Source organism: Daucus carota, chromosome 2, assembly GCF_001625215.2.
Source record: "Daucus carota subsp. sativus chromosome 2, DH1 v3.0, whole genome shotgun sequence".
Lineage (NCBI taxonomy): Eukaryota > Viridiplantae > Streptophyta > Magnoliopsida > Apiales > Apiaceae > Daucus > Daucus carota.
This window is the reverse complement of record NC_030382.2, coordinates 42253998-42326086: the sequence shown is the minus strand read 5'-3', so window position 1 is coordinate 42326086 and position 72089 is coordinate 42253998. Positions and strand designations below refer to the sequence as shown.

Genomic DNA, 72089 nt, shown 5'->3' with positions numbered 1-72089 from the left:
AAAGAAGAAGATAGATATATGTAACATGTCAGTTCATTTCAGATTCTGACCCATAAGGTTGTGTTCAATTGAATGGAATGGAATAAAGAAGAATGAAATGAAATATTATATAGAGATTTCGCGGAGAAAAAAGAAAGTATGAAATGAATTGACTAAATATGAATAAGTTTAAATTTTTTGTGATAAAAATTATAAGAAAATATAATGTAGCAATTGAATGAGTATTTCTTCTAAAACATGTGGTTCAGAATTCTAGCTAACATAGTAATAACGGAATGATCAAAGTAATGAAAATGATAGACATTATCTCTAACCGACACCGTGTTAGAGTATAAAATTCATCACATTTTTCTCCATTTTATTCCATCCAAGTGTGAACACAACTTAACAATTTCATCAAATTTATAGTTTTATTTAATAATCAATAAACACTGGGCATTTAATCAATTAGCTAGTTGCATGAATTTGTGTGTGTGTGTCTATATATATATATTAAATTTACTTGCGAGCGAATTCTGTAATCTGTTGCAAATTAGGAAAACTGAACAACAGCTTCTTATGAATCCATTTTTGTTTTTCACATCATTTCAAGCATCTGAGTATTAACTTCAAATAAATTTGCTTTGTTTTGTTTTTTCATTCGCAGGTTGGACAACTGCGGCGTTTGTTTTGTATTTATTCAGTTATATTTGCTGATTACCTTTTAACCGTATATATTTAGTCATAGGTTCCCCCTTGCGGCTTGCACTAGTTAATTGTTATGGTACTAGAGAAAGACGTTTAGCAAAATCATTATATGTTAATATTACGGCAAATTATATATACATTCAATTAATTACTAAAATTAACCTCATAACTTCTAATTATAGCAGCAAAGCACAGTAGGATATGATTTCAATTAAGTTTTAACTTTTGGCACCTAAAATAATTTGAAGTTTATATGCGTTTTGTTTCAGTTTCATTCCTATCAATATCTACTACATTATTAATTTTAGAATCTGATTTTTTGATTTCACATATTTTACACACTCATTTTCTTTCTTGAATTTTGTTTTCTAATTTCTCACCATTTTGCCTTCAAATTATGTTTCTTTATACTTTGATTTTGTTTACGGCTATTCATTTTATTCTTTGATTCGATGTAGGCACATAATTTGGAACCATCTCGCGCGATTGCAATTTACAGCTTCACAACCTTGTAGCATGATTGTAACCGTCTCTGCATGGATAGAGTGGTTTTTGGCCAGTCAAAGATCAATTTTCATAATCCAATTATTCATATGGATGTATTAAAGTTCTTCTAGAAGGAGGGCTATTTAAATTAAGTGTGACCTCACATGTAATGTAATTGAGGGTTCCAGATGTGTGTTTTCGGGATAGAAATGTATGTCTTGTCTTTGTGGCCCAAGGATATTGACCAATTTCTTTGGTCCCTGCGTACGTGTATAATCATGGACGAAGCATTATTATAGGTAAATCCTACTAATTTTTGATAAATAATGTTTGATCCTAATTAATTATAACAAATATTCCAGGTATTAATTTATGGCCACCGTGGAATAGTAAATCATATTCCCGTTAACCAATCACAGGATCTAAAAATATCTACTCGTAATTGCACTAGTTTCACTCATCTTAAAAAAAGAAAAAAGAAAAAAATTGCACGCGAAGACAGCAATGATAATAATGCTCATATGGCTTCGTCCAACCAGATTATCAAGGTAATGAACGCGTAACAGTGACTTAATTATGATTTTATTTGCCCCAAACTAATACTCCCGGTGGCTTTTAAAACAGCGCCGGAAAGTTTTTGCAATATTTATAAAGTCATCTGAAATGAAAGCATTATTGCATGTGGGTGATGGAATCAATGTCCTGCAAACTTAGAAGGTAGGTTTCAAGTACGTGGTCTGATTGCTTTTGCACAATAGCTGTAAACTAGTCCTTCTAGATTAACTGCATTACTGGGCGGCTATAATCTGTGAATAATACTCTGACATACGTATTGTATATCACCATGCTTTTAACATATAATAGTTGTATGTTCAAGAGTTTTTTGACACTATATGGTGCTAGATTCAGGAATTGGAGAGCTTTGCCATTGCACCTACAACCACCCTCCGAGAGGGTAAAATTTTGGAGGATTTGCTTGTTTAACAAATTTTTGGATAGAAGATTAAGTACCATCACATAAAGATAAACGTTATTTTTTGTCAAAAAGAATAGTAATAATAAACTTGATCCTTTGAAATTAGGAGTACCGAAATTATAATACAATAAGATGTAATCCTTATCATCTCACAATAATAGTATAAAAACTTTGCATTACAGTAATTATAAGCACTCATTAAATTTTTTATTGCCTGTAATTTGATTTCAACCCTTTTATTTTATAATCTCACAGCTTATTCCAACTTTTACATGTTTCATTGAAATCATTTCGAAAATTGCACCGAATTCGAGCGTTTGATTGGGTACCCCTGCATGATCTCCTTTTAGAATGCTGCCAACCAAACGTACGCAAATTGGTGCTAGTTTAGTAATGGAATTATGGAGAAGCTGTTTAAGTTAAATCTTAAATCGTTCCAGTTTGCATTATTTTAAACGGTGAAATAGAAATATGATTCCAGTGAAACGAAGAAAAATTCCCAAATTTCTGTAGATATTCGTGATGGGTAAATCTACATTTTACCTCACGGTGCATTAAGTGTTTTCTGGAAGTAATATATAGCGGTCCCGGTATCAGCTGATAAACATGGCAAAAGCATAGCACACCGTTAGGTTATTAATGGGACCAGACAAGGAATGTTTACCTTAATCTGTTTTTACTACTGTCTTGTCGAGTTAAATGAGTCAAGAATCAAGATGTTAATTGTGCTACAGTATACCTTTTAGCCTCCGTCTCATTTTAATTGTTTTTGATTTTTTTACACATATTTTAAGATGTTAAAAGAATCACATCTAAATATAATTATTTTTTATAAAATTTATATCAAATACAAGTTTAGAATCTAAAGTTTTATTTGGTATAATAATTAATTATTTTTTATTGAGTATAAATATTACTTTTTTACACCTTAATATGCGTGTGAAAAAATCAAACATCAATTAAAATGGGATGGAAGGAGTATATAGGGGGAAGATGGGTCTCAGTTTTGCATTAAATTTTTCTGAGATTATAAAATTAGTACCGAATCTGAATGGTTTACCAAATAGTTCTATCATTCTCTTCTTTTTTTTTCATTTCAAGTAATTATTTGATCAGATCTCTCAGGACGCTCCGTGCATATTACTTTTCTTATCCTCTTATTTTTTTTACCTTTTTTTCAGAGTAATTGACATTTTGTACCTCTTAAATTTAAGCGCTATTTCAATTTGGTCTCAAACAATTTTTTTTGATAATATGCACCATAAACTTTAAAAAGCGCTTCGATTTGCACCCCATTGACCATATTCCGTCAAATTAACTATAGAATTACATTTCACTAAAATCAGAAAATACAACCGCTCAATCATCGAACCCCTCTTCCCGCCCCCTAGATTACTATTTTACCCCTGCTTCTTTTAAATATATATGATTTTTAAATTCTCCGATAAGATAGCAAAAAGTTTTCTTTAAATATTTATGTTATATTTTCCTCAAAAACAAAACATATGATATTTTTTTTAATATTTGTGCAACAAGAGGTGATATGTAAATTTAATATCTTAAACAAGATTTTAAATAATATCTGATCACTTTTTTAAGTACCATCATTCATTTCCTATTATATATTTTATCACCCATCCCCAAAAAAAATTATATGATTATTTGTCACTACACCGTGTCTATATACACTACATACACGCAAATATAAATGGACTGCTATTTGTTTCTGGATATATACGCACAAGCAAGAAGTGAAAGCTTGAATATTCTTTAGAGTAGCATGGTCTGGTCTAATTGTATTCAGTCCCCACTATCAACAATCACTACGGTATGATTGCAGTCAATGTAGGGCAGGCGTAGGGCTAAACATCAACTCTTGAAACCTCCTTTTTCCCGCCCTTCCATGCTATCCCATGCTACCAGTACACTATACTACACATCCAAACCTGCTTCACTTAGTTAAGTGGTCATAGTTTTCCTAATTATTAGGAGATTATATTTCTCATCACTATATAATATTAAATATATTCTTCAATCATTGGGGAATTATTGTTTATTTATTGGTAGTGATTAGAATGTGGATTGGCAGTGCTGTGTTATCTTTCCGTGAGGGGAACAAACTGAGTTGGCTGCTGATACATCGATCTTCTACCATTATATATACACTCTCTGATATGAACGTTTTATTCCACCTGCTCCTACTTTGTTATGTTCTTTACTTCTTTTTTCTGATGAATTGTCACGGATGTTTCTTATCCCGAGACGATGGCTTAACAACGGATCATTTTAGACTGTTAATTCTTACAATTACATATACGCCAAGATTGAAAAAATAAAAATAATAATTGTATTCGGTGTACAAATAAGTGTTGATAATATGTTCCATATTTAGTCTCATAAATTAATATTCGATAAAAAGATTAATTTTATTAGATAGATACATCTTTCGACCCAAATACAACAAACCAAGACAAGATATTATATTATAATTATAATAAATTAATAATCTAAGTCACTGAATAAAATGTTTAATCTTGAAACTATTGATTCATTTAAAGATAAGTTATAAATGATTCGAACCTATATCTGTATCTTATGTAAATCAAGATTAAAGTACTCTAAGAACATATATTTATGAATGAACAATGAGCATCACCGATGCACGCATTGTTGATTAATTCCACTTTTGTAATAGAAAATGTATTAGGTATCCTATGAGCTTTTCGGCGAGTTTTTTCAAGGACTACAACTCAAATTTCAAGCTGAATATGCTCTTTACAATCCCGAATCTGTCATGTTGATTCACTTTGTCTCCCTTTAGATGAACTAATTGACAAAATTAATCAGAATTAACAAGGCATAAGGTTGATTAAATAGATACACACACTTCGATGTATGCTCTGCGCTTAACTTTTCCTGAGACTTTACAGAATAACAAAGCATGCCTAGCTCCCTTCCTAATTTAATATATTTAATTTACAGCCAATGTCAATAGATTATCTGGATTTTTCTGTAGCAGCGTCATTCGTTTATAATATAATATTCGGCACCCGACAGGTTAAATTTTAAAATTCACGACTGAATATATATATATATATATATATATATATATATATATATATATATATATATAGGGATAGGATCAAATAAAAACTTTTTTAAGTTACAAACTTACAAACTTTTTTTTATTCTCCTATCGTGTTAATCCTTAGTTATATAAAGTATCCATGTTGAAAATTTTTCAAAAAACATCACAATTTTTAAAAATAACGCATAAATAAATCGCGTTTTCAACACATTTATAACTGAGGTTCAACATCAGGTGTTGAACACTAATTATCATTGTGTTGAATATATCTAAAAATATGTTTAAACTATACCTCTAGGGTTTGGGTAGGGTCTAAAAACATAAATATTAGTTATATAACATGTTTACCTTAGTTCTTACATTTAAAAATTGGTTTATGTACTTCTCCACCACTATTTTAGTCAATGTTCAACAAAAAATGTTGAAAAAATGTTGAACTCAAGTTATATATGCGTTGAACAAAAAAAGTTTGTAAGTTTGTAAGTTTGTACCAGAACCCTCCCCTATATATATATATATAGTATCAAATAATTAATGACAATTTTGTCTAATAATATGTTGTAGAATTATGCTTATTAAAAGTCCGGACACATCCAATCTGAATGATGAAGGATGTTACAGCTTGACTAGCAAAACTTGGAGAAAAAATATTAAGAAACAAATATATTATTTTACTTGTGCAAAGACGATAATTTAAATTTCAATAGTAAGCCAGACTCACCAACCTGAATAGACAATGAGGTAGTTGTAGTAGTTTCAGTTTTGTTTTATGCAAACCGGACGCCAATTTTTAATTACTCACGTGCTTAAATTAACGTATATACAGTATGATCCCATACACGTCTAAGCTTAACAATCTCCGAACTAGTTAACACTCGTTGAACTTTTGCAAACACGACAAAATAAAAGATTGATCCCATTGCTTAGCTGTCCCGTTAAGATACATTATTATCAGTGGCGGTATCCCCGAGAAACGAAACAGAATGAGGAAATTACTGTAGATGAGCAGTGAGCATCACCATGTGTCTTCGACATGTACAATATGCACACTCTTACATAGAATGATAGAACGTATAACTATATTGCAAGATAGTTTACTCCACTTGTTTGTCTGGGTCGGACCAGAAAAAATAATTACAATTTTAATATAATTAGCATGAGATATATTTTCAACTTTAGAATTTAGTAAAAATTAACAGAAATTATGAAATACTGATTCATAATTCTAGTTTAAATATTTTTAAGTTCTGATTTCACCACTTTATTACATGCATTAAACAAGTATATATGCTATAATTATATTAATATCGCATACTATTATAGAAATCTGGAATTGAAAATAATCTGTTGACCTACTATTTCTAGATTTGGAGATGATTTAATCATAGATTTTTTAATTAAAAGTATAAATAATAAATTAGTGAATTTTTTTGTAAAAGTTAATTCGCGATAAATAGGAGAATTTGGAATATTTAGGATACTGCATGCTACTTTTGTTCAGTGTTCTAAAAGTCGGCGATTAATCGGGATTAATCGCCGATTAATCGCTGTTCGGTCGGCCACCGTCTCGATTAAGCGTTAATCGGTGAAAAAATCGTTTTTTCTGAAAATCGGGATTAATCGGTCAAAAGTCGGGATTAATCGGAAAAAATCGGTCAAAATCGGTGAATTTAAAAAAATTTAAAAAAAATGAAAAAATTTTAAAATTTTAAATTTAAATAAAATAAAAGGCACAGAAAGACAAAACACATAAATTAAATTTGTTTTTATTACGTTTCACTCTTTTAATATTAACTTCCAAACTCTAATTACTTAAATTTGCAATATATATTCCTTAGCAGATTGAATCAAATATATGAGATGACTAGGCTTGTATATGTATATAAAGGCATGTTTTGGGTTATAAAAAATCATTACTCTTTTGATTTTATATAATTATAAATTTATACTATATATAATTTTATAAATATATATATATATAATTTAAAAATAATATTAAATTGATTACGATTAATGATCCGATTAATCACTCCGATTAATCTCCTATTATCCGATTAATCGCTGGACGGTGCCCTCACCGACTAAGTCCGATTCCCGCTTTTTACAACACTGCTTTTGTTAGAAAAAAAATGAAAGAAGGAAATACTGTAGGTGAGCAGTGAACATCACCCCATGTGTATATTTAAAATAAGTATGTGGGTGTATCTAAACACGTACACTACTGGATATATTAGTATTAATACAAAAAGACTGCTAGCTAGCTGTTACTGTATGTATTGTCATCGGTCACAAGGCAACAGTGGTTTCACGTCTTGATAAATAAAGCTTAAATTTAAGCTTTTTGGGCTGAATTATAAATTATTCAGATCAGATCAGATCGGAGTTAATGGGTCATGAAAAGTTCTGGGACAACAAGTCAAGCTAACCCATTAGTATTATTATTTTAATAAGCTCTTCCTCCACTACCAAAAAGTTGTTTTTTTTTTCTTTTTTCACGTTCAACCTTTGATTTTTGGACTGAGCTAGCTAAGCTCAATCAAAACCTTTTTAGCTAATATACTTATTTATTCCCTAACCGCCTAAAGAGGGATCGAAAGGCTGTTTTATAACACTATTACTGTTTCTGATAATTGCTTGCAAACGAATGTACCTGTAGGATATAGTTGATACAATTATTGATTTAGATTTCGAATTTATCTTAATATAAATAAAATGATAACATTAAAACGGTACTCGGCTCGGATTATAATTCGAGTCTAGCGTTATCCAGAATTATTGGGAGATTTGGCACGGCGAGCTGATGCGAAATTCTAATCACCTTATTACCCCTCTGGCCTGTCGGTATCGATTATGATAGCGAATGAATGGGGCTAAAGAAAGTCGTTCTTTCTGACTTTGGGTTTATGCATATGTTTGTTGAGCCCGATTTGTGTGGGCCGGGTGGTGTTTCCCCTTTCTAATCATTGCATGCAAGATTTTCACTTTTCAACCATTTTTCACCCCCTTTTCAATTCACGTGGGCGGGGAACCGGTGATATTTCATCAAATTTTTACATAAACTTTGGTGATTATTTTAGTAGATATCAAGTTCTTTAATATATCCTGGGAAAAACCGAGAATCATATAGAATCATTACACAGATAAATATTGCCACGTTAAATCAATGTTACAAAAACTTGAAAGCCCATAAACGAATTTTAGACATGTATTGGGTTTTCACCAACACTTTATCGGGCTTGATTCCTATCAACTAGCTGGACTAACTGATTTTATGGGCTTCCCATAAACCTCTCATATTACAGTAGGCCTGATGATTTTTGCTTCGGAGTGCAATACACCGTCGGATTTTATTATTTAAACCTCCTAGAATCAATACGCTAAAATTTAGAGCGCTATCGAAAGGTTTATCGTAGACTTTCACTTGCTCCAAAAATTTTACTACGAAAACGGATGCTACTTTATAAACTTCAAAACTTGCTTACCTGAAAGAAAACGGTTTTTCTAGTGTGGCTATCGGCCCATGCTAAGCATCAAATTCCATAAGTTTAATGGATTATGATTTGTTCTTATTTCTTTATAATGGTGTACCCTCTGCAAATTCACCAATCATATCAATAAAAATCTATCAAACTTATGTAATTTGGTGCTTAGAGCAAGTCCAATAGGTTACCTATCCTATTACTTATAAATAATATAAAATAATGAGTGCTAGTATGTCTTAGTGATTTAGGTAATCTATTTTTAGTGTCTAACTCCAATAGTAATCCCTATATTTGTTCTCCTAAGATTATTTTAATAATAAATTTGAGAGAGAGAAGGGGAAAAGGAGAGAATAGACAAAGAAAAAGAAGGAGAGAGATGGTTATTTTATTCATAAATATTAGATAGGTAATGGCTAAGAGAATTAAGGTTATACAAGTGATTTAGGATAACACTAGGATAGTGTTGGAGTGCATTTTTTTGACACATTACCTAAATGTGAGTTTAGGATATCATATAAGTAACCTATTGGACTTGCTCTTAGCATCTGAACATGGGCACACACTAGATAAACCGAAAAGAAAATACTCCCTCTGTTTTGAAATATAAGTCGCTTGACTTTTTTGCACGCAATTCTAAGTGCTTTGACCACATGCTAAAATTTATTATTTTTAGAATTTTTATTTGAATAAAAATATATATCACATATTTTTATTCAAAAAAGGAAAATTTTAAAAAAAATGATTTTTAACATACGGTCAAAGCACTTAGATAAACGTGCAAAAAAGTCAAGCGACCTATATTTCATAACGGAGGGAATATGGGCTTATTCACAATTTAAAGTCTTCAGATTTTTTCCTGCACTAACCTAGGGACGTTCACAAAATAGAAATACGAGCAAACAATTTAGTAATACTGTTCATTAGTTTAGTAAAGTTTGTGTGAAATCCAGTAAAATTTCTATGTTTAAAGGGTAGAATACTGTAATTTAATAGAACGAATAGTGAATTTGAAGAGAGCTGTTATTCATTTAAATAACTAAAATCACTCCTTTTGAATGACACGAAATTTTACAGAATTATATTTGTTCCATGGTAATTGCAAAAAATTACTTATAAATTTATAAAAGAGTAATGTCAGATACGCCAAATTATTTTCTAAAAAATATTCACATATGGATAATATGTGATGAGATGATGATATTGGTGAGGTTGATGTAACTGGATTCTATTTAGTGACTCGATACTCAATAAAAGTATGACACCTGAAATTTGGTCCAAATTTTTTTTGGTACCTAATATTTTCTTTAAAAAATTCGCATTAGGTTATGTCTTCACGTCAATATTCGTCGATAATTTACTTTATAAAGTATAATAAGTGTAACTGACAATCTTTCATCTTTCATGGATCGTACATATATAAATTACATCAGCCATGAAAACATATGGAGAACTGGCCAAACTCTAATCTTTTCCCTGCTCTGAAATATACAGTAGTAGATATCACTTGTCGGGTGTGCATATCTGCGCCATCAGCACCAGTATCGATTGCGCCAGTGATACTTCCGCATCTCCCTTTCACCCAATCCTCTATGCTTGATAATATGTTGAATGTTGATGTATACATGTGAAGCAAATAGACGTTGGTTCAAATTTTAAGAGGAGCCATTGAGTAATGCATTAAAAGAAAACAGAAACTTCATCAACTCTGTGTCCTTCTGTGCCGCGTATAATGTGTACATAAATTTAAATTGATCAGCAATTCTTATTGTTTTAGATCATACGATATTTTAGCTTTCCCTAATAAATGAATAATCCATCTAGCATGATATGTTAATCGTTATAACTACAGAACGACAGTACTGTGTGTATAGGATTTGAAGCATCGGCATCGTTCTTAAACATCTGCAATCAACTTTAACTAACAGATATCACAGTTGTTAATTAACCTCTAAAGCTGAGCCGAGACCCTGTAATTTTGTGCTACAGACCTTATGTATCATAGCTAAATGCATATGTATATATATATTGAACGAATTAAACATTGATCGAAAGCACAAAGCACCATATATGATGACAATTAAATACTTGTCTTGAACTCTGACAAAACCTTGTGTGGTGAAATTGGAAGCAACAACTGAGGGGAATGAAGCCTGGTCCGACGACACCAACTCTGCGTATCGAATGAATCTAGCTAGTTGATGGCCTCGAGCCAGACAACATACCCCTCAAAGGAGAATGCTTCCTCTGGAAACTGCTTAAGATCAAACCTAGGGTTTAACATAAAGATTTTATGGAATTAAGAGAAAATCTGAGGTTTAGACAGAGGAAATGAAACCCTAATGAACTACACCTATTACTATCAGTAGTATGTTTATGAGTTTGCTTTGTCCATGCAGCACTTTATATAGGCACACTGCAAAGTGCAAACACACATGACTACCATTATGGCATCATCCTTCAATTCTATACTGGTGTATCTCATGCACTGATTCCCGAGATTAATTAATGAAATGTTCAACTACTTTTTGCAAAGAATTTAAAAGACAAACTTCTAGTCTGACTCCTACATAAATGGTTTTGACCATTTCTGATATTTCATGACTTGTCATTCTACAAGCTTGACTAAATTAATTCTACCGCTAGCTTGTCTTTTTCTCCTTTCTTTCAAATCTCAGAATGTGAACTGCTAACATTTAGTGCTATATATGCTAGCGGTAAATTATTTTTCATCTGTTTAAACGTACAAATTCATTTCCTTTAGCTATTAGTATACTTTTGAAATGATTGCTCATCCTTCTGATAACATGAGAATTTGAAATAACAACCTAAATAATATCGTTTGCGATCTAAAATTGGAAAGGAAATACATGCATGTTACCACACGTATTAAAAAAGTTTTCTAAATCATCTTATATGTCGAAACATGTACATAATTTTCCGGCTTATAAACGACTTGCAAGACCGACACCGCAGATAAAAAAAATAATTGACAGACCACAAAGCACAACATTATCATGTACTATATATCATAAAACGTAAGGGGCACAGAATCACTTTGTATGAAGTCACCTGATGATTCTGAAGCAAAGGCAGCGGGGGATGAATAAATGTAAGAGATGATGAAGGTATCCAATTTCAAATTCCAAAGGGACAAGGACATAGAGACAGAGACAGTCTATAAACGTTGTACTGCGTGACACTGTAGTCGTAGTAGGAGTGCTACTTAATTTTAGTCAAGCCCTCTAATCAAAATCATACATCTTGACAACTTGAAGCTCTGCTGTTTCCTGACCCGATCGATTTGCGGGTTATACCAGCCTTTGCTCTCCACTTTTTATGGGCTATCAAATCGTACTTGAAGCCAAGCTGGAGTCATTTTAAATATGATCATAATTTACCAAACATGACATCTCATTCCTTCAAGTGCAGCTTCTTTCTGCAGAAGCTAGGTTAAATAATTCTGTGAAAGCCTTAAATGATCGATTAAAAAATCAAGTTAAATAACTCAAAACGCCTGGTTTCAAATATTTGCATATATGAATAATGATGCTGTTACTGCATGAGATGAGATAATAGTCAAGTACTGTTCTATCTGTAAGCTTTCGTACTTGACTTCAACAAATCAATTCAATGTATCCGTTTTAAAAGCAAATAGGACTCTCCCAGTCCTCTCATTTCTTTACATTATATTTTGATACGTTTTTTTTTTGAATTCATTTAAAGTATAGTTTAATAATATATTTTTTAATTTTTTGTTCTCTGGATAAAAGTTTGATGTTTAAACTTTTATTCAAAAATAAAATTTTAGAAAAAAATTATGATACTATACTTTACAAGGTGCAAACAGTAAAAGTGCTTACAGTATCGCCATTATTTGATCATCAGCATGCTTTAACTATCTTTCTTATTACTATCCAAATAATCACATTTTCCGATCACGCATTTAGGAAATGCAACACTTTACTTGATCGTCAACTATATATGCATTGCAACGTTATTGTAATTTTTCCGACGAATTTATGCCTTTGGAATTTGGATATATGTTATAGTTATATGGATTTTAAAATAAATAAAGAAAATAATATTGTAAATGCAATGATCATATATTGATTGATTGTTGATGCATCACTGATCCCTCTGAAACAAAAGGGGTCTTCCCAGTGGTAGTTGACCTACCCTTACTCAGTGACCTAAAACCCCCCTTGATTTTTGCTCCTCCTTAACTCACCTACTGTCTTTTCAAGCGTCTTTTTTTCGCTAACCTATCGACACCTTTTAAATTGACTGTCTATTCAGATTTCTGTTTATGGTATGTCTTGGAACTTTGTAATTTTGACCATTGCATGTTTGCTAACTGGCTTCCATTCGCAACGCAGGAGACTCAGGAGTAGCGTCTACTAAATCTCCGCTAAATTTGACCAATAAATTCACGCACCAATATCTCCAATCTGGTATTGAGAAACGAGAGAAATACGTATTACTCCCTTCATCTCAATTTATAAGTCCTTTTTGATAAAAAAAAAAAAAAATTGTCTCAAAATATTTGTCTTTCTGTTTTTTCAATACAAATTTTCATATTAATTGTGATTTTTTTGAAACTCAACTCTATTCTCAATTCTTAATGCACTAAATCTCTCTATTTATAGTGATTTTTTTGAAACCCAACTCTATTCCCACTTCTCAATACATTGATTAATGATAGATGAGATAAAATCATATATAACCAAATTTTTTCTTAACATGTGTGTTTATTTCAAAAGGGACCTATAAATTGAGACACAAGGAGTATAAAATATCTTTAGTTAGTTTTTTTTATTTAAAAATGCTCTACACAATATATTACACATACGAATAACATATGTTTGAATTTTCCCAAATGATACACTTTAGATTTAGAAGCAAGAGTTTTTGCGAACCAACTTTACGAACCGCAAGACTTCGTATATACTGTGTTTGTTTTGATCCAAGAGTTAAAATAATCGGCATAAACTTTGCACCAACTCATTTGTCTTGTACGATCTCCTCTCAGCCTCCATGTATTCAAAATTTCAATCAGAGGGCATAATTCAATATAGCGTGGAATATAAAATAGTATAGCGTGCAACAGAGGTTGAGGTAGGTACAAAAATGCTGAAGAAATGTTGGTAAAGCAAAGCGGAGGAAACCTCTTTTCTACAAACTTCCAAAGCAATAGGTTTCATTGTGATGAGGAAAATAAGAATATTATTCTCACACCATAACCATACAACAACACAACATCAAACAGATGCAGGGAGACAAACAAATAACTATTCATTTATACACTTATATGCTATAATTATTTGAAGAATATATCAGATACCAAGGCCAATTCTGTTTGCTTGGTTATTTACACACAAACATATACTCCCCAACTTCCTTTTGGCCCTTTCTCCTCATGATTCATGACAACTAAACAATGTATGTATGCTATTCCAAATTTCCAATCCCATATAAACTGTCATTATATAGCACGAGACTTCAAAATGTATTTTACACATTATCAGAATCAACATGCGAAATCTATCATTTATAATATAACAAGATAATTCAAATGTAGTACTCTTATAGGAATACGAAACCTGCTAGTTTATAATGCACATCATTTGAATGCATGTCACCCCGCAATCGAATAACCATTGTCATGTTTTGATGCAGGACAATAGATATTATTTGAAAGGGCGATATAGAACACTTTCAAATAAATAATCATTACCGTTCTACGATGCAAGATGATACATGTCCCTTTAAAGCTTCTTTAAGCGGTATAGAATACTTTCAAACAAATAATCATTACGGTTCTATGATGAAAGATGAAAGATAATACACATTCCTTTAAAGCTTCTTTTAACACTTACTTGCTAGTGTTCGTCGAAAACAAAACAAAAAAAAAAGAAAACAGAGGATGTCCCTACCGTGCATTGGACAGATCGATGATGTTCTGTTGGACCTTAATTTTAGATTTTTACATCTGAGACATTTTTTTCATGCCATAACATACTCGGCCGAAGACCCAAAATATATTAAAATCCTGTTCAACTTGTTAAAGGCCAAAACCATAGTACATTATCTAGTATTGCACACAAAAAAAAGGTTAAGATTTAAAATATGATACCTTAGAAATGTTAGATTACCATAGTTGGCTCTCCAGCAAAATTTAATGATGAATGATGCATGAGCATCAAAACAATCAACTAACGTGACAGTCTTTCAGACTGATAATTGTGAGTGCTTTAATACCCAGATAACAGTTTAACATTCCCATCAGATGTAATATTGCTTCTATATAAAGTTGATAAACTTGGAATGTCACCTTGGCCCTTGATTTGTGACTGAAATCAGGTCAAGGGAGGGAATGACGTGCTGGAAAAAGTAGACAAGTGAATTTGCATTTGATCCCATCAGATATGGATAAGTAAAAGAACATTTCAGTCGTTCAGTGCTTGTGTCTTACTTTTGGTTTACTACCCACAGGCCACAGGCAACAAATACATCAGACATCCTATTCTCCTGAATGTAAGTTTACTGACATTTGTGAGCTCAAAAGGCTGCGTAATAGCTCAGTACGACACAACAGGGAGAGCAACCTCTGAAGACTCAGATAAGGTCTCTTGATGTTTCTAATAAGAGAAACAGTAAGATACAAGGCAATGGAAATAATTGCAGGCACTCAGAGAGCACCATCTAACATCTTGATGTACCACATTTCAAAAGTAAAAGTAAGAATGAGTTCTTTCAAATATCCAAAACAAATGACGAATAACCAAGATTGATGGTAAAAAAGTAGAGACTTAATCTCATGTTAAGTAAATTTTGTTCCAAAGAGTGATATCTGCTACATTCTTATTGCTGTATCTGGCTCACCTTACTTTAGGATCAAATTAAAACTAAAGGGAAATTCTGGTGTTGCTCAATGGTTAGCCCAGGTAACACTGAGTGGTCACATGCAAACCTGCTAATGAAGAGACTCCATCGTCTTAGTTTACCCCTTCAACATATAATTACACTATCTATTTATTACCACTCAACCAAGCTGCCATTACGGTCTTGTGCAAATATCAAGTGAGACTTCTTAGTGGAATATCATGCCCGAAGGTAAAACATAATGAGAAATTAATTATTTACTGTACCACAGGCAACTATAGGTTCCTGTAAAGGTTGAAACTTTCACAACTTGCATAGACATACTTATAGTATCAACAATCTTGACTTAAAAACATGGTTGATTGGTAATCCTCATATAACTAATCTGAATTCTTGGTGACCGTATTCTATACCTCAGATTTAACCTTAACATCCCCATTTGGCAACATACTTTGCGCTTGGGCGACCCGTTTAGCTTCCTGCATAAGAATTCAAAAACTCTATTAAAACTACATAAAATGGCACCAAAGAACAAGTGGAGATGACTATCCCACCGGCCACCAAGAACTAAAAGAAAGCCCACAAACACTTGCTGACTATCTAGCAGGTGAAATGTACAAGTAAATGATTCAAGCTTTCTATAAAATTCAATTTTTAGTGCACATTGCGGAGAAATGCAAATAGTAACTAGAGTACAATAGTACAATATGATGTAAATGTAAAGTCTCATGCTACAAGTCCAACACACAAAATGGACAACATATATCACCCAATGTGCACACATAAAGATGACATGAAGATATATACAGAAAGCATGGTGGATACAGAGAGTTTAACATTAACTATCCTGGTACACATCAAATTTAAATACATTTAAAAAGTAGTACTAACACCTATAGTGCATTGTAAGAATTAGCAGTAAAATTAACTTACAGCAGCAGATGCAATTAACTTACAGCAGCAGATGCAGAACGTATCTCTCGATAAGTTTCTACTTCATCAGGAAATGATTGGTCAAGCTCTTCAAGAAGATGCTTTCTCAAACCCTATAAAAACACATAATGAAGCAATAAATATTTTTTTTGAGCAAATGAAGCAATAAATATTAGCACAGACTTCAATGTGAACATCTAAGTAGGCAACATTAGAACTCAACAAACAAAGTCTAGTAAAAGTAAATCCTACAACAGATATATACAATAACTACAACAATAGTCGGCCAAAAAGAGTTATTTAATCTACAACAACTAGATACTAAAAGAACCAAATTATCATATGTAAATATACATATTATTAAAAAATATATAACAGAGGGTACCTATAATATCTAGTTTAGTGTACAATACTTTAATTAATCCATAAGATAATTAACTATAACACATAAAGAAACCGTATATTGTATATTGTTCATACAGAATAAATGTACATAAGTCGGCACATCGCTGTTAAAAGTGCAATGCAATATTAGATTGCACGGCACAGATGGAGCAATACCACTGAACATAAGCATTCAATACAAGTGCATAAACTCAGTGCGAAATATATGCACGGCTCATCAGAATATTGGTAGAATCCGAAAAGAAAAAATTATTGTAATAGTCACTAAAAATCAGATTTGAAGCCTGAACATCAATAATATATATTTGGGCCGCCCGAGATATCTTAACAGTAACAGCATAAAAAGAAGAATAAACACTGAAAATAGGAAGAAATTAAGATATAGACAGAAGATATATAATTATAAAGAGAAAAGAAGAGGAAGAGTCAAGACCCATTAGCGGCAACCACAAATCAACAGAGTATTCAATTTAGTCATTGATAAAGATGAGGGATTATATATGATAAAGAATTGACAAGCCCTCGTCTAGATTGTAATTCGTAAATACAAGTTTATTTCAACTCTTTTTGACTATGAAGCATGAGTGCAGGTGCAGAGATACATGTATATTCAAATTCGGGAAAATCAAGAATACTGGGATTCGGGTGCAGGGGAGTTTGGCAAATATTAAAATATTAAAATTTTGTATATATATAATTATTCAGCAAAATCAAGAAGTATCAATCAAATTCATTTTATAACAACTACAGTAAATATTAACTTATTAACCATAATTTTTGAAAGAACAAAGTAAAAACAAAAAAAAAAAAGAGTCAAACGTGGACACACACACCCTGTCCATAATACACAGACAAAATACATGGATTTGGGGATATAAAGAAAACAAAATTGACCAAAAAATTATGATATTTACCCTATCTCTATTCCAGATCCCCCACGACACCCCCCCCCCCCCCCCCCACAAAAGAAAAAAGTGATACGCCACAGTACGCACCCTGCCTCAACTGTATGGCTTACGCACCTGATGAAAACTGTGGTACCAACCAACCGTACCCATGCTACCCAGTACCCACCATTTTGATAATACTAACTTTAGTGGGACTTGCCCTTCAATTTTATTGTTGATATTATTTATGAGCTCTTCAACCATTACGTCTATATGCACAGAACTATCTTAATTGAGACTTGCCCTTCAATTTGCTCATTGCAATTGTGCTCGCGGTTGCCTTTATGCTTCTGCATATATTACGAGCAAATTGCAAAGCACACATTTCTAGCTTAGATACCAAAAAAAAAACCTAATTATTAATTCACTTCAATCATTTATCCCACAATTGAATAGTTCAGTAAACCAAAAGATGACGTCTAAACAGAGAGAACCTCCCTCTTGACATGTAAGTGTGTAGTTTAAGTAGTTAATTAGGGCTCCATTCTCCAATGACTTGGGAATTATATAAAGCCAAAAAAAATAAAATAATTTGACTGAATAATTATGAAAATCTCACCCCCCCCCACCCCCCCGCGCGGAAATCCCTTCCCCAGATCGCCCACGAATCCCCACTGAGAAATATGGTGATACGCCAGGTTGCACACTCAGTACGCACCCGCACTCGGCACATACCCTGCCTCAACAGTACGGCGTATGGCACCCGGCACGCACTGCTGTACCAAGTGACCAACCAACCGTACCCTTGCTACCCACCTTTTTGATAACACTAACTTTAATGAGACTTGCTCTTTAAGTTTATATGTACAGAACTATCTTAATGAGACTTGCCTTGCCTTTATGCTTCTGCATAAATAGGAGCAATTGCAAATTTCTAGCTTAGATCCCAAAAGACACCCTAATTATTAGCTAAATTCACTTCAATCAAGTATCCCACAATTGTATACTTCAGTAAACCTTGCAATATAATCTGTAAAGATTCGTGCCATATTAGAACACTAATTCGTCCAAACTCCAACCAAGACATTAATTACAGAATACATACTCTAAAAAATGGAAAACTTGATCAAGACACTAAAAATTATTGCAAAATACATAATGCAAGGGACACGACAATTACCTTCAACGCATCAGCCTTGCCTTTGGTAATCTGATTCTTGGCAATACATTTATTCAACACCTCCCTCGTAAACTCATCCGGATTCTTCCCATCATCAATCAAACTACCAATCATACAAATTAATCAAAACAATTTCACCAAAACCCGATAAACAAAATTCCCAGCAAAACCCAATAAACAAAATTCCCAGCAAAACCCACTTACTTCAACACTTCCATAGGCACATCAATGTTGCACTTCTCCGACAATTTCGACATGTTATCAAGTTCCAACACAAGGTTATTCCTGCCAAAACTTATCGTATAATTAACCAGACCCCCACACACACTAATTAATTAAATTAAACAGATGGGGTTCGAGAAACAATTACATACAGGCGTTGAAGGAGATGCGGTTGAGAAGCGAGATTGAAAGAAGAGACGGTGAGATAGAGCTGGTGAAGCAATCCCAGGGATTTTTGAATTGAATTGATGGTTTCATCTAGGTTTTGTTTAGGATCTTGTGATGATGTTGCTGTTGTTGTTTCGGTGGGCGAAACGACGCCGTTGCCGCCGCCGCCGCCGGAGGGTGCCAGGGAGTCCATTAGAGTTGATCTCGAGCTTCGATACTGGTTTTTGTGTTGTCTGATTAATTGCGGTGTGTCGCCCGCTGCAAATCGCGGCGGCGTCAATTGCAAGCAGTCAAATTCAACCAAGTTTTAAAAACAAACTAGCATAAAACCCGTTGCGAGGCACGGGCCCATAGTTTATACTCCCTCCGTCTCAATTTATAGGTCCATTTTGGAATAAACACGCATATTAAGAAAAAAGTTGGTTAGATAGAATCTTTTCTCATGTATCATTAATTAGTGCATTGATAAGTGAGAATATGATTGAGTTTCAAAAAAATCACAATAAATATAGGGATTTAGTGCATTGAGAAATGAGAATGATGTTGAGTTTCAAAAAAATCACAATAAATATAGGGATTTAGTGCATTGAGAAATGAGAATGATGTTGAGTTTCAAAAAAATCACAATTAATATGTAGATAAATTTGTATTGAAAGAAGAGAGGGACAAGTATTTTGGGACAAATTTTTTTTCCAAAATGGACCTATAAATTGAGACGGAGGGAGTAATAATTATTTATTTTGAAATTATGTATATTGATTTTAATTTAATTTTTGTATAATATATTTGATTTATAATTTTATAAATATAAATTTATTTTAAAAATCAACTAATAATGTTAATAATAGTTTTATTCAACTTGAACTAACCCAACATAATTTGTATACGAGACGTTTGTTTAATCCAAATTCGATAGTTAAAATTGATTTTAGGTCAAACTGATTTGATATAATCATATGATAGATGATCATTAATTGAACTTTATCTAGGGAACATGCATAGCCGACACTAATTTTGAACTCTTTAATATATACTTACAGTTTTGTCACTCGTCAACTGGACCGATACATTCATCACGTTTAATTGATCATCTATTACTCTATTATTAATGAAAATGTATTTATATATTACATGCTTCTTTAAGAAATTTGTATGACGATTATTTATCTATCATTCATTTATTAGATTTGGTGTTACGAAATTACCCGGTCGATATTCAAACATTGATCATTCTCCTAATTGATTTTTACATTATTTGCATGACACGTAACTTGATTTTGAGTGTAACTCTTGTCACTTTAACAAAACTTGGCCATATTTCTCAAGTTTGATATATCTCATTCTGATTCTTGTATTTCTCAATATTCGAACCAAAAACCGCATGAAACCGCACCAAACAAAAAATGGACCAAATCAAAACCGCACCGATACTTTGGTTTTGGTTTTAGTTTTCAAAAATTTTAAAGCCGAACACAAACCGAACTGAACCGCGATAATATTTATATTTATTTATTTATTTTATATATTTGAATATAATATATACATTACATTTATCATTAATATATAATTATGTGTTATCATGGTTTCTCTGCGGAACTCCTGTTATTATGAGTTTAGGTGTTCATAGTCAGATCAATTGTACATATGATGAAAAGAAAATGAGATGCTAAAGAGCAGTGAGCAGACAATTTTTCAAAACTTCAATCTTTTTTGAAGTTCCTGTTTCCAGGATTTTAGCCCATAGAATTCATGCATGTAATATAATTTAGCATGCCTATTCTTTTGTAATCTTTCTCTTACAGAGTACCACTTTTTCTAGGTGTTCCAGTTAAGTAGTTTTGTGACATTCATTTTTGTTCATTTTATTAATCAATATTTTTTTATTATTTGAATTAATAATTCCATATCTTCCTAATATATCTATGAAGAGATAATTATTTGTGACATGATTATTGTAAGCTTGTTAAGGATTTCAGTATTCTAGAGTTTATCGGATCTTTCACGGCTTGAAAACCGAACCGCACCACGAAAACCGAAACCGCTCATTTTATAAATCGAACCGCACCATTAGTATTTGGTTCGGTTTCAGTTTTTAATTTCAGAAACCGCACTTCGTGGTTTTGGTTGCAGTTTTGGGTGTAAACCGCACCAAACCGCAACATGCACATCCCTAATAAAAAGTATACAGAAATATGATCTTTTTAGATAAAATAAAATAAAGATCAACATAACTAAATTAATATACATATAATGTATAAATATACATATAATTATCATAAATAATTTAAAGAAACTTTTTGATACATCTCATTCTGATCCTAGAATTTTTCAAGTCTAAGTACCTATTTTTGATAGGCTTATTAAGCTAAATAATTTTAATGTACAATTTAAATTCACTAAATTATTTAATGATTAACGGTATATAGATGAGGTCCCTCACTCTCCCTTTTTTTGTTCTCTTTTAGGTCACACACATATGAGTGAGCATTTATTTTGGTTAACCGAATACCGAAGCAAATTAATTTAATTTTTATTCATTTATGATTTTTGTATATTTCAATATTATTAGTATTAGTAATTTGGATTGTATATTAATCTTATTGTCAATAATTTAGTTTGAAACTACTAATTTTTTATTTTAATTTTTTTCCAAATTTGCTAGTAATATTCTCTACAAAATTTTGATAAAACCAATTATTTTGGTTATGAGTGATATCAAATCATGTGCACAAAATTTATTAAATTTATGCAAATGAATAAATTACAATAATACTTTTATTAATGAGAGCAATCAATATAGGTATTTATTGTGTACATATTTCATTAATTAGTGAGGTTATAATAACTACATTAATTATTGATATTTTTGTAATTACATTATAACTAAGGGTACAGTTGAGATTTCACGGGCATTTTTTTGACATATTTTGCCTTTGGTTCTCCTTTTATATATAAGAGTAGAAGAGTAGATTGATATATTAAGAAAAGGATTTAAAAAAAAAGTGAAAGTTGCTAGGGAAATTTGTAGAATTTTATTATTAAAAATTATACTTGATAATTAATTGTATTGCTCCAAAAGTTGGCCTAATAAGTTCGTGTTCCGTCTCGATTAAGCTCGAGTCAAAAATTATTTTTAAGAAAATCAGTGAAATATCAGATTAATAGATTAAAATTTCATATGACCGATCAAAAACTGGTCAATTAAAAATATGAAGATTTCTTGTTCAGAAAAAAAATGAAGATTTAAAATTCAATTTTATTATATTAAAATGAAAAGTAACGTAAAAATGCAATGGTTTGTTTCATAACTTTAATATATGTTTTGTGATATATAAACTTGTGTTATTTTGGTTTTATAAGATTATAAATTTATACAGTATATTTAACAAGATTATATAATTTTAAAAATAATAATAAATTAATTTTGATAAATTGTCTTATTAATATTCGATATTTGACTAATTTCCGAACATTGTTTTCACTGATTAAGTTTAACTCTCACTTTCTATAATACCGATTGTATATCATATAAAATTTTTATAGTTTTTATAAATTTTAATATTCTATAATAGACAAGAAGCCACGAATTTCAAATGAAGAAGTCAACAGACATTTTCGAACGAGGTTTAAATAAATAAAATCCATTAAAAATGAATGAGCATTAGAAGTTGCTTTAGTGTTAATAACTAAGAAGAGATTTATGAGAATTGTGCTACGATATTTTATAATGAATGTATACCTTTCAACTTCGTAAGAAATCACTCGTTATAACTAGCATAATAGAAACAACATGTTAATCGACTCGTTTCCATAGAAATAATATTTTGCGAAAAAAGGTTAGTCGATCTATCTATTCATGTGGATGATAATCAAGAACTTTGATCAATATAACGGTATCCATTATTGTTACAGATACACATTTTGTGTCATTATATGTGTCTGCATATTCTCTAAAGACTTTTCTCTACATTGCTTGATCTAGTGCAAGTCATCTTACTGTTCAAATAATTTTTCAAGTTTCATACTACCAATACATTGCTTGATCTAGTGCAAGTCATCTTACTGTTCAAATAATTTTTCAAGTTTCATACTACCAACAAATTGCTTAACAAATGTGTTTGTCACTTAGATAAGTGATCAAATTGAGATGTTGTGCAAGTTGGTGATCATTGGTCACTTACACATAAAATCTTCTCTAAGTGTTATCACTTGTATATGCAAAGTTATCTAAATTGTGTTTAGAATGACAGTCACGATATCGATAATTTTCATGGTTAATTAGATCAACAAATTTTTTGGACTAGCATTAACATTACAGATGGCAATATTGTTTAAGATTGAAGAATCGACAAAAATGTAGATGAGAGATTTATTAATATATATTGATATTATAAAAATAAAACTTATGTATGAGTTTTTCCTTATCCTTTTAAACTTCTTTCCCATCATTTGCTCAAAAACTCATTCAGTGTGTGATATGTTTTTTTTACTTTCGGACGATAATTAAGATATTTTATTAATTACGTATAATATCAAAGATACTAGAGATGATTGTACCAATTTTTTTTTCTACACTCATTACCTAAATGAGATCAAACGACATTATAAAATCGATTAATGAAAATTTTGTATTACTACACTACCACATGTAATATAGCTAAGGGCAATATAGAGTCTTACATGCATCCCCAAAATTCTTATGAATATAATTGACTAAGTGTCGAAGATTGTGTTATTATTCCCAAAGATCAATTCTGTTGTCAATTGTTAGAACCCCGTTTTTAGACCTTCCAATAAAGAAAGATATGTCATTTTAGAGTAAATCTCGCCTGGCTCCATGTTTCCCGTATCAGTCTAACCTGGTGATAAGCCTTACTTGGTTATAAACATCCCCAACTTCAACAAGACATGTTGTTTATGTACTAGCATCATTGTTATGGAGGAGAAACGTTCTTCGATACAAAACATCATTCTTTTTTATAAGAGGTACATCAACTAAGCCATCTTCCGTAAAACTAATTAAACACCACGAGATACAACCGCGCTCTCATGAACAGGTCATGAGACGTTTGTTGAGGGTCAACCTCTTCCAGAAGCTGTCAACCTCGCTTGTGACTAGTTAAAATAACAACACTTTTTGGTCAAATTTATTATGATTATCATTTTGGGCTCAGTTGCCCCACCATTAGCCTTATTCTCATTGAGGACAGAAGGCTAGCCATATCGCCGACTCAAGTGAGGTCACCATGTACCAGATTGGATGTCAAAATCGGAATGTCGGATCAGCTCATCTGGTCTCATACTTTTGGGAAGAAGTTGGATATCAACAGCCCATATTTGTTTGATCTAAGGCGGCGACGCATTGTACTAGAAACAGGATAAAAAACTTATTCTGATTAGGTACTTGTTTCCTCAATAACTATGTTTGTCTTTATCCTTATAAATAGCGTACGTAAGCATATTGCTTGGGAATAAAATATTACGACCCTTAAAAGAATGAATACTTCTTCAATTTTATGAGAAAACTCCGTTTCCCAAGCTATCTCAACCAAAATCTAAATCATAAACTATACTCCATCGCAATCTTCAGCAGCCATCTAATGTCATATTAGATCCGATCCAAATCTTGAATAAAATAAACCCTTATTCGACTTAATTCGGTCAAATCTAATATCAATTATCGAAGACATACGATCAAATTTATCTAAATCTTAAGTGTTTGCTAATTTTGACCGTCCAATATAATCAAAGGACGAACTGGCATTAGACTTGGTTTGGATCAATCAAAATTAACAAAATTGGACAAAAAGTCTCCTATTAGTTTAGTTAGTCTTTAACACGGTCCGAGAGTCATTGTAAATCTTTTGATCGGTCCTTAATTTCAGTGGATCCAAGTTAAAAGATAACATAATTACGAGAGAATAAGGTCATGTTCTTTCAAAAACAAGGTCATGTTGGCAAGTGATTAATAATTAAATACATCGGTCAAGTTGTGGATCGATATGTGATCTTTTTGTAGAGCCACTCAATTTTTATTTTAGCGTATGTGTAATGCAGATGCACGCTAAATCGCAATCAGCTGATTGGTGACATAACTAGTTGCACCATGAGTAGTCCATTTATTCATAGGGAATTTGAATTATATTAGGTGCTGGACAAGCTGCGCAAACAAATTGCAGTAATCAATTGTTATGTGCGTACAAGTGCGGATCCCGGCACCAAACTTATGCACTCGTGAATGTTTAATGATAATTATGTTATCTTAATCTTTAAGGTTTACTGTCATTTGTAATTGGATTAGTGTCATTCTAGGATGCTATAGCTTATTTTTCTAGATTTTGTAGCTTTACACCTTTGGAAATGACACCCGTACTGTAAGCAACCTAAGATATTAAAAAAAGTATAGGCAAATTGCACCTGATACAATTAAAATAAAACGACCTCACATTCTCATCAATCTGAGTGCTCTGGAAAAGAAATAATAGGTGAATCGAAGCGTTAAGGAATTGTAAACAATTCGATCGGCATAGAAGATTCAAATGATTATGAATGAAGCTTACTGGTGGTCCTGATGAAATAAAAGGACAATGGAAGATGATGCGAGATATCGATAATTTATATAAGAGAAATTAAAGAGATTCGAGAAGAATATTCCTGAGGCACTACAACTCTACAAATGTCGCATTTTACAACATTAGATTAGGTTGCTTTAGCTAGGCCAGTTAGCTGCACTGAATTTAAACGTACACAGGCCCCTTATAGCTCCGCGCATGATATTAGATTATTGAACGCCCTTGTATCATCTTCTCATTGGACATATATATACAATCGAATGAATTTTTCCTTTTATCGACTTAAAATTCTGTGAGAATTAATTATAATTATTGACATATTCTTCTCCATATCTATGTAAAATTTTAACAAAATTAATAATAGTAAAAGTTGTTTAGCAATAATTTAGAGGACGTTTGGCTCCGACTTTAAGTTAGGTTAGAGCTTAAAGCTGTTTTCGAGTTTAAGCTGAAAAATGTATGTTTTTCTAATAAGTTAAAAACTTGCTTAAATTTAAAAATAACTCAAAACAAACTTAAAGTTAAAAGTTAATTTGAGATGTTTTTTAAGTGATTTAATTATAAAAAAAATTATAACTTAAATTTTTTTAAAGTCTTATCCCGTCATTATATTTATATATAATACATAAAAATCCACAAACAGGTGTTAAACAAAAAATCTCACATATAATTAAAAATAATTTTTCCATGTACACAACCTTGTACTCTTTTGTATCCGTCAATAGACATATCACATAAAACACATTGGAATTATATATAAGCACTAGCCCATCCGTTTGCATGTCGAACGTGGCAACTCCGTACGTGGAACTTAATCACTGGCAATTTTATTAGTGACAAAAAAGTGGGTCTTCTTTTCCCCATGACATTTCAGCACCATATCAGACCATATCGCGACTACGCAACATCACTAGATACTCATGTTGTTTCATTTGTCCCTATTCAGATTGCATTACTCCTCGCACTATCTACTTTAGCCTTGGTTTACATCTTAATATCTTCTAAATCTTTCTTCCATTTCAGTCTTTATCCAATTATTTGTGTTTACTATGCTAATATGTCTCGCATTACCTGTTCCGACCGCTCAACTTGGTCTTCGTGGCTGCTAATTAAAATGTGGCAAACATGAGTGATGGCCTTGTATTTTTATGTAAACTCGTGTGGCAAGCATTTTGAGATATTTGTCTCCGGGCTGACTAGTTACTGGAGGAAAAGCTAATACATAGGTCCTGATTATATACGGATAAGATAAATTAGTGTAAATTAAATGTGAAGATCAATTCATGCATATAGAATTATTGGATCCGACAGTTGAAAGGGTTTTCCTCTCAGAACCGTTTTTTCTAGGTCATAGTCAAATTCAACATTGACTATGCACCCTCTTCATACAAAGAAAAAAAAAATTAAAGGGTCTGTTTTGGTTTTGAGAAGCAGAAGCTACTTCTGTCTTTTGCATGTCTTCTGCTTTTGACCCGTATGTATAAAGAAGTATAAGCATTTTTGAGAAGGTGAGAATACTAGTTTTTCTCTCAGAACTTCTACTTTTTTCTAAACACTTTATTAACTTATTTATTTTTCACTTCTATTTCACTTCTTTAATTTTTTTTAATTTAAATAAGAAGTCATTTCTCGTAGGTTAACCCAAACCGCCTCAAAATACTCTTCTTGTTCTCAAATGATGATCCCGCCTTTACATCATCATCCATGGACTCCACCTTTTGTCACATGATGAGTATAATATGTTGAAATCCAGTAACTTAACTCCTCCACTGAATAGTGTCTTAAGTTTGTTTATGTATCTTATCTTTACATCTGTACAAATGGTAGTAAAGTAGACTATTAAAAAAATATCTCAAACTTCTGAATTTCCTCTATAAAAAGGGCCTTGCCGCTGAATTTAGTCCATACCAAACTAGGAAACAAAAACACCTTAATAAAGCCTCCTTTCTAGTATTCCAGCCCATGGCTTCGCAAGCAGAAAGCTTATGGGATATTATTTTAGCTTCCAATTGCAAAGATTTTATTTGTCAAAACTATTACCCTTTTGTATTTCTTGTGGTTTTAATATGTATTTCTTGGCTATCTCTATCTTTTCTCTATTGGACTTACCCGGGCGGCCCTGCATGGGGAAAATATTATTTCTGGTCCAAATATTGCCCGAGTCCGATACCCGGTCCACATGGATTTCCAGTAGTCGGTAGCATGTACCTCATGGCTGACCTTGCTCATCAACATCTAGCAGCCATGGCAAAGGTGTTGAAAGCAAGACGGCTCATGGCTTTAAGCCTAGGCGAAACACGGTTAATCGTGACATCCGACCCGGACGTGGCCAAAGAAATACTCAATAGTAGTGTATTTGCCGATCGTCCGATCAAGGAGACAGCTTATAGGTTAATGTTCAACAGAGCCATTGGATTCGCGCCTTATGGAGTTTACTGGAGAACACTAAGAAGGATTGCAGCCACGCATATGTTTAGTCCCAAGCAAATGAACACTTCAGAAGCTGAAAGATCACGAATTGCAGCCCAGATAGTACGTGAAATCGGGCGTCAAACAAAAGGAAGTGTTCGAGAATGTTATGAAATCAGAAAAGTGCTCAAGCGAGCTTCTTTGAGCAACATGATGAGCTTGGTATTTGGGCGTGACTATGAGTCCTGCATTAAAAATAGTGAAGCAGATGAACTTACTAATTTTGTGGAAGAAGGTTATGATTTATTAGGGCAACTCAACTGGTCTGATCACCTACCATGGTTCTCAAGTTTTGACCCACAAAACATCACGCTCAGATGCTCCAAGCTGGCTCCTCAAGTACACAGGTTTGTAACTCGGATCATATCGGAGCATAGAGCCTCCTCGCTTAAGAAGCTTCCCAGTGAAACAGCTCATGCCTTTGTTGATGTTCTCCTCTCTCAGCAACAGAATAATTTGTCAGAGGCAGATCTGGTGGCCGTCCTCTGGGTCAGTACTCTATGTATTTACTCCCTCCGTCCCATTCATTTCTGCTATTTTTTTGAATGCTCGGCATGCATTTTAATGTTCTTTTATAATATAGTTCTATAACTTATTTTTTTTAAAAAATAAATCTGAATAAAAAATTAATGCATTAAATTTCGTGCCGCGTTCTCGTTCCCAGCGTGTACAACTCTCGGAAATTGAGGGATTTAGCGTGTACAACTCTGGGGAATTGAGGGATTTATATTTAAATCGGTTAAATACTTATTACAATTATAAAAAAAAAAAAAAATGTCTCATGCACATTATTATCACATAAATATGTATATCAGGCCATGCATGCATGCAAGTAATTTATAATTATTGTTTTTCTCTTATAACAGGAGATGATATTCAGAGGGACTGATACTGTGGCTATCATGATCGAGTGGATTCTCGCAAGAATGATACTTCACCCCACCATCCAAGCAAAGGTTCATGAAGAGCTCGATCGTGTGGTCAGAAACTCAAGAGCCATAACAGAATCCGATATATCAGCAATGGTCTACCTCGAAGCTGTAGTCAAGGAAGCCTTCCGGCTACACCCACCCGGCCCACTTCTTTCTTGGGCTCGTTTAGCCACCACTGTTACAACAATAGATGGATACCATGTTCCAGCAGGCAGCACAGCTATGGTGAACATGTGGGCCATCACAAGGGACCCATCCGTGTGGACAGATCCGTTAAAATTTGTACCAGAAAGGTTCTTGACCAAGCATTCGAGGAATGATGACTTTTCAATGATGGGCTCGGATCTAAGGCTGGCGCCATTCGGGTCGGGCATAAGAATATGCCCAGGGAGGTTCTTGGGTCTCACCACCGTCACCTTTTGGGTGGCGTCTATATTGCATGAATTCCGAATAGTTCAGTCGGATCACAATCCTGTGGATCTGTCGGAAGTACTAAGGCTTTCCTGTGAAATGGCGAATCCGCTTGTAGCTGTATTTCTACCTCGGCGCAGATATGATGTGTGGCGTTGAAGTCCTATATTTTACGAACGTACTCTGCTAAGTGCTAATCTACCATGTGCCGGTGTATATGACGTGTGTATTTGTACATTTGTATTATTTTATAATATTGTAAGACATGTGAACCGTTTGTATTGCTTAGGATCATATAATTTTTGTACGTACTAGGAATGTAACATGAAAGACAATTGCTGGATAATATAATAATAAAACAATACAATTAAAGCAAGTGCTTGTTGCTTAAAGCAAAGAAATAGACTAAAAATGATAAGTAAATTAATATTTATAAGTGATTAAATTATTTAGAAAAGAATAAATAATCCTGAAACGAAAGCCAACATTCTCAAAGTCAGCTTCTTGTTGAAAATAAGCCAGAGTTAGGCTTTGCCAAATAGGCCCACTATATTTTTAGTTGTGCCCATCTTGAGTTTCTGCAAGTTACTTAATCTAGAATGCTAGGGGGTCATTTGGTTCACCGAAGTTTGGTTCGCAAAATGATTTGTTTGAAATGAGAAGTATGAAGTTATCACATCTCATATGTTTGGTGGAGTATGGGGATCAATATATTTAATTTTGGAAAAAGTAGGTTATTAGTTTATATTAATTAATAATATTAATAAAATTATTATTATATGTTTTCCTATCATTAATTATTCTTATTTTAAAATTTAATATCTAATTACTTAAATAGAAAAACAAATCCAAAAACAACATTGATTTTCATAACTCCATCTCACATACACCTTGTAATATCCGGGAAATTTTGTGATATTTTAATTATATAAAACTAATTGTTAAATGTTATATGGCCATGCCTAATTATTGTCATTTTCATGAAGCATGATTATTTTATTAATTGTTCATAAAATGAATCCTTGCATAATTGAAAATCTCGTGATTATGTTAATTTTGGTGAATAACATGATTAATTGCAATGATAATTGTTTGATGCCATAAATTGATTTAATTGTGGTACGTGATTAATTTTATAATTATACTTGTTTATCTCGACCCGAGCGAGTAGTTAAAAATCGAGTTTATTAGATTTTTCTAAATCAGAGTTACCTTTTATTTAAATTATTAAAATCCGTGTTTATTTATATAACAAAATATTGTCCAATTAAAATTGCCAGAATATTTTAATTTTGGTATTTTTATGTTTTAACCGATTTAAAGATATTTATAAATCTCGTGGATAATCATGTTTGATTATTTGTACTTTTAAAAATTATTTGGACAATTTAATGTAAATATTTAAAAGCATTAAAAATAAAACTTTTCACGGATTTTTTCTAATTGGAAAATTTAGGATTTTTGAGTATGTTAGTTAAATGTTTCGAAGATATTTTTGAAACCCAAAAATTATATACTTGTAAAAAAATATTAGCTTTTATTAAATAAGCGAGGTTGTGAATTATTAAAATTTACTGACTAGTGACGAGCAGCTTTGTATGAGTTGTAGTAGAGTTGTGGCTACCCTATACAGTGACACGTGGGCACATCAAGAGATAATATCAGACACCCGTAAAATCAGATAAGGCCTTAGAAACAAAACAAAAGCCCGCACATATTTACAGAAACAGAGTCGGCGGTACAGAAAAGAAAGGAGAAATAAGGAACTAGGGTTTGAGTGTTCGAGTGAATTGATCCAGACAGGTGAGATTACTCTATATAACAAGTGCTATTGTATGTACTTATGTGTATATCAATTGTATGATTATGTGCTGTGTTGGTTTCGTTTGAATTAAGGAGGTGGGGGAGGGTTAGTGATGGCTGGAGTTTAATCGAGGGTTTGGGGATTGAAGGAGATGGACTGATGGGTTGGTCGTTGATTGACTGAGTTGTGGGGTGTTCGGTTGGAGTCGATCGGGTGAGCAGAGGAGGCGACGATTTCGCCGGAGGTTGGAGACGCAGCGACGGCGAGACTCTGCCGGCGGTAGAGTCGTTGTCACGCTGGTGCTGTGGCGTGGGTGTTATGGTCGAAGTTTGGTAGGGACGATGGGGGCGACGAGGCAGACTAGAAGTGGAGGCGATGGCGAGTTGCAGGCGGCAGAAAGAAGAACAGAGGGGCGAGTGTCGCCGGAAACCGAAAGCAGGGTCCAAGAGAGAGAGAGAGAGAGAGAGAGAGAGAGAGAGAGGGAGATAAGAAGAGAGGGGCCAGTGATTGATTCCGGCGAAGGGATGCCGGAAAGGGAACCGCAGCGGGGAACCAGGGTGGCCGGAGAGGGGCTGCCGGAACTTCGGAAAAGAAAAGTTATATTAGTTGTATTTGTATTATTTTTATTATTATTATTGTACCCACGATAATAATAATATTAATGATATAAATAAAATTAATATACATATTTTTGCCTATTCATGTTATATGCAAATTGTATTAGTACTACTAATTACTAGATGTAATATTTGATTCCCGGATTGTTATTAATAATATTGCGAATATTATTCCAAAGCTGAGTATAATTATAAAGTACTGTTTCGATTTGCACAAATTGTTAACTGTTAAATGATGGCATGCTTAAGTACAAGCTGGTGACTTAGTGGTCTATTTGGATTATTGGTTATTAACCGATTGTTTATTTAAAGGGTATAAGCATATCGTCCCATTTTCCAAGAGTTGATTAATTCATTTTAGTGGAGTTCATAACTAGGATAAACATCTGAGCTAAACCCGACACGTGATAACCAGAATCACATGTTATATGAAGTACATGATTATGTGATACATGACTTACATGTTGATGCCATGATTAGTATAAACGAAGGGGTAGTTTATGTTTCGCGAGATATATGAGTATATCAATTGAGTTAACCCGAGTTGTTGAATCAATACTTTTTGAATTATAGATTCAAGAGTTGATAGTGACTCCAGGTTCTAAAGCAAGTACCAGTTAGCGTACAGCAAAAGGCAAGTATTTCTATTCTTCTCTTATTTATTAAGAGCAAGTGATTTTATTCCACAAATTTTAATTATTACCAATGCAATTATTATATTCAGAATTTCAATTCATAGAATATCATATGCTTGGGATTTAATTGTTGTTCAATATTCCATACACCATACAGATATACTCAAATAATGATTGAATTCAATACATTCCAATGATTGAATTCCCTACATTCTAGTAGTCATTCTACTAGAATTCTCGAATTACTTCTAAGATAGATAGTGAAAACTATGCTATCCAGATATACTCCAAACAGTACAAGAGTTGAAATTCATAATTAGCAAATAACTAATTATTCTAGTTATGTTGCCATCAGTTGATATGACTACTCCGGACCATGTGAAATGGCGAGTTTGTTGATTGAGAGAGTTGAAATTCATAATTAGCAAATAACTAATTATTCTAGTTATGTTGCCATCAGTTGATATGACTACTCCGGACCATGTGAAATGGCGAGTTTGTTGATCGAGAGAGTTGAGTGATTCAACTCCCTAAGAAAATAAAACGTTTTTGCGTAAGAGGCCGGGACGGCGGTCCAGTGAAGGGCTATTTGGGTATTATTGAAATATGATAATACTTTTCTGCCAAAGGCCAATGTGTTGCCTTATATTTGGTACCTGTGAATTAGGACATGCTTCTACGAAGTGTGATCCCGTACTATTACACGTGCTGATCAGCTGTGATAGTACACCCGTCAGTGAAAGTTGAAATCAAAATTTTTAATTTGATTACTTAAGCTAATATTGCTTTCGGTTTTCATGAGAGACTATTATTCCTTATCTTTTCCTTCCAGAAGAATAGCACTTATTAATGCTTTACATTTAAGCATTTTATATATATATTGTTGAGCCTTCTAGTTGCTCATTCTTGCTTTGTTACTGTTGTGCTAAACTTTCAGCCAGACCTAAGTATGCCGAGGATGCGTCTTACCGCTCGCAAGAGGGTCCCACTTAGCCATCCACAGATATTTCGGTTCAACCTCCCTGCTCAGGTAGAAAGAATCCAGAGTATACATAGAACTTTTGGTAGTATGTAATAAAATTTGAACTAGCCATAAAACTTATTTAGACTTTTGGAGGGTTTGTGTGGTTTACTGTAAAAGCTACTCTAGGTAGGTGTGTAGTGTGTAATCACATTATGGTTTTATTAGTGCTTGTTTCATATCATAAATTGTGTACGATCCAGTTGCATGTAGGGGTCATATTATTGTTTTATAATATTAGCATTTCATTCCGCTGTGCATATTATATTATTATGAGTCAGGTTGTGACCCCCAAATCGAGACCCCTGGTTTGGAGGGCGTCACACACCTCCTTCTTATTATCAAAAATCTATATCTTGGAGATTTGAGATATATTTTTATTTATTGTTTGTTCAACAAAAATCTGGAATGAACAAAATTTATACATGATTAAATATTCTCGTGGATCAAACTGACTAAAATATATTAATCTTTTTTATCAAAGTGAAGAGAAATTTGGTTCGTATTAGAAAATAAATGAAGTTTAAAAAAGAGAACGGGGAAAAATAGAATATAAAATTATGTGATGTTCAGTATATATAATTGTTACTTTATATATAATATTAAAATAGCCAAATGTATGTATATTTATAACGTTGTTTAGTTATATTTCAATAAATTAACATAAGTTATCATTACATAATATTATTCTTTTAGTAAATTGAGATATAATTATTTATAAAATTAATTAAAGTTATTTATGATTTACATGATAATTTATTTTTTAACTATTTAATATATAAATTACAGTTGACTATGAAAAATAGAATAGGATAATGAAAAGAAATATCTGTGGGCAGGGAATGAATTAGGATATTAGATAAATTTAAACTAAGAAAGTCAAATTTGATGATAACTTTTATAAAAAAGACATCAATGAAATTATTTCAATTATTTTCCTTTTCCTTTCTTAGCTAAATATATCAAGAAAACGACTACCACAATATATCTAAACTTTTCTGTCAATCTTTTATATGTTATATTATCATATTCATCATTCTTGTCCGCAAGTTCTTGAATTTATCATGTTATTATTTATCGTTGAATTTATCATGTTATTATTTATCGTTTTCAACATTTTGTTCGATGATGGATATAGACATTTATGTTTTTAGCTGATTATTAGTACATATTATAGAGACACGAAAGCGGCGTTCATTTAAATTTTGACGCAGAATAACATCAGCCTAGCCCATGGAATTGGGGGGCTGTTTTGGATTGTCGAATGTATTCCGGAGGTTCCGTAAATATTCTGGTGGTGATTGACGACAATATCAGCATCATTTTTTCAACTGATCACCAAGTACTACTGTATACGATGCTGGTATTCATTTTAAAATTAACTTGTCTTTACAAACATGTATACTACTAATTAACTTGTTTTCTCCATTTTGAAATTATTGTCCGGAAATAAACGAACGAACTAGATATTTGATGACGTAAAGTTAACATGTTGCAACCATGCAAAAAAACATAAGTAGGTTTTATAATTAGTGGTGAATATTTGTTCATGTTTTGTTAATTAAGACTAACTGAATTTTTGAATTTACAAAATGAATGGACAGGGGAGCAGTATAATGTGAAAAAATTAGTGGACGTCATTTATACTTTTAGCAATTAAGGACATCCATTAGAATCAGTCGACTTTGTAAAAATACACAGCTAGTTGCAGACAACACCCATTTCTACCTCTTGTAGTATTTGATGGTGTTGCTTTCTTGTTGAGATTGATGGATACATAATTCAAGTTTTCCGTACCATAAATTAACAGCTTGATGGTTGCATTTCATACACATAATTATAGAGCTAACTGAATTTTCAGAATGTGTTATAGCCCAATGGCTAGGCTACATGGGCCTCTGAATGGGCTGGGGCTTTTAGAAAGACATACTTCATAAGATAAAAATGAACAATACTTGAATGGATTTTAAGAAGGGGAAGGCATATAGCATCAACTTAAAACTGAATTTAACACAAGTCCATACAAGACAATATAAAAAAACAACCAGCATTACAATCCTGTGCTCAATGAGCACAGCACCTAGACTTCCACCTCAGTTTTTGGAATCTTGAAGCCTTGAAAATGCCATCTCAAGCTGACTCCACCGCTGCTCCAGGGTTCCGCTGTAGCCAATCGACATCCTGATCAAACCAGGGGAAATTCCAGCAAGTTTTTTCTCTTCGTCATTCAGTTCACTGCTCGTGCTGCTACCTGAGCACGACATGAGTGTTTCGTAGTAGCCCAAGCTCACGGCCATGAATCCAAATTGAGTACAGTTTTGCAAAATGTTCATCAGCTTATTGGCCTTCTCCTCTGTTTCCATGTCCAAACACAAAAGACCACCATATCCATATTCTTTGTTTATCATGGACGTCAAGAGTGCGTGATCAGGGTGATCCTCAAGGCCAGGATAAATGACTCTGAGGCCCAATTTCTTCATCCTTGTAGCAAAAACCAAGGCCCTGTGGCTATGCTCCTTCATCCTAAGGCCCAAGTGAGGAATCCTTTCAGCTAGTTCAAACGCAACTTTAGCGTTCATGGTCGGACCTAATAGCATTAGAGGCCCTTGATGAAGGTCCATCATAGAGTTCATAAGGCTTGCAGATCCACAAACAGCTCCTATTAATTGAAACAATTATTAGACTAAATCAGAAATTAACAAATTGTTGATCACATGATAATTATAAGTAGACTCTTGTCCTGTTCTCGATGATAAAAGGCCAGGATAATACAAATTCCGAATGAGAAATAAAATAATCAGGAATGGAGTTGGTGTAAGAGAATGCTGAAATCAAGAAACAGAATCTTAGAGTGTACTGAGTCATGATTCAGAAAAGCAATAGAATCCAAACGTTATCGGAACTCTAGATTCATGAAAACGATAGACAAGTCTTTTTAATCTTTGTGGGCTAACATGTTAGGTGATCAGTATTTTATTCATAAAGAAGAATGAATGTGATATGAACAACAAAAGACTAGCAACCAACAAAAACACGTGTTCCCAGAGATTAGCATAGACAAAAACAGGACACACAAAAGCCTCTAAAGATAATCTTTTTTTACATAAAGAGGACTTGCAATCAATCATCAATACGGGTTTATATCAAAGTCGCTGCTTATCGCACTCAAATATCTCACTTGCCTCACCACTCTGAACTCAGATTCGTTTAAACCACTTAAACCATTACATATATCATTCTATTAGATTGAACGAAGGTAGAGATGTGGTAATTTAAACGAGTCTCCGTTCAGAACGGTGAGTCAAGTGAGACATTTTAGTGCAATAAGTGACCACTTTGATATAAAGTCTCGTTATCAATAGTATAAGTTAGTTGCATATAGCATATGCTAAATTGGTAATGAAAGGAAGAGTTTAGTCAGAAAAGATAGGCAGGCATCAAAGTCATTCAAAATCACAAAATGACATATCCTGTTTTGGAGGTAACCAGTTTTAGAAAAGCTGATGAAACCAAATTTCATAAGCTAGCTGGCTACTTAACATGTGAATAAAGCATCAAACTCCTATTATTCATGTGATGATGCAATTGCAACCAGATCCCTCACCTAATCTTCCATCACAAAAATTAACTCGATCGAATTGTAATTATGCCAAATTGCAATTACGACAATAGTTACCCATCTTTTCTGTTAATTACTACAATAACAATCTAATAGACTTATGCAGTAAGAACGAACAAATTTTAAAAAATACGTACTATGTTATTTTAAGATAAAATCCGAGGAAAATACCTGCAATAATGTCGGCTCCGCCGCTGATAAACTTGGAGATACTATGAACAACAACATCAGCACCGAGCTTGGCCGGAGAAATACACATGGGAGCAAAAGTATTGTCCACAATAACCTTAACACCCTTGCGATGAGCAAGCCTGCTCAGTTCTGGTATGTTCGCAACCGTCAGAGTCGGGTTCGAAATCGACTCGAAATACAACACCTTAGTCTTCCCTTCCACGATCGCCTCATCCACCATGCCCAAATCCTGGATATCCACAAACGTCGTACTGATCCCCGAGCACCTCGGCAGGAAATGCGTCAGCAGAGCGTGGGTCCCACCGTACAGAGTCTGTGACGCAACAACGTTGTCACCACTGCTCACCAAGTGCAGCAACACCGAGGAGATCGCCGACATGCCGCTGGCCGTACAGTACGCCGCCTCGGTCCCCTCGAGGGCGGCAATCTGGCGGCTGAGGTTCAGAACAGTGGGGTTAAAATGACGGCTGTAGATGAAAAAGTCACGGTCGGGGCCCAGCTCGCCGGAGAACATGCGGCCCATTGTCTCGGGCTCCATGACGGTGAAAGTGGCGGAGGCTTCGATGGACATGTTGACGCCGCCGTGCTCGCCGAACTCGTGACGAGCATTCGCGAGTGACGCGGCCGGGTCGGATTCCCAGTGCTTCATTTGTTTCTTCGCCGCGAGAAACTCGTCGGCGCTTCTTTTCTTCGAGTTTGTTGATAAGTACAAAGAGTCCGCCATTGTTGAAACTAGATGATAAGCTCTCTCAGATTTATTTTTGTGTTTGTTTGTTGTGTTTGAGTTTGAATAGGTGATTGGTTTATATAGGGAAAATATCGATGTGGACACAGCTACACAAATCGAAATTAAACCGTCTAATAAACAATATTTGTTATTATCGAATTTGTGTACTGTTATACGAATTTGGATCATGTTCAATCTTCCGTACATTGAATCTAGTCGTTTTTTACTCGCGTGAAATATTTAAGATACGGATTTTATATTTTTATGTGTGTGTCTTGATTTCATAGTAATTGACACAATCTTTTCTCATTTACTGATACTAATATGACACTAATATGTTAATTAATTTAAAATCTTTTTCTTGATGTCGCTAATTTATATACATGATTCGCTCTTCAATATTTCGTAAATTCCTTAATGATTCTGCAAATTAATAATAATGAAATCCAATAAATAAAAATAGATCATTGGATTAAATTTACGTAACATTATTCATTATGTCAGAAAGTTATACACGGTCTTACCGTTATAATCAATCACCTGAAACTGGTTATCGTATATATTAAAGTGAATTATGTCTGATTTAGCAGTGAAATTATAAATTTTAAATATCAATTTAACAAAACTTTGATATTAGAGAACTGGACTGTGGTATTTTACCACCATCAATTTTGTTTTTGTTTTTTTTTACAAGGATACCGCTAAGTATCTGAAAGTGTATAAAGCACATAATACAAGGTACATGCATGGACTTACATAAATATTAGTCCATAAATTCTCTCGAGAATAAAATCTTGCGTATTTAAAATTGAAACCGAGCAGCGTAACTTGGTCGTATATTTGATTTCTTTGTTACTGTCTTTCCACTTGCACGTTTTTAATTTCATCATCATTTTGTAATTCTACATCTTCAAGAACTAAAAGTCTTGTTTGGGCCAGAAAACTCTTGTGGTGTTGGTTTCTCGTAATTTGATTTCAAGAAGAACGTGGCAAATATGTACAACAAATTAACGAAAATATAGTCCTCAACTAATATGACTACGAACATGTGAGAATTGTACTCTAACAATAACGATATCTATGTATATAGATTAAGGGTGCTGATTTATGCACACCCTAAATTGATTTATGCACACCCTTCTATCTATTTTGTACTAAAATACCCTTTTGAATTAATGAGATATTTGATTGGGAAAAAAACACAAGGGTAATTTGGTACAAAACAGGAGATAGGGTGTGCAAAAATAAGTTTAGGTAATCTTAGTAGACTTCTTTTTATTTTTTTGATCCAACATTAATCTTAGTAGACTTGATTTCATATATGATCAGTCTTGATCACGGAAGACTTCATATGATTAGTCTGTGACAGTCTATAAATTATTTATTAACAAGAAAAATGTAAATAATATTAAGGAGATAAACATCGAGGCCCGCTAAATTCGGAAAATAGAGAAGTCGCTGGAACTTTGTGAAAAAAAGAGAGACGTGCATGAGTTGGGTGTTTCGGTCAGCAAACCTCTTTCATGTGGTACCATGTACATCTGTGCACGTGTAGAGCATACGTGGCAATCTCTATAGCACTGTAGTAAAAACTCATATTATTTATTGTTATAATAAAATTATATAAAATTGTATATTATTTTTAAAATGTAATAGATCAATACAGTTAAACCTCTTTAAAGTAATACCCCTCGCACCGGGAAAAAATATTACTTTACCGAATTTATTATTTTATCGATATAATAATATTTTATTACTTTATTGATAAAGTAATATTTTATTATTTTACCAAATTTCTATATGTTTATAAATTATAATTCTTTACTTTTAAAAACAAGAATCAGTCAAAAGCAATGTATTTGATTTAAAATTACTTTTATAATAATTAATCATATGTGAAAACTAGATTCATGCATGCACTAGATAGATAGATAGAGTATACATGTTACAATATGAGCAAAACATATCGGAGTTATTTATCCTTTACATAAAGTCAAGGATGAGGTTAATTTTTGTCTTGATGAAAAGAATCAATCTATTATGGATTCATATTTTAAAAAGGACTGAATTTTGAATTCATATAAATTATATATATATATAATATTCATATATATAATTCATGAATTATTACTTTACATATTACCTGGGCTTTTAATGAATTTTTAAATTTTTATTATCTTATGCTTTTAGCGAAAATATTACTTTACGATATTGGCCCAAGTTGGAACCGACAAAATTTATTATTTAAGCGAGGTTATTACTTTATCGAATATTACTTAATCGAGGTTTAATTGTATACAGTAGCATCGAAACATAATATCTTAAAATTTTGATAAATTTTACGCAATATATGCATGTTAATTGACCGATTACTTGCAACTACCTGTATCACCCTCCCTTTTGCCTATTTATGTTTCAGCACGGCATATCAACATATATAACGTCCTCATTTTCTTTTGGTATACTGATTTTTTAGGAAAATTCATGCTAAAATTATTTTTAGTTGATTTTACGAGTTTAGCCTGTGTTTTAAGTCTCCCCGCCGCTATCTATATCTATACCTTACTAATGTCTAAAAGTTGGTGCTACAAATTATTGTTACAGTATACAAATATATGTAATTTTTTAGAATATGTAACAAAATATTATTTAGAATATTTCTTGTAAAATGCAAGCTATCTTTTCTAGTGAACTAAAACGGTTAATCAATTCACAAAAAAGTTACTATACTTTCCGTCAAAAAAAAAAAAGAAGTTACTAGTAGTATACTTTTGGAATTTGTGTATTTCAATGGCTGAATGGTTGTAACTAATCGTTTTAAATAATGATTTTCATGATTACAAACCGACAACGGCGCGGCCGTATTTAAAATGTGTCTTTTATCGTGAAATTTTTGAATTGATTGAATAAAGAAGGCGAGCACTACATTGTAAAATTAAGAAGATTATAGCAGAATAATTATGAGCCAACCCAATACGCTAATTAAATTCATTTCTTATTCGGCCATCAAAACGATATAAGTGTATATTGAAAATATATTGAAAACTATAAAGTATAAGAGAGTCGGATAAGAATAATGTCGACTGCGCTGCCCGACATATCCAGAACTTTATATAAACATACTAAAAGGAAAAAGAAGGAGGGCCATTTAAATAAATAAATATATATTGGTAAAATAAAATAGAAAGCAGCCAAGAGATAATGTAGTGCGTGGAGATAAGAACTGAGTTTCTCCAAGGGTGAGGGAGGTGATGATGATAGATACTACTTCACATTTAATCTGTGTGGAATAGTATTTCACTCGGTAATGGGCTGTTTGACTAAGTTTCAAATATTTTTTAAAAAAAATTCCAGGATGTCTAAGAGCCACTAAATTAAAATAATGACTCGTCGATAAATAGAAAATTAGAAATTTAATTATTACCTATTTTATATTACAATTCACTTGTGACCTGTGAGTTTCCATTCAATTACTGTAGTATATCCTCGATTAGTCCCAATGAACAGAGAAAGGTAAAGAAAAGAAGAAAAACTAGGCAAAATGGTGTGTTGTTTTATATTTTAAATAATAGTGAAGAAAAATATGTCATTTTCAAAAAATGTTAAAAAAATGACCCCCATATGGATATAGTATTCTGGGGGTATCAGGGTGAACATGATATGTAGTGTAGTTAAATCTGTATGCATGAGATTTTTACACATTCCATTACTTGGTGCAATGATGATACAGGGCTGAAAAGGGACTCGGGTAGGGCAGGAGAGCACACTGACATGCATCACACATGAGTCATGACCCCCATACGGCCTCACTTTGCAAAAGATTCAATGACTCCACAGCAATAATGTTGTCTACCAGTTTTCATAATTACACAAGTATATTACTTCTATGGTATCTGCAAAGGTGCCAAAGATTCTTGTTTGTCACATGTAGAAGACACCCTCCAAGGAATGAATGGATATAATCAGATGATTCATATTGGTGCCCACCAGCTTATATAACAATAATTTTGGTTGTTGAATCATACCCAGTACAACTAGACATATGCATCTTTATTTGATGCACAAGAATATGACTGTGCTTTGCTTCTGCTATACCTTAAGGGGGTCCATTTGATCCGTCGATTGGTGGACGTTTTCATTTGGCCTGCTAGAATTAGATGAAGAGGTATGTGATCCTGCATTAGTTTCTAAATTTTGCAAGAAATCCATCACCAGAGGATCAGTCCATGGAGCTCCACGAGGAGCTTCATCGCCTGCAACCCACCCTAAATGTCCACCTTTTGGTGTAACTATCAATAAACAGTTTGGGTTTCCCTGAAGCAACATTCAATTATTCATCAAGGCAGGCACTAGGGGAATGACATGGCAATGTTGTAACGTATTCAATGTAAACAATTATCCAAGTTCTAGCAGAATAATATATGCAATATATACATTAAGTGATATTTATTAGATATTTGAACTCAATAGCTGGCACAGGCTGCACAAATGTTGTCAAATTATTCAACAAACGAGCTGAGATTATATGAAACATAAACTTGCAAAGCAAAGATCAGTGAGACGAAAGAAAATTGTAAGGTGGAGAAAAGCAATTTTTAGCACGAAGTTTACAGAAGGCATGATCAACTTCACAGATTTTATAGATGGAAAGATTAAACTTCTTTTTCTCATTTCTTTAGGTGACAGGCTGCAGTAGTACAAAAGGCAAGTAAATCTTCGCAGTGCTGACACTTAAATGAAACAAGGAAAGCTATATGAACATAATACCATTTTAACAACAATATATCATAAAAATTTCAGTTCTAATTCACAAACTGTCTGAAACCTAACAATAAGACCAAATAGGCTGTAGGTGATAGCTAGAGATGAAAAGAGTAGTATTGGTAAATAATAAACTTGCTGCTCTGACAAAGTTGTTGAAGATGAAGTGATGAACCATTTTTACAAGACAGGGACTCATACCTTAATGTCTTCGTAAGGAATTCCTCTAGATGGAGCAATTGGATCATTTTCAGCCTGTAAAGTCACTAGAAAATTTAGACATACTATGACAAAGGTCTCCTCCAGAAGAATAATCCACTACTAGCACCCAAATATGAGAGCAGAGCTGAAGCCACAATAAACACAATGCTATTTCCATTTGAAGAAGAAGAATATACAAATGGCAAGACTTAGCCTTGTAAATGTCATCAAGAATTATTAATAGTCATTATAAATTCAATCGGTAATTTGAAGGGTGTCAAATTGATACGTAAATATCCTATGTGCTTTGTAATAACACTGTTAGAGTTGAATTCTGAACTCAAAGGTACACCATAAGAAGCTAAAAAAAAGGTGGGGTGATTGCATAGACTAGATCATGAGAGAGAGAGAAAGAGATCCAGATGGAGCTGATATCAGAATTTGGTGTACATTTCTCCTACAGAAGAATACATCTCCCCTAAAAAATTAAATCGATTTAGTTGATTTTGATGAGTTTCAAGGAATTTGACTTCATGGCATAAATGCATTATCTAGGATGTACCTGTATGCAAAGTAATGGTATGCGAACATTTTTTATAACTTTAGAACTGCTCGAGTATGAATAGTAGTCATCCACTGACTTGAAACCGAATGAAACTGCCAGGTGTCACAAAAAATCCGTTAACAAGGTGAACAATGGAAATTATGGAATATAGTGCAGCCATGTTGATATCTATATGACTTTACCTCGAGTGATTCCATCATCAAATTCTCTGACAGTCTTCGCACTGGCAGCTAGAGGGATATTATATTCACCTCCCATGTCTTCAAACAGAGGAGCATGTCTGGAAAAATCAAAGATACTTGCAATGTAGATTACATACGAAGATCTAAACAAATATTCAGACATGAGGACCAAAAATCGTCACAAAGTATTACTTCTTAAAAATCTTGCGGAGAGAACTTGCAAGAGCTTTGTCATAGACATTGTTAAAGCCCTTATGGAAATCTTCATCTGCGATGACCAAATCGAAAGGATTACACAAGGACACAGCACCAGAAAGAAGGCAAGTGTCAGATTCCTGCAATCACACTCCATATTACAAAGCAGTGACGAGTGATAACATTCACGCATTTTGATGTTCGATAATTACAGCAGAAAAATGTTTGCCATTTTGAGAATGTGGCTATTAAAACTACTAAGTTACCCCTTCTTTCTTCCAGTATTAGGTAGAACTTCAAATCTAAAATATGTTATTTAAAAAATCGATCATGATCAAATTACAAGCAATTTGATGCTAGCTTCAGGATGTTGGTTATCTCTTGTTACTCCTTAAATAATATCACATGTCGAGAATCCAAAGTTGAAAGGTCGAAAATGTTCATGTTTTTATTTTTATTTTTAATTAGGTCCGAGGTGAGATTGGACATACATGAAATGATAAAGAAGCATGAAGCATTTAGCTGAGCCTCAGGGCACCAATGACACAACTTTCAGTTCTGTCCATACATCATAGATTCATAATTCATAAGAGTTGCTAGGGAACAGTGTGATGGGACATAATTGAAATAATAAAGAAGCATGCAGTATCCAGCTGCTGTATCAGGGCAACAATTAAAATAAAATAAAATAAATAAAATAAAATTCAGTTCTGGTGCATTTTTCAAGAAAGAGTTACTATGGTCAAAGATATAAGTAATGGTTGCCACTTCATAACCATGAAAATCACCAGTTTCTACTTTCCAACTTTGCTCAAACAGGGCCTATGTTTAAAGATGTGAATATGTTTTTAATAAATATTAGAGTAAAAGATAATAAAGAAATTATGAATATAGTAGATTTCTACCATGGAAGGCCAATAGGACCACAAGGAGCCAATATTGATCCAATAGAAAGTATATAGCTTTTACATTCGATAGCAGGCAACAACTACAGGTATGCCACTGAAGACTTTAGAGAAGATAAACAAATGATTTCCTTTATGAACATAGAGCATTGATTAATTAAATGTTCTAAAATATCTAATGATAATATTCCTATTGAGATTAGCCCAATAAAATGTTTCAGTATATCAGACGAGTAATAATAATAAGGCTAATACTTGTTCCAGACACTAAACAAGAACATAATGTACTACGCTCAATAGAAATGGGAGTACTTATGTTCTTTGTTGACTTCTAAAATAGTCTTCTTTCAATCTGATCATTCTTTCTTCTTCTGGGCAGAATAATCGAATAAGGTAGAACTAGACACTTATGAGGCAGGTAGTTTTCGGAAATATAACATTCAGAAATAACAAAAGCATATAATGATCCAATGATCCAACCTGACCCAAGTAGTGAACAAGGATATTTGCCCCAATAGACCAACCGGCAGCATATAATTTGGCTTCAGGATACCGGCAGCCCACATGTCTGACTACTTGACGGATATCTTCTGTGTAGGAAGCTGAATAGAACTGCAATATGGGGGCAAACATGAACAACATATGACTATTTTTTTCTTGCTTTAAGTCACTGATGGTAACATACTAGAGCGAGCAATCAAAATCAGCACGCAACTTGATATTATGACTTCAGTAGTGCCACTAACGAGTTTTCAAGATAAAATTGTCTCTGTATGTAACAAAAAAGAAGAGAGTACAGTATACCTGGGATGTAGTGACAGGACTATCTCCACAACCACGGCTATTAAACACGACTACTCTCCATCCCATACTTCTTGCTCTTAACAGCATATGCCTTACATAGGAGTCCTCACTTCCCCCTGTAAGACCTGGCTGCATCATCATGCTAATTCATTGTTATGGTATGCATCCGATATAAGCTTTACTAAAAAAAATTCTTCACATTAATAAAATCAAATATATATTAACCAAATAATAAATGTTAAGCAAAAACTTTTAGTCATATATACTATATAATCTACAATACACAACTTCTGCAAGACTTGGCCCGAGGATACCCCTCTTCTCTTGCTTATACAGTAAGCCTTGTGGAGGTATAGTGGAAGGGAGTATGTAATTACGACACCTAAGTGCAAATTGTTCACATAGGGCTGTAAATGAGCCGAGCCGAGTCAATCACTGTCAGCCTCAAATTCAAGTTCGACTTAAAAATTTCGGGTTCGAGCTCGAATCTGAGTTCAACGAGCCATAAATTTCAAGTTTAAAACTCGGCTGGCGCTGGACAAAAGTTTGATATGTTCTGGCTCGACTCGAAACAAAAGCTCAAATCAACTTAACTACATATTCAAAAAAGCTCGAATGCAATTCAGCTCAATTAAATATATAATATAAGTAATATATAGTAAATGGTAATACAATAATATATAAATAATAATAAAAGCTCGATTAGCTCGCGAGCCACGAACTTAATAATTTCATGCACAATTTAGTCAAAGCCGAATTAGAATATTTTCATGAGCCAAGCTCGAGTAGCTCTGGCGTATGAAGATTGTGTTCATTCTTTAAGTTGCCCGCAGTCAAAAATTTCCGGTTTTATATGAAGAAAATTGTGAGCCACGATTTCAAAAGTACATCCACCTTAATCAACCTACTTGATCACAGAGCAAGATAGAAAGCGCATAGCTTAAGGTTTTTTCAAAGCAAAGTGCAAACTCCCGGCCTTGGCCTTAAGTATTAGTATCATTTCAAGATCATCTACTTCAAATAATTATCGAATATCCTCAAATTCAATATCAAGTTAACAACTTCATCGAATGAAATCCGATAAACACCCCCTACACCTACATTCACAGCAAAATTAAACGACCAATAACTTGCAAACGCCACATACTAAAGCAATGTCTGTACATAAAATTTTATAATTATTCGTAATTATTCGTTGATCGACTTACGAGCAGAATGAGAATGGGAGAATCAGCAGGCAACTTGGACACGTCACCAGCGACCCAATCAAGAGCAAGGGACCCACCATCCTGGCTCCTCAGACACTGTCTCTTAAACCTCACCTCGGGAAGCGTGCGAAACCACGCAGCAAATATAGTTTCCACGTGGCAGTTCCAACCAATCAGAGGATAGGGATTATAAGGCCGTTTTAGAGTGTGGAGTTGTGGGACCAGCAAGTCTCCGATAACTTCCACTGATGGGTGGTGGTACGACATTTTCGGTGGCTTGATGACGTGGACCCGATAAAGTCGGAGAGATCGGCGCCGGAAATGGTTAGTCGGAGCCGCCGCGGAGGTGAAGAGGGAGGTGGAGTGCGCGGCTAAGGCTCGAGCCATTTGGCTGTTGTAGCTTGCTTTGCTTTAACTTATTCGAATAGAGTTATTTTATTATTTTAATATTTTCAAAGATAAATAAAGTTGGCCATAAATAAATAAAGTTAGCAACATCTAAATTTAATAATTTTTATATAATTATCTCCACCGAATTTTTCAAAAAACAATTATAATTAATTAAATATCATCAAAATTTCAATAATAATTTATAATTTTGATTAAATATCTTATAATGGGTTAGTTAAATACTACTGCATTGGGGGAGAACGCGACACAGACTTTAATGCTCCTGTAAAGTGTAGTTGTGTAATTTATTTTTAATTTTTTTTTCTGATTTAAAGTTTGGATATTATATTTTTATTCAGAAAAAAAAATCTTAAAAATAAGTTACGGGACTATATTTTATAAGAACATTGAAATGCGTGTCGAGCAGTTGAAAGAATCGTATACAATTAAATGGGACAGAGTAACATTTATAAATAAATAAATAAATAAAAATCTTAAATATTTGAAATTAAACAAAATCTCTATAAAAAAAATGGCCAATTTTTTTTTTTCCCACGCCAAAAATATTTTTTTAGTTACAATATTATACTTACAATCATAAAGTTTACTCTGAATAAGCAACAGATCTTCATGAGCATTACACAATAAACTTCAAGCTTTGATTCATTCCAACTCTTCTGCTATCAAAACATGTCCGACCAAGGATCCGAACCACAACCCACTTCCACCCAACTTCAACCCGAAACTGACCCAGATCCCAATTTGGACCAACCCAGTAATCCACAAATCGGATCCCAAGAACCCGAATCACAACCCCAAACTTCGCCGGAAAATGAAATTGAGCCGGAAGCACAACCCACTTACGCTCCGATCCAGACCCAGGAAAGCCTGCAACTAGAACAGGAACCGGAATCGAAACCGGAACAGGCTAGTGCTGGTGATGAAGCCAATGCAGGTGATCAGGCAACCGGTGAGGCGATACCGGTGGAGGAGAAGAAAGGGGAAGTGAATAGGACATTGACAATGAGGGAGCTGTTGGATGAGTTGAAGACTGAGGAGCAGAGCGAAGATCCTGCTGCCGCCACTCCTCGCAGGTGGTTTTCTTGAACTTTGCTGTTTGATTGTTAGTGTTGTTTCTGTTTTAATGTTGCGGGTGGGAATTGTGGTTTTTGTGTGATTTGTTTGGGATGTGTTTGTTGTAGTTATAGAGAAATGTGGGGGACTTGAATGTTATGATTTTGAGTAGGATGATCCAAGATTTCACAAGTTGGAAAGACGGGTAGGAATTGCTAGGTTAGATATGCATTTTGATATGAGTAGAATGTGAAAGCAGGAATCTTGATAGAAAAGGTTAGATATGTATATTCTGAGGATGTGTATCCCGATTCCCGTATGGTGGGAAGGGATTGTAATTTGGGAAAAATATTTTGAAAATGCAGTAAAAAAGGATAAGGCCTTCAATAAAGAATGTGCTAGTAATTATGTCCACTGATTGAGTCATAGGCTCATAGCCATGCTGTTGAATGCTAACTAAAAGCTCGAGGTTTGGTAATTTGAAGGAAAATAATAATTCCTAGGTATGAATAAATCTGGCATATTGAACATTTGAAGTTTCAGTTAAATGTGTAGGGTAATGGTTTGATTTATTTGTCATGTTATACTCCAAGTGAGTTTATCCATTCCATGCCCATATTTGTTTTTTGTTATTCCAGTCAAGAAAGCACAACCCACCAACAGAATAGTACTGCTATGGATTTGATCAATGGCGTGATGAGTGCAGATGAGGAAGGGAGGTCCCGGCAACGAATTCTTACGTTTGCCGCACAAAGGTAGACCTGCAGTGCTTAGTTTGGAATTATGATAGCATAATATAGGGTAATGGAATTGTCACTTATTATCTCACGCTATGTTGTAGTAAATATAGTGTAATGGAAATTGGATCTAAGTGACCTTATGGATACCATGCTTAATAGTGGTTGTCATTGTATGAAGTATAAATCATATAGTGAAACATTGCTGCTTCTTTTTTTCCCCAAAGACAAATTGATGTTAGTTAGATTGATTACATACTCTGGGCTGAGCTGAAGATATTTAAATTATTTGCAGCGAAACGCTCTACATATTATACATTAATATTATGCACTTTGATGTTATTTGCAGATATGCCAGTGCAGTAGAGAGAAATCCAGAAGATTATGATGCTCTTTACAATTGGGCTCTGGTTCTTCAGGTCTTTCTTCTGTGAATTTAACCTCCATTTGCTGTAATTAACAAGATGTCCAGTTTACATGGTTTCAACTTAATCTCCACAATTTTATTATTCCTTGCAGGAAAGTGCAGATAATGTTAGTCCAGATTCCAGTTCTCCCTCTAAAGATGCTTTACTTGAAGAGGCATGCAAAAAGTATGCTGATGCAACACGTCTTTGCCCTACACTGCATGATGTATGTACCAAGTCTCATGTCGCCAATTCCACTATATTAACTACACTGTCTTATCTTCAATACGTGTCATCATGATTTGGGGTGAGGGGGAATGTTTTGTAATTTAGCCGTTGCATAATGGTGTGTTGTCCAACTAGACTGTCAAGAAGACATGTTCTAGTGTTTTAGTAAAATTTTGATTGCTGTACTACTGGATGGACAATGAAACTTGCACATTTGAGTTTGTCCATACTTGACAGAGAGAGAATGGAATTAAAAAATTTCATTCCTATTAAGTTAAATTTTATCCGACTCGAGCAATTTAACGATTAGCATTTACCAAAATGTGCACTTATCCTTTATTGTGGCTCTCTCCTAAATCACAAAATCTGATTCTTGTCTTCGAATAGGCATATTATAATTGGGCCATTGCTATTTCTGATCGAGCAAAAATGCGTGGTCGTACAAAGGAAGCTGAAGAACTATGGAAACAGGTACAACCTCTTGATGCTCTCATGTTATATTTTCACACTTTGTGTTCTTTAAAGTGAGAGGCACACTAAGGCGTAAAGATACCTCTCACTTCGTGCTTCATTGAAGAGAGGAGCAAGGGTTATGAAAAAATTAAATTCTATCTTCAAATATAAATGTAAACTTGATGTGTACCAAATGAAGCAAATTTTTAGTTATTTATGAACCAAATACAACTGAAATGAGAAAAAAGATTATGAACTTGATTGGACGAATAAATTAGAAAACTAATAACTATAACTAAAATCGTAATTCTAATAACAAAAATAGTTCTCTGAAACAAAGAAGATAAATTGCATGAAATATACAAGGCGAACTATCATGATAATGATATTCTGCTAAGGTTTTTAAGTGAAATTTTAGTATTTAAGATATGTTGCCCTTTTAAATTTGTATATTTCTAATAGAAGGATTATCAGCAACATTTGTTTAGGGTTACTGTTACAACAAGGCGATTAAAACCATGAAGTAGGTTGGAAGTTTTTTTGACATCATATATTCTCAGAAGTTCTCAAATCTAATAAAGCACACATAGAAAAGAAGACACCCATTGTAAAGAAGCAGGCCTTGTAAGAAAAGGAAAAGCGAACGAGGAAGAAGCAGAAATGTAATTGCATTGGTTGGAGTAGAAAATTGGAATTTATATGTATATAATAGGTCTAATTAGGTTTCACTTCAAAGAGAGATGGGCACCTCGCTTCTTGGCCATACGAGGTGAGGTTAGTGTGCCTTTAAAAACACCGTTTGGATACAAATTGCTTTAATTCGCACTGCCTTACCTTCACTGAAATTACTTGTTTCTTACAAGATTTGTAAGACATGCATTTTGCCTCTTGTATGTGTATATACAGCTTTTGGAAAATGTTTCATTTTTGTTGTTTCTTTATGTTCCATCTTGCAATACTCTTTTTCTGTGAAAGTTGACAGATTTGCTTTAATGACTATTAATATTGGTGATTATATTCTATGCTGTTTGCAGGCAGCAAAAAACTACGAGCAAGCGGTTAAACTAAATTGGAACAGTCCACAGGTAACATTTGACAAAAGTTTGAGTTAATCATCTTTTTGTTATATATCTTCTCTATCTTTTTTTCTTTTTAAGAACAAATAACAAATGATGGACCTCGACACCCAATCATTTTTCACCCTAAACATACTATTTTTAATAGTTAGCATGGCTATTTCTCTTCTATTAGTTCTATGTGGTTCGAGACTTTGATTCCTCGTCTCCTCCAATGCCGTTCTTCTAGTCTCTTCTCTATATAAAAGATATATTGCTGTAGTACATTATGTAAATAATACTATCATTATGTTGTAGTTCTAATATGTCAGCAATACTTATTTCAGGCACTCAACAACTGGGGACTTGCTCTACAGGTACTATAGATTTGATAATAGTCCTTTTATGATCAGTCATTTTTGGGTGTGTTTTCACATGATATACTATGTTTTTTTTAAAGAATCTTTATATTTATTTATATTATACTTATAATGTTATACATTCTTATCATCATCTGCATTTCAGGAACTGAGTGTAATTGTTCCTGCACGAGAGAAGTACACTATTGTAAAAGCTGCGATAAGCAAGGTACCAATTTTTTTGAGACTTGAGAGATTTTCTGGTTATCATAAAATTAAGTCTACATTTATGTGTGCGTGCGTGTGTGTGTGTTTTTGTGCATCTTTCTATTTAAACTTGTCTGATTCACCCTCAGTTCCATAAAAAGATGCCTGGTTGAAAAATTTTCAAAGACTGTGTTTGTTTGCAAGGACTTTTTGTATAATGAATGGAGTTTCTTTTTTTATTTCCTTGATTTTCCTAAGCTTGCATTTCATTTTATTAATGCAGTTCCGGTCAGCAATACAGTTGCAATTTGATTTTCACAGAGCAATCTACAATTTAGGGACGGTTCTGGTCAGTATGTAACTATTTCTTTGCATTTACATCAATACTACAGTATGGAAATTGTAATATTGATCTCCGTATGTCCAATTGTACATTTTGATCTGTATACTTTGGCAGTACTGTTTTGTTAAGTTACTATCAAGCCATATGGAATTCTAGACCTACACAGCTGTTGTTGTGACAAAGTTATGCACTCAACAACCATATGATTTCCTTTTTTGTTATGTGAAACAATCACAAAGTCTATGCAACAATGAAACCAGCAGTTCACTCTAGTACTCAACTGGACCAATGTATGCCACTAGCAAAAATTTCAGATCCAAATACAATTAGACCCTGTTCCTCTCCGTTCATAGTCAAACTTAGATCTTTCTTTTCCTATTGGAATGTAAATAGATAATTTTTTGATATTTAGTTGGTGTTCTGCATAAGGTATAAGACATTCTTTGTACATGTGATCTCTTTTTTATCAGATTGAATAATGCTCATGCATAGTATACATAATGCTTGTAATACATGTCAAGCACAAAAGAGCACTGGATAAATAATTCTGAAATATTTGATGCATAATGTTTAATTTTTCCCGTCAATGTAGTATGGTTTAGCAGAGGACACGTCAAGAAGTGGACTACCCGTCAACGGAGATGACGTATCCTCGAATGAGCTATACAGTCAGTCTGCTATCTACATTGCAGCAGCTCATGCATTGAAACCAAATTACTCAGTAAGTACCTCATTTTTTTTTGTTAATGGTGTTCATATATTCTTGCAATGCAACTATCATTACTTGGTTAATCAGCTTTTAGAAACGTCTCTGAGAGTCATTATTTGGAAAAAAAATTGTGGTGTATGCTGACATGCGTAATTATGTCAAAAAAATTCTTACAGGTCTATACCAGTGCTTTGAAGTTGGTGCGGTCTATGGTTAGTTATTCTACAATCAATTTCGCACCTAGATTTTCTGCCAGATTCCAAGCTCGATTGTATTAGCATTTTTCCCTTTATAAAAGCTTACGGTCATTTGTGACATTCTCTTCATATCAATGATGTTCTTGTTTAACCTATTCACATAACTGCTGTCATATCGTCTAACTTTGTTACATATCTGCTGCTCAAAACTGACTAAGGCTCCAGGTCGCACATGTGAAATATCTAGTATCTGCCCTTATTATTCTGTGCAACATATCTTTACTGACTTTTCCTTGTACATGGTGTAAAAAAGTTGTATTTCCTTTACCTTAAAATCTCTCTAACAGAAACTGTACATTATGCAGCTACCTTTACCTTACCTAAAGGTTGGATACCTTACAGCTCCACCTGCAGGGGTACTAGTTGCACCTCATGGTGATTGGAAACGATCACAGTTTGTACTGAACCATGAAGGACTTCGTCAGGTTAAATATCAGATTATAACTTTTTTACGTAAAATTGAAAAATCTTTATGTACTATATGTCTATATCCACAATCTTGTAAGTCTTTATTTGCTATTTCATTCTACGACGATAGTTCTTACCTGAAAAGTTTGTCGTGTCATATAAAAATAGTGCTTTTGATATTTTTTGAATTTACCGTTTCCTAAATTCTGAATCAATATGCCTATTTATATTACTTGACAATTGACACTGACAAGATATATTAACATTACAGTAATACCAATTTCCAGAGTACGTGGTTTGCATATCTTTCCTTGTGCATATTGCTGCACGTTTAGATTAAAGAAGTGAATTAATTTAAAAAAGTTTCAAACTGCTCTTTGTATAGAATATGGATTGAACTTTACATAAGGCTATTACTAGAGTATATAAGCTATAAAGAAGGAGCAAAACGCTGCTAGGAGCTTTGATAGAATTTTTTTCTGCAAAAGCTCGAACCTTCACTATACTAAATGTCGAAATCTGCATAAGCTGTTTTCTCTGCCCTTCGAGATTTTGAACAACTTGGATGCATTACCTGTTTTTATGATCTGTGCTTTTGTTCATCTTGTGCAGATCAACAATGCAAAGGACAGGCAAATGCCAAGAAGCCTTTCCAAATCTGGGGATGCAGAAAATATTCATAAGTCGTCACTTGTTGAAATTAATGTTGCAGATATTGTGTCTGTATCACCATGTGCTGACCTGACCTTACCAGCTGGTCCTGCTCTTTGTGTTGATACAGTTCATGGATCATTTTTCTTGGTAAATTTAATTGAATACATCCACCTGCTTTGTTTCTGTCTTTGATTAGGAAGGGAAGAACCAATCAAATGAGTAGTCCTGCCATGTCAAAATTGTTTATTTCCACAGTAATGTCTTTCTTGTTAGTAGGAGCATTACCAATTAATCATGTCGTGTTTTAATCTAAAGATGTAGTCGCAGATTGTTGAATTAATGGAGGATATTCATTACACTAATAGGGTTGGTCAAGTTGACTCAGGTGGTCTCATTGCCTAAGACATCAGTAGGGATTTGGGTTTTTCTTGGAAGAGTTTCCTCTCTCTAAATTCTTTGTACAGTCTTTAAAGCTTCTCCCTGTTGCTTTAAACTTTAATAGAATTCAAAGATGTAAAAGCCAAACCTTTGCCATATTTTACCAGCTTCCCCTTGTAATTATATCTCTGTTTCCTTGGGAAACAGGTGGCGTATCAGTCTGGATTAGGACTAGTTTAGTGCGATATGTGCTGCATATTATTCCTAAACTTTTTAGGTTATAAAAAGACTTCTCTGTATGTAACTTTCACATTTATGTGGATTACAGATGCCCTTGATAATATGAAAAACTCCGTAAAGTCTGCTATATTTTCCTGCACCAAAATACGGCTAGCTGGCCACTATTTGGACAAATATGCACATTAATTTTATTCATTAATTTATTTATTTTCGCAATTAATTTATTTATTTTCGCAATTGTGCTTTTTAGGTGATTCTTTATTATGATAAAACTAATACAGTAAACATGTGATTCTGAATACCACCACAGATTGCTGATTCATGGGATTTGTTGGACGGTTGGCTTGATGCATTTCGTTTGGTTTACACAATATTTGCAAGAGGAAAGAGTGAGGTGCTAGCAAGTATAATTGGATAATTTGTTGGTACATCCAGAGTTGTAACCGCAACAATAATGATTTTTGTAGACATCGCTTTTCATTATGGAGACCAAGAGTATGGCTTCTCAGACAATACTTGTATATGTTATTAAATCTCAATTACTTCGACCTGCATTTTGGTTTATCAAGTTGTGAATGTTTGTCATAATGTATCATGCAATTTCGTCATAGTTAAAATAATATTTTAGTAGAAGGAATTCCCCAGAATTTCATCTTTTGATTATGAGTTGTATAGTCATATCATGTTCTGCAACTCTACATTCTATATCTTTGCAAGAAGCAAAATTTAGCAAATAGGAGTGGTTTGTGCTCTAGAAGTGCTTGAACAACTATATTATTTGAAATAAATATCTGGAAGGTGAACAAATTTTAAATCCTTTTACATAAATTTCGACTTTAAAAGACACCTCTACTCAAATATTCAAACAACTACAGTTTGTGCTGCTCAATAACATAGCTCTGCAAAATATGCACACACCAAACAGATATCCACAACTAAATATATTACTGTCTATTAAAAGTATTGATTTCAAAGAAATTCATGTAATATTATTGATTAAAGGCATTGTCATCCACTTTCCACCAGAAAGCTGAAATTGATAGATTCATAATATATTGAGCCGGTTAAATGTAAATTTTTTGTTTTTTTGGGTAATTGAGCTTTGCTAAATGCCAGTTTCTAGCAACACTTCCTTAATTTATTAAGAGTATCATGTATGATCAAAACTATGTTAATCACTACTAAAATAGGAGTGGACTATGCTGTAAAGTGACTTGAACAACTATTTATTATGGCACTTCTGTTGAACTAATTATCTGGAGCTTGAACAAATTCTGAAACCTTTTACATAGGAGTCGACTTGATGGACACCTTATCTACTAAAGTATGCAAACTACTATAGTTTGTGGTGTATTTAAGAAGCTAGGAATGTCATGCAGATAGGAGGCTTTATCTTTGCCAAGGCAAGAATGGAGGATGGTAGGATCCAGAGTCCCTCTCCACATATTAGCCCTGAAGCGACGGCTGGAACCATCAGCTCCGCCTTTCTTGGTTTAAGCTTTTCCCAAGTAAACACAATCGCGGTTCCTATGCACATACTTATTGCAAAATAGCTGCCCACCAGGAAAGGAACTCCCATGGCCATTGGCAGTGGCATCCATTTTCCTATCTTCTTTGGCAACATGTCTTTAACCAAGTTAATGCATATAGCGAATGAGAAGAACCCATAGCAGAGCTGCAAGCAATGGTCAGGTAGAGCTGAAAAGCCTTCTACCCCGAGAATTGCCATGCTTCTATATATGACAGCATAAGGAGCCTTGAATTCTCCAGTAGGATTCCCCACGTCGAATGCTTTGTAGTAAAGCATGAAGCTTAGCGGAGCCACCACACAGCCTATTGCTGTGCCAATGCTCTGGCTCAGTAACATAGCGCGAGGAGATGTTAATGTGAGATGGCCTGTTTTCAAATCTTGCATTAGAATGCAAGCAACAGAAACCACAGACTTGATTAGACCACATCCCGCTAACCCTGCAACAACTCCATGCTCTTTTCCTACCAATGCTGCTAGCAGAAAAAGCGCCACTTTCCCATAATTGTAAGCCATGTTGAAATCTGTTAAACCAGCTCCATAAGCATTGCAGAAGGCTAGAGAGGGAGCAAAAATGTAGGCTACTATGACATAATACCACTTGAGTTCTGGGAATATGAAGGGAACTCCAATAACAGTTAAAATGCCAAAGACTACGTATCCCACAGCTGCTACCCAGAAGGGAATAGTCTCTCTTAGGAAGAGCTCGTTTTGCTTTAAATCATTCGGGGTTTTGTTCTGATCATCTACTTCTGCTGCAGGGTAAAAGATAAACTTGTTAGGGACCTGAATTGAAGTTTACGTTGTGTGGCCTTAAGCAGTTTCAGTGTGGGAGGTTGTTTCACCTATATGTTTGTTCTTGTTCTTCATTCTGCCATGCATACTTGCGCAGGTAATAAACAAAATTTTAGTGAACATGTAGAGGCCGTCACCCAGAATAAGGGCTATCGCGATAAATGCCTGTAATTAGAACTTCAAAATATTCAATAGGTGTATGCAAACAAATTTTCTTTCATAAGAAGTTCCTGGAGTTTAAATTGGGCAATTATATGGAGATAACCTTGTAACCATTCAGCCCCCTCATACTGCTTTCAGGTAAATCTGCAGGATACCAATTTCCTTTATGTTTTTCGATGAGTGGCCACATTATACCCCATGAGATCACAGCTCCAAAAAGCAGGGACAAGTTCACTATATGAGGACAGATCATTCCTGTTCCCACATAAGTCAAGCTGAAATCGAAGTAGAATCTACACAACAAGAAAATCTAATTATGTTATTTATTACTCCAGAAACCGCGACAAATGCAGAAAAGATTACACATACGTGTTCTTGTAGGCTTCCAATCCAAAAGTAGGAAAGTGTGCAAAGCCACACTCTTCTTTCCCGGTGAAGAACCACTGGAAAAAACCCCATACGAAACTAACTGAAAAGTAACGCAAAAATCCAGCTACTTGTTTCCTGCAATTAACATTCATCAGGAAACACTACTACAAGCTAGGCCTGGTAAAATTTTATCCGTAGTAATGGCCAAAAATAAATATTTACTTGGCTGATTCGTCGCCCATGGTATGAAATCCATTGATAAGAACAGCAGTAGCCATTCCACTTGGAAATGTCAGCTTGTAATCCACAATCAAGATCTGCATATGTATAAACATAAATACAAAAGTCCTAATAGTATATATGAAGTTTCTGCTATTCTACAAAGAACTCGAAAAATAGTACCTTTCGTAGAGGAATCAAAGCAAAAAGACCAACAAAACAAGCTAAGAAAAGATAGGCTGTCATCCAACCAATCTCTGGTTCCTTATATCTCCCAGCAGAAACCCCTTGAGTAGCACCTCCTGTTAGCTCATATGTCTTTTTGTTCAATCCTAAAAGGTATGATCCAAATCCACCTAAAAGCAAGAAACATCTGAGAATCAAAAATTAATCAACAATAAGCAATCCAAAAAAATAGCCTCAGTTCCAACCTCCAACAGCTATACTATAGCATGCAACTGAACATGTCTGAATCATAGTATTCTCCTGTCTGGTAAACGGAGTTGTCGTGATTCCAAACTTATGCAACATCTTAGTCCAAGAACGCATGAACACGAAAGCCAGAAGCGCAGCAGAGACATTCAAATTCGGAGTAATCCCAGTTGTCAAATTAAGCTTCATGGCAATAATACTGTACAAACTCCCTATAATGATACTTGATACCACCCCTCTTATTGTAATCTGTTGTGTCCATGGCTGCAGTCTTTTTTTCTCCTCCACAATTTCTTCCGTTTCGAAAACTCCGTCTTGCAGCTGCTTACTCTCTCTCTCAATCTCTTCTCTCTCGGCCATTTCTCGCCCGGATTCTGATGGTATTATCTGCATCATTAGGTAATGCACATCACCATATGAAAAAACAATACAACACAAGTGTGCAAATGTTATAAACAAGGCTTACCTAGGAATTTGTAGTGCTCCTTTTGTAAATGCAATGTCAGATTCTTTCTTCAAATAGACTATTCCATCTAACAGAACTTGATCCCCTGTAGCTGACCAATAAGTGTAGCTTCATATGAGTTATGTCTATATGATTAGTGTAATATATAGGACTTACTGTCACCGCATATGACATGATTATAAAAGTCATCATTTATTTTTTCCTCATGGATAGTACTTTTTTTAATAATCAATGAGCAGAGCTGGATATTCAAATTTGGTCCCACTTTTTTCTTAAATGAAATTAATATTCGATAATTTATATGTATATCAGATCTCATTATTATTAATACAATTTTTTAATGCACAAACTGACAATCACCTGAAATTTTATTCATTGTAATAATAATGACCTCGTATAAAAATCTATACTAATAAAATCTTCTACCTAATTAAAAGGTTGTTATTTGACAAAAATCCTTGATAGTATAGATTTTCATAATGAAACCAATTGAAAATTATTTTATTTTTTTGCAAGGAAACCAATTGAAAATTATTAACTAAAATCGGAATATAGCTTTTGAAAAAAAAGTATGTGGTGTTCATAACATTATGAAAATCTTCTACCTAATTTAAAGGACGTTATTAGACAAAAATCCTTGATATAGATTTCCACAAGAAAATCAATTGAAAATTATCAACTAAAATCGGAATATAGTTTTTGAAAAAAGTATGTGGTGTCCATAACATTATTCATAGTCGTTATACAAAAAAGTTATAGCTTACAATATTCTGAAAATTCCCGATTAATTTCCGAACTAATTCGATTTTTGAAATCCAATTTATATGTAATATGACCAATTGTGTTGAATTATCTCAAAAGCCAACATTAATTTAATAGAACATGCATTTACTTTTTTTCTAAACTTTTGAGGATTTAATAATCTGTTGGTATCAACCAAAAGAAAATCTGCTTACCTTCAAAATATTTCCATTATGTTTGCAGAAATTAGGATTAATGTATATTTGATGAAAACTTATGTCATGCATATTTTGTTATGTACTAGGTTTAAAGCTTCGCGGTAATAATTATAAACAATTATCTTGTACTTAGATCTGAAATTAAGAATCAGAGCTTATGCATCATGGCATGTCAGTGAACTTGCATAAATGATTGGCAGCCTCTCGACTTTAATTCTACGGTTCATAGATAAGTATTTAAAAAAGTAGATTTAGTGATTATTCTATCATATCAAGATGTGAATAATATTTTGTGGCTTACAAACTGTACATGAAATAGGCAGGGTCAACTTTTGTTTCCACCCAGAGGTTGAAACTGATGGATTTAGAATATATGGAGATGGTTAAATGTAAGTTTGGTGTGTTTGTTTTATTTGATTGGCTTCAGGGGTCAATGAGATTCCCCTTGCTGGGTAATGGAGCTTTGCTAGTTGCTGCTTGCTACTTGCTATAGTAACATTTCTTAATTTGTTAAGAGTAACATGTCTGATCAAAACTATGTTATTCACCGAAAGTGTAGCTACCTCAAATTAGTGGCACAGGTAAAAGAATATTTGATAGAAAGTATCTACTAAATCCGTAAACGAATAAGAACATTTCCAATGGTGTTGGCTAAAAGTGATCTAAATAGGATCATGTAAAATTTGTCGAAGCTGTAAGCCATTTTGCTTCGATGGTACTGGCACTAATATTGCTACAGACTTGTAGTGGTTGGCCAAATATAGCTAACATCAATTGGTTGGCTATATTTTTAGACAAGGGTTATGTGTGGTTGGAGTGGAGCAAATTTCACACATTATCTATAATTTTTATTTATGATATGATTTATGGTATTTTAGCTAAGGGTTTTGATGGGAGCATCTCCAAGGGACTAAAACCATTAGTTAAATTATCTATATAGCATCTAGTGGCACTATTTAGATATTATGTAAAAAGTTAAGCACTCCAACCATTACTTCTTAGGGAAAAAATATACATAACTAAATTTGGGGTTGCTACATTTGTAAAACCTCTAAAGCTATTATGTATAAATTTAGATAATATAATTATACATAACACCATTGGAGTGAATTTAGGACCTTTTAGCTATAATTTTAAATGATTATCTATATATCATATTATAGCTAATAAATATGCATAACACCTTTGGAGATGCTCTAAAAGCATCTACAACCAGGAGAAACCTTTAGGTAAAAATCTAGTTGGCTCATTATAATTAAAAACTATAGCCAATATTCACAAAAAAGAGCACTCCAATCATGGTGAGCCCTTGTCTATAATTATAGTCATCCCCCTATGGATGACTATATTTGTCGAACCACTACAGATCTGTAGTGAATTCCACGTCATTTCCCGCAATTTATTTTCCTCCTTCCCACTGATTACATATAAATTATTACCATATTAAACTAATATATTCTATTTATAACAATCTAAATATTAATAATATACTATTTTTAAATTATAGCCAACCAATATAGCCAATACCATTGAGGCATAATGTCTTACATGTTCAGCAAATTTTACAATAATGTCTTACAGGTCCAATTTAGCCAACGATTATAACCAACGCCATTGGAGATGCTCTAACTATCCTACTCATATCTTATAGCTAACTCAATCCCTTTAAATTAGCGATATTAATTGATTCATCTAAAATTTAATGTAAAATTTTAATGATATCAAAGTCACAAAGTGACATCGTATATCACGATCATGGTATTCAACTTTATAGGTCATCAGATTCAGATTTTGGAAAAATCGGAAATGTAATGATAAATGTGATAGCTATCTAGAAATGGCCAAATAAAAAAGAAGACATACCTATCCATACAATGTGTATTTGGTGTATAGAACATGTAGTTGATCAGGATGATCATCATCATAATCACATGATGTATAGGGTTAAAAATGGGGTGGGAAAAATGGGGAATCCGCCTTAACCCGTCCCGAATGGGGCAAACCCGCCCCGCTAATATGGGGAATGGGGTAATAACGGGGAATGATTTCCCGTCCCATCAAAATATGGGGCAAGTATGGTATTTGTTGAATACCCGCGGGGATTCCCTGTCCCACCCCGCATATATTAATATAAATAAATAATTATATTTAATATAATATATTTATTATATTTAATATAATATATATATTATATTTAATATTATTATTTTATAATACACAAAACTATAATTTTACAATGTATAACATGTCTCTTTGATTTCTATTATATTTAATTTTTTGCTTTTAATATATATGTCTCGTATATTTTTATTAAATTCTGAAGAAAAAATTATTAAATTTAGTGTAATATTATAACAACGGGGCGGGGCGGGGCGGGGCGGGGCTGGGCGGGGCGGGATGAAATTATATTAAATCCCCAATGGGGCGGGGATGGGGATTAAAAATAAATCCCCGCGGGGAATGGGGCGGGACTGGGACATGAAATCCGCACCCCGAACCCACCCCATTTTTAACCCTAATGCTGTAAAGACAAAATAGCTGGTTAAAACCAAGTTAAATCAAACATACTCGATATATCTGAAAACAGAATCCGGAAGGGGATGGTAAAATTTTGTAAAATACAAAAATATTGGATAGAGTTTTGATAAAACTAAGGCCATACTTGTAGGGTAAACTCCCTCTTCATCATCTTGCAGACGGTTATGGACTCCACACGCCTCACATGCCATGCTGTCTTCAGTCTTGTACGTAATAGCGATTGGCCCCGGCCCCTTGTGTCATATAATATGTATGTGTGCGTTAATGTAGTAACCACAAACAGCAGTAAGAGTTTTACCAAAACATCACTGTGATTACGCTCGACTTGAAATGACCAAAATCGTTGCAAATTTTGCGTAGTCTTTCGGGATCGTTCCATCTGCGCGAACATACTATCTTTTTACACATTTCCTTTAAATGAGATACAATGTGTACGATATTTTACCTACTTTATTTTTCAGGAATAAGTTTTGAAAAAGAAATATGAAAATATTTATAATTTTCTGAAAATAATTTTTATTTTATTACATAACATATATATGCTATCTTTTTATTATATGTTTTATAAAATTTATATAAATATAAATTTTTAATGAACAATAAGCTCTTGTTTTGAGAATGACTTCTTTGCCGATCAGCATCATAGTTGGTTCAATAATTTTCACTAACATGCTTATTGCTCAATATAAGGGCATCTCCAACCGTGATTCAAAAATTCAAATTTGGGGCAGTTTTGTCCCAAACCACTCCAACCGTGGACTAAAAAGTGATCCAAATTTGGATCATTGGATCACTACTATTCACTGATCCAAATCTTTTTAACATTAAAATATTTTTATTTTTAATATTTGATGATTTTGTTAATGTTATTAAAGATAGATTAATTAAGATTAGAATATAAATAAAACAACGATTAATCACAAATTAAAATTTCAACAATTTATCAATCGCTATAGAAAAATCAAAGACAAATATTGTTCATCTTGAACTTTGAAATGCAGTAATTGAGCATTTGTGGGAAAAATATACTAATTCTGAGAATTGGTATTTTAATGTAATATTTTTAATTTATTTTTATGTACCATTTTAACTTTTTCGAATTATTTAATAATATTTTATCTTTGTCTATTCGGTAATTATATTATTATAATTAATGATGAAATTAGTTAATTATTTTTTAAAATATTTAAAATCAAAGTATATGAATATTATAAGGATAGATGAATTTGGATCTATATTTGGATCATATGGTTGGAATAGGATTTGGATCCCACCCCAAATTTAGATCATTTGGTGATTCAAATTTGGATTTATGGTTGGAGTTGGCCTAATGATGAACCGGGAGTACTAAATCGGTGATTTTATAACCTGACACATCAAAAATAAGAGACGATCAACAACAATTATTAAACTACAGCACTTTGTTGTCAGTAAGTATCTCTACTCCGATCAAGTGGTGACCGTCCTGTATATAGATAATACATTCAAAATTTACGTGCACGACTCGAAGGGAGAATTATGTGACCTTAGTTTTAAGTCAAAACTAACCTCTTTCGTTTTGTGGTTGTGAATTATTAATTTTCGGACCGCGACAGAAACACATGTATAGAGAAGTGTAGAAAAAAAAGAGGCACGAGACAAGAAATTGCGGGTTTGCATATACGCATATTTGGAACGGTAGTGGCGAAAGAATGCAGAAGTTCCAGCTATTGTGATTGTAATTATTCAAATACAATCATTTTAATCACCGAATCAATTACTAATACTCAGTGTTTAAATTCATGACGTGAGTCCTAAGATCTAGATCTACTTCATTAATTCACCTGTGGTCCCTAATTTTAGAGATTCTACTGATCTCATTTTTAGTATCTCTGTTTTTCATTCAAAACATTTAAATTGTGTAAGAAATATAAACTATATAAAATAAGTATTAGTCTCAGTCGTTTGTTGTTTTAGTTTCTTGATTCGAAGACAACTTATTCGGAAAAATGTATTATATTCAAGCGGGGGAGGAGAGAACATATTTATTTCACCGGGAGGTATCTTGATATGTAAACGTCAGTTGATAGGCAAGCATCAAGATTTTTCTTATTCGGACCCATGCAAGTTCAAAATTTTCTTTGCACGATAAAAGGATGAGAATGATATACCGATACAGGTCTTTGTTGGTAACAAAAACCAAACTCCTTCCGACAAAATTTGATTGAAATGAATATAGAATATAGAACCTCTCTTTTGCTTTACTCCAAGCAAAAGAAAGAATACATGATTTTATTAGGACCGTGCATTTGGACTCATCAGATTCAAGAAAGAAAAATCAATTCTCGCAATAAAATTAAATCAAACTGATGTTTTTATCCAGAAATTTCTTTTATATAAATGCGGACAAACAATTTTCTATATTAAGATAAAGTTAGATGCTAGCCTGGTTGTAAAAATTGAAAGTCGGAACTAATAGACAGACATATATGATATATCAATAAGGATTTACAAGGTATTTTATAAAAAAAAGTGGATATATCATTACTCAAATCAATAATTCGTTGAATTTTTAAAAATAAATTAATAAATTAATGATAAAATTTATTAAATCATGTATTTTAAAACACCTGATATAAGTCGATTTTTCCAGTCAAAAAATTTCAATAGTATTACCACGACGATTAATGATTATATGTGTAATAATTGTTGAAGTTACATCAAATGTTTTTTCAGCTTTCAAGTTGACATAGCATAATAATTTGGGGTAGACTTTTCGAGCTAAAGTACAAGAACTAAAATGCCAAAATGGTCCCCTTTGTTTGTTCACTTAACCACTGGACTCACAAGCTTTTGGGCTCCACCACTAGCTTCATAAGATTTGCCATCAGCTTCCAAGTCCATCAACCCATTCAGAATATAGATATCTACAAATTCTAAATGATGACCTATGATGCTTAAAAATTCTAAAGCCCATTTTATCTACAGCCCATACTTGTGGGGATTGCCATAGCTACAGATAATAATTAGTCAATAATGTGGGCGCCTAACTTTTCTCGCATCACATGTCCAAGTGCAGACTAATCCTTCAATAATATGCAAGTTGGGTCATGCTTGCAAGTCATCGTCACAAAAGTTTTAAGATATTATTTCTTCTGACACAAAATATATTAGATATTCTGTGAACCTGCTTGAAATGTTCTTTCCCTGTGCGGATATTTTTTTATATTTTTTTTAATTCAATTCTAGTCATGTTTATCTTTTTTCTATAGAAATCAACGGATCTCATCACTAAACCCACTTTTCTTTTGTTTTACGCTATTTTATACCTATTTTTTAATTCTTAATTTACTTAGGAGAGGGAGTAGGTTTTGCCCGTTTACTTAGGGTAAGGAGTTAAAGTCATATATGTAAAACTACCGGTCCATCTCTCTTTTATTTTTAATCTTTTATATAAATATAATAAAATATATTTATATATATTTAAACTTTTACTTTTGAACATAAATTTAAATATTAAATTTTTATTCAGAAAAGATTAATATAATTTACAAAACTATATTTCTTAGAAGACATAAAATGCGTGTCAAACTCTTTAGTCCAATTGTACACTTCTTACCGGATAGAAGTATTATAAATTAATTTATGAAATGATGATAAATTTAAGGAATATAATTTCTTTATGGGTTTTACACTTGCTGCTCAATGCTAATGACGCAATTACTTCTTCCAACATTTTTTAATTTTGCTCTTTTGTGTTTATTTTTTGGACAAATGCAAAAGATTTCATTAACTCGAATATAATACAGTCGGGACAAACCCCCAACTGTCGATGCAACCAGGTGGTAAAACAAATAGCATTCTAAAAACAATTAGATGATTTGTTTCCTGATCGTTTAACAGATAGAATTCAATAATTCTTGAAGCTAAGAACGAAATCAAAGACATCCCAAGCGATCCAAATTGCATCAAAATCTCTGAAAACAGTAACATCGCAATTGACCATATCACATAAAAACTATTGATAGCCCAATGTTCAGAAACACCAACCGCATAAATCGAGATTGGAGAAGTGGCACCACAGCTATCTACATGCCGGATACCAGCTATAGACTTGCCGAAGGCACCCCAGCTATCTACATGCCGGATACCAGCTATAGACATGCCGAAAGTGTAAACCCGTAAATGATGAACAACCTTTGATTGTGAAAGGTGAGCTCTTGCAATAATCACCATTGTCTCAGATTCGATACAGTTTTTATAGATCACCAAAAATATCAATAAACTCGTTTTCAACTGATCCAACACGAAATCAACCCAATCATGACTAAACAAAGACATAACAAACACTCCAAAAGGAGAGACACACAAACACCCAAAAGATTGAGTTTTATTGAAAAGAAATTAACGAGAGTAAAAATAGATAATAAAGGGGTTGGGGCTTTCCACCGGAGAAAACCAGTGGAAGCCCCTCGATTTACTTGAAAAAAGACAAACCCGAGTAGGAGAAAACCAGTGGAAGCCCCTCGATTTACTTGAAAAAAGACAAACCCGAGTAGGAGAGGAAGAGCGAGCATCCGTACTTCGACCCGAAACTAAGAAAACAACGAATAAGAGAAGTGATTATGACTGTTGAATTAGAACTGGTCCATAAAGGACCATGGTGGCATGGTCCATGCAGGCTCAAATCGCAGTCCAAGTAAAATGAAGTCCACTTCCAAGATCTTTATTGCATTCTCCCATTTTTGGGTCCAGCTGAAGAAACACTGGAATAAAGTGTGCTCCTAAAATATTAATATTATCAACACTTTTGTATTTCGGAAAAAGGCAAAATTATAAAATATACTCCGGCTCATAATACAAGTCTTTTTAAAAAAAACAAATTTATTTCATAATACTTATCTACTTTTAGTTTTCAATGTAAATACATTGACATTATTCCAAAATTATCATTGAATAAAAATCTACATCATGCATTTATTAGAGGTACAATTGAGAAAATATTATCTAAATAATATTTTATTAATATGCATAATTCTTCCGAAATAGACTCGTAAGGAGTAATCACCAGTTGTTAAATTTGAAATTACTAATTAACTAAAAAGGTTGGCTAAGATTTGTATGAACCCCGATCTAAGCGCAGGTCAGCATTTTGTGTCAAGTTGAAGGCTTGAAGCTTCGAAAAACGGAAAGCCTTCGGTATTATGGAAACCCGTGGGTAGTACTACTAGACTACTTGTACCCTGTAGGTTGTCTCTACTTATTTATTTATTCAGAGCTTATTTGTCTTCAAACAATGCATCTTTTCATGTAAAAGAATAAACAAATCCAGATTGATAGGACTTTGTCTTTTATTGGACAATATTTTATGATTTTTGGTGAGATATACAGATGGTGTTTGATTTTCTATAAATTACTTTTGCAGGCAAAATATCAAATATCATTATATTTATTTTTTCAAACATTTTTATATCTTTTAGAAAATAAAATGATTTTTTTATTATGAAAGTAAATAGACTATTGTTCTGGAAATCGTTTCGTAACTCATCGAACCCATTAAATTTCTCAATTATCTGATTGATCATTAATCAATTCAATTAATTTTTATTTCGGACATTCACTAATCAAGTCAAATTCACAAAAATTATGATACAAAAATAGACACGGAATTTCGACTTCTTTGTTTGAGTATCAAATTTGCAATTCGAAAAAATAATTTGTTACAAAATAAAATTTAAAACAAAAAATGCGTAACAAACAATATATCATTCCTTCCGACAGGCCGTCTATAGGTGACAGCAAAACAAAAAACAAACACAAATATCACACGACAAATTCACTGTATTGCAAACTGTTGGCCAAACCATCCAAAACCGTGTGAAGTCCCATTGTTTTCCAACAATAAACAGCGTGCCACCACCCCCAGAATCACACGCAAAAAACTCATATATATCTCAAAATCAAAACAAAATCTCAATCAACAAATCAAAATTAAAAACCACAACAATGTGTCGAGGTTTTCAGCAATCCGAGTCGGAGAGATTCTTGAAGATGAAGGCTTTTAACCTAGCTTTCACTCTTGCTCATAAATCTTGTAGTGTCACAACATTTCCTGATTCTTTAACTCTTCATTATCTTCCACGTATTAATGGCACGCCTCTCGAGGTGAACCATGCCAGGATCAAACCGGACTCTCCGGCTTTCTTGACCCTGCACCGGGTCACGAGTCCCCCGGGTCAAGTTTGTTTTGCGAGTAGAGAGAAAGTGAAGGCCCGCCAGGGCGCGAGGTTCGAGGTGTTCTTCGGGGATGTTAGGGTTTTGAAGGGTTTTTTTAGGAAAGACTGGGATGACACGTGGAAGATGGAGTGTGGGTGCGGGCTTGAGGGGACTTCTGCGGGGAGGATTTTGCAGGAGATTGTGAAGAGAGCGGAGGTGAGTGTGGCGGCGGAAGGAGGGGTGGTGATGAATGAGACGGTGGAGATTGTGGCGAAAAGGCGGCGGAGGAGGTTGCTGAAGGGGGGAGCGTTGGAGGAGATTCCGGAGGAAACTGAGTACTGTAATGAATTTGGTGATGAGGAGTCTTGTTCGTCTTCTAGCTGTTCTTGCTGCGAGGAGGTGGAGGAATCTGAATCTGAGTCTGAATGTTGTGGAGATGAGGAAGTGGCGGCGGAGGAGACGGAGGGGGAAGGGAGCTGGGCGGTGGATGTGGGGATATGGGTGATGTGTTTAGGGGTAGGGTTACTGGTTTCCAGGGCTTCTTCTAAGAGGCTTCTCAGAAGAACAGCTGCTTTTTTATAGTGGATAACTACGTTATTATATTTGTAACTAATATCGAGATGACTGATAATCATGATATATCTCTATGTACACAACATAGTTTTGTAGTTAATTTTGATTTTTTACAATCTTATTGAACTTATGATGCTGATTAAGTTTCAGAAAATGGGATTTGATCAAGTTCGGCCGCGTAGATTTCATATAATTTTTATTTTTTATTGACTGTTACCAGACAACTTATCCAAGTTATTACTTCTCGGACCGCAAGAGGGCCTCGTCAAGATCAGTATATTCTTCACTAAGACTCTAAATCAATGCATGAATATGGCGGAGGTAAGAGTACTGGACAAGAAATTAATTATTTTACCCCACACTCTGCTCTCGAGTTATATACAGAGAGAAAAGCACCAGAAAGAAAGTAAGTAATGATTATATAACTTTCACTTTTATTCGTGCTCCAAGTATTTTAAAAAAATAAATCAAATAAAAATGGATGCAATTATAGCATGCTTTCATTCTAAAGCTATCATTCTAAAAATGGGATGAAAGTGAAAACACATTTATTTTCACTTACATTCCCTTACTTTCTCTTCGGGAAAAACCAAAAAAGCAGGGCTTAAAAGAAGGTCAACGCTTAACATTAAAACTCAAGAAATTGTAAGAAAACAATGGGGGGTTTTGGATAATTCCTCGAATATATTCATTGATTCAATAAATTAGAAGTTTACATATAGCTCATACAAAAGTTTTTAAACTAAATTCTGATCGAACGCCACCTTTTTTTCTCTTGCACTTCAGAAATGCGGATACTGCTTATGCTTGACGATTTCTTCGTAGAAGCACAACATATGCTTGATGATAGATAAAGATCGAGTTCTTCGTAAAACTATGCAGCACGATTTTATACTCTGTTATAGGAGTAAATATAAATACACACCAAAATTATAAACATTTCATAGTATTTCGCTAAATCATGGCAACGTTCTCTAGTTCACTACATGCGAAAAGGCTAAAAATCGTCTAATAAAAGTTACTGTGTATAAAATTCACCGAAAGTTTACTTATTTAGATTAATATGAAATACTTTGTAGTATCGTAATAATAAAATTATTCATGAGACTTGCAGTTTTTTATGATAAAATCTAATAGTAACGACGGATTAACTTAACCTTTATGGTTTCTAATATATGTCATGGAAGTTATGTAATGTTACCTATGTTAATGATTTAAGTTTTAGTTTGTGACAAGTTTATCTCAACGAATACTTGAACCACTCCTGGATCTCTAAGATGAGTTGTTTAGAAGTATTGCATCATAATTGAATTGGTTTTTAACTACTTGTTCTTGCACAGAATTACTTAAAATTATTGTAACACTATTTTTTCAATCAAGACATCATGGTCATGATTATCCCTACGTCTCTTTATCGGAGGTGGAATGAATTCAAGATTTTTTGAAGCAAAAAGTTAATAAAACATAAGAAATTTATCAAGTATATTAATTTTTGGATCTTATTTATAAATATACTATCTTCTCTATAATCTTCAAATATACTTTATTTTGAATCTTATTCTTCTCAATTTTTTTATTACGTATCTCTCCTCCTCTCTCACCTCATTCCGTTTCTCTCATACAATCATACTCGATTTCACCTTATCTAAATATTACAAGCACAAGCTTTCATTTGTATTCATCACCCATTGCCTTTCAACCTTCTCAATCATCATTACATACAATAATCTCTACATAATCACAAACCATGAAACTATTTGAACTCTCAAGAGCAAGTAGTTGCAGCAGCAACAAAAAAATCATCCCTTGAAATCTATTATATATATAATACTGCAACAAGGGTTTTGAGGGAGCCATTTTATTCCAACTAAGCAGCCACGCCAGATCCACCTCAGCAATCACTTTGTGCCGTATAAAAATACTAACCCTTCCGCTTCAAATCTTTTGAGTTGCTCTGAACCCAGTACAGCTCCAAGAGCGATCCATTTGTGACGATGATCACAATTGAATCTTTCTCCCAATGATTTTTCTATCGATTTTTATGGAATTCTATCTCTCCATAGAGAGCAATGCGTCCTGGTCATGGTTTCTATTAGTGAAGGTGTGAAGGTGAGACAACAACGGTGTGCAAGTTCAGGATGGATGAAGTTCTCATCACATCCATACAATTGGTACGTGTTAGACTACCCAAGACACCATTACTTTATGTTATAACTAGGATGAAGATAGTTTTTGTATCTAGCTTATCATGTCTGAAACTTCTGTTTTAAAGTTTGTTATTCAGGTATATATGTATTATTTAGTCTGAGTATAAGAAAAATAGCTTCAATATGGGGAATGTGGGTAATCAGGATAATGTGATACATCTGAAACAATGTGCTTATCTCTGCAACTGCTAACTATTGATTTTATAGTGAATGGAAGGTTAATCTTTGCTCACTACGAAAATGATCATACAATTTCATATGACAGAATAATAAACCCTTGAGTTTGCTTAAGTGGTATTTATGCACTTGAATTTTAGAGGCTGATATTGTGTGGATTGGCTGAGATCTGGAGATTATGTAGGTTGCAACAAGATTTTCAAAATAAAGCTGACTTATCATTCATATATTTTCTTGGTCCTCTTGGATTATGAGTGATTTTTGTGTTTCCTGCTCTTTAGCATCCCTCCCTTTACTGAATCAGATTTGTGCTCAATTATCGTATCATAGACGATGTTTCCTAAATGATATATT

At 33.5% G+C, this 72089-nt stretch overlaps 7 protein-coding genes and 1 long non-coding RNA gene across 10 annotated transcripts; 4 read left to right on the top strand and 4 right to left on the bottom strand.

Annotated features, from left to right (window-relative positions):
• Positions 1 to 15833: 15833 nt before the first annotated feature.
• On the bottom strand, positions 15834 to 19739 carry LOC108206495 (mediator of RNA polymerase II transcription subunit 10b). Of its 2 annotated transcripts, none has more exons than XM_017376818.2 (5): positions 19381 to 19739; positions 19211 to 19291; positions 19007 to 19109; positions 16558 to 16647; positions 15834 to 16080 (listed from the first exon to the last, which is right to left on the bottom strand). In XM_017376818.2, the coding sequence occupies exons 1-5, from the start codon at positions 19587 to 19589 to the stop codon at positions 16009 to 16011; spliced, it is 555 nt and encodes a 184-aa protein (XP_017232307.1). In that variant the 5' UTR covers positions 19590 to 19739; the 3' UTR covers positions 15834 to 16008. The 2 variants fall into 2 exon arrangements, with proteins under 2 accessions (XP_017232307.1, XP_017232308.1); XM_017376819.2 differs by having other exon boundaries at positions 16535 to 16647; positions 19381 to 19728.
• Positions 19740 to 27879: 8140 nt separating this feature from the next.
• LOC108209381 (cytochrome P450 78A3) lies at positions 27880 to 30156 on the top strand. The gene is made up of 2 exons (XM_017380251.2): positions 27880 to 28926; positions 29304 to 30156. The coding sequence occupies exons 1-2, from the start codon at positions 27931 to 27933 to the stop codon at positions 29937 to 29939; spliced, it is 1632 nt and encodes a 543-aa protein (XP_017235740.1). The 5' UTR covers positions 27880 to 27930; the 3' UTR covers positions 29940 to 30156.
• A 1259-nt stretch (positions 30157 to 31415) lies between these two features.
• LOC135150711 (uncharacterized) lies at positions 31416 to 34117 on the top strand. Its single transcript, XR_010288925.1, has 3 exons — positions 31416 to 31583; positions 32775 to 32835; positions 33774 to 34117. It is a non-coding gene; the product is annotated as an uncharacterized LOC135150711 (long non-coding RNA).
• A 1725-nt stretch (positions 34118 to 35842) lies between these two features.
• Positions 35843 to 38464, bottom strand: LOC108209382 (methionine gamma-lyase). The gene is made up of 2 exons (XM_017380252.2): positions 37648 to 38464; positions 35843 to 36516 (listed from the first exon to the last, which is right to left on the bottom strand). Exons 1-2 carry the CDS (start codon positions 38390 to 38392, stop codon positions 35951 to 35953), a joined length of 1311 nt encoding a protein of 436 aa, XP_017235741.1. The 5' UTR covers positions 38393 to 38464; the 3' UTR covers positions 35843 to 35950.
• A 3613-nt stretch (positions 38465 to 42077) lies between these two features.
• Positions 42078 to 47642, bottom strand: LOC108205921 (embryogenesis-associated protein EMB8). Its single transcript, XM_017376047.2, has 8 exons — positions 47217 to 47642; positions 46009 to 46137; positions 45685 to 45816; positions 44297 to 44439; positions 44105 to 44202; positions 43920 to 44014; positions 43358 to 43411; positions 42078 to 42709 (listed from the first exon to the last, which is right to left on the bottom strand). The coding sequence occupies exons 1-8, from the start codon at positions 47601 to 47603 to the stop codon at positions 42485 to 42487; spliced, it is 1263 nt and encodes a 420-aa protein (XP_017231536.1). The 5' UTR covers positions 47604 to 47642; the 3' UTR covers positions 42078 to 42484.
• A 523-nt stretch (positions 47643 to 48165) lies between these two features.
• On the top strand, positions 48166 to 55778 carry LOC108209931 (protein HLB1). Its single transcript, XM_017381148.2, has 14 exons — positions 48166 to 48700; positions 49319 to 49435; positions 49767 to 49836; positions 49937 to 50050; positions 50440 to 50523; positions 51540 to 51590; positions 51908 to 51937; positions 52086 to 52148; positions 52410 to 52475; positions 53062 to 53190; positions 53355 to 53390; positions 53741 to 53860; positions 54456 to 54644; positions 55426 to 55778. The coding sequence occupies exons 1-14, from the start codon at positions 48297 to 48299 to the stop codon at positions 55531 to 55533; spliced, it is 1581 nt and encodes a 526-aa protein (XP_017236637.1). The 5' UTR covers positions 48166 to 48296; the 3' UTR covers positions 55534 to 55778.
• A 547-nt stretch (positions 55779 to 56325) lies between these two features.
• On the bottom strand, positions 56326 to 59279 carry LOC108210038 (metal-nicotianamine transporter YSL3). Of its 2 annotated transcripts, none has more exons than XM_017381286.2 (8): positions 59087 to 59279; positions 58620 to 59007; positions 58372 to 58544; positions 58192 to 58286; positions 57970 to 58104; positions 57704 to 57893; positions 57489 to 57603; positions 56326 to 57398 (listed from the first exon to the last, which is right to left on the bottom strand). In XM_017381286.2, exons 2-8 carry the CDS (start codon positions 58978 to 58980, stop codon positions 56470 to 56472), a joined length of 1998 nt encoding a protein of 665 aa, XP_017236775.2. In that variant the 5' UTR covers positions 58981 to 59007; positions 59087 to 59279; the 3' UTR covers positions 56326 to 56469. The 2 variants fall into 2 exon arrangements, with proteins under 2 accessions (XP_017236775.2, XP_017236776.2); XM_017381287.2 differs by having other exon boundaries at positions 56326 to 57395; positions 59087 to 59222.
• Positions 59280 to 68497: 9218 nt separating this feature from the next.
• On the top strand, positions 68498 to 69467 carry LOC108206508 (uncharacterized). The gene has a single exon (XM_017376828.2). It carries the CDS (start codon positions 68569 to 68571, stop codon positions 69358 to 69360), a length of 792 nt encoding a protein of 263 aa, XP_017232317.1. The 5' UTR covers positions 68498 to 68568; the 3' UTR covers positions 69361 to 69467.
• Positions 69468 to 72089: the final 2622 nt, after the last annotated feature.

Bases quoted from the DNA above. Each gene is read 5' to 3' on its own strand.
- LOC108206495 (XM_017376818.2), bottom strand. From the start codon at position 19,589: ATGGACTCCCTGGCACCCTCCGGCGGCGGCGGCGGCAACGGCGTCGTT. The intron at 19,110-19,210 runs GTAAGTGGGTTT...TATGATTGGTAG, and splicing joins GTGCCTATGGAAGTGTTGAA to TTTGATTGATGATGGGAAGA. The intron at 16,648-19,006 runs GTAATTGTCGTG...GTGTTTTTATAG, and splicing joins GCAAGGCTGATGCGTTGAAG to GGTTTGAGAAAGCATCTTCT.
- LOC108209381 (XM_017380251.2), top strand. From the start codon at position 27,931: ATGGCTTCGCAAGCAGAAAGCTTATGGGATATTATTTTAGCTTCCAAT. The intron at 28,927-29,303 runs GTCAGTACTCTA...CTCTTATAACAG, and splicing joins ATCTGGTGGCCGTCCTCTGG to GAGATGATATTCAGAGGGAC.
- LOC108209382 (XM_017380252.2), bottom strand. From the start codon at position 38,392: ATGGCGGACTCTTTGTACTTATCAACAAACTCGAAGAAAAGAAGCGCC. The intron at 36,517-37,647 runs GTATTTTCCTCG...TTCAATTAATAG, and splicing joins CGGAGCCGACATTATTGCAG to GAGCTGTTTGTGGATCTGCA.
- LOC108205921 (XM_017376047.2), bottom strand. From the start codon at position 47,603: ATGGCTCGAGCCTTAGCCGCGCACTCCACCTCCCTCTTCACCTCCGCG. The intron at 44,440-45,684 runs GTTGGATCATTG...GTGTGATTGCAG, and splicing joins TTGTTCACTACTTGGGTCAG to GAATCTGACACTTGCCTTCT. The intron at 42,710-43,357 runs GTATGAGTCCCT...ATGTTGCTTCAG, and splicing joins TTCCTTACGAAGACATTAAG to GGAAACCCAAACTGTTTATT.
- LOC108209931 (XM_017381148.2), top strand. From the start codon at position 48,297: ATGTCCGACCAAGGATCCGAACCACAACCCACTTCCACCCAACTTCAA. The intron at 50,524-51,539 runs GTACAACCTCTT...TGCTGTTTGCAG, and splicing joins CTGAAGAACTATGGAAACAG to GCAGCAAAAAACTACGAGCA. The intron at 53,391-53,740 runs GTTAGTTATTCT...TACATTATGCAG, and splicing joins TGAAGTTGGTGCGGTCTATG to CTACCTTTACCTTACCTAAA.
- LOC108210038 (XM_017381286.2), bottom strand. From the start codon at position 58,980: ATGGCCGAGAGAGAAGAGATTGAGAGAGAGAGTAAGCAGCTGCAAGAC. The intron at 58,545-58,619 runs GTTGGAACTGAG...TCTTGCTTTTAG, and splicing joins CTATAGTATAGCTGTTGGAG to GTGGATTTGGATCATACCTT. The intron at 58,105-58,191 runs GTAAATATTTAT...TGTTAATTGCAG, and splicing joins ATGGGCGACGAATCAGCCAA to GAAACAAGTAGCTGGATTTT.
- LOC108206508 (XM_017376828.2), top strand. From the start codon at position 68,569: ATGTGTCGAGGTTTTCAGCAATCCGAGTCGGAGAGATTCTTGAAGATG.